The 62885-nt window shown below is 38.7% G+C and overlaps 8 protein-coding genes across 12 annotated transcripts in view; 1 reads left to right on the forward strand and 7 right to left on the reverse strand.

The window, feature by feature from the left end:
- Window positions 1-5385, reverse strand: part of ELO1 (Paxneb protein-like protein) — a 6785-nt gene extending 1400 nt beyond the window's left edge. Inside the window, exons 1-6 of the mRNA XM_077396278.1 lie at window positions 5097-5385; window positions 4312-4547; window positions 4128-4200; window positions 2499-2655; window positions 522-603; window positions 1-132 (exon numbers count right to left, since the gene is read on the reverse strand). The exon at window positions 1-132 is cut by the window's left edge and continues 28 nt beyond it. Of these exons, the coding sequence (XP_077252393.1) occupies window positions 1-132; window positions 522-603; window positions 2499-2655; window positions 4128-4200; window positions 4312-4547; window positions 5097-5235 (819 nt within the window). The 5' untranslated portion in view covers window positions 5236-5385. The remainder of the gene's footprint in view (window positions 133-521; window positions 604-2498; window positions 2656-4127; window positions 4201-4311; window positions 4548-5096) is intronic.
- A 2087-nt stretch (window positions 5386-7472) lies between these two features.
- LOC143891749 (protein MEI2-like 2) lies at window positions 7473-15273 on the reverse strand. 5 transcript variants are annotated; one of them, XM_077396283.1, is made up of 13 exons: window positions 15115-15273; window positions 14841-14939; window positions 13938-14407; window positions 12093-12251; window positions 11888-12004; window positions 11608-11759; window positions 10715-10806; window positions 9598-10570; window positions 9405-9489; window positions 9251-9319; window positions 8576-8755; window positions 8342-8405; window positions 8077-8213 (listed from the first exon to the last, which is right to left on the reverse strand). In XM_077396283.1, the coding sequence occupies exons 2-12, from the start codon at window positions 14926-14928 to the stop codon at window positions 8373-8375; spliced, it is 2418 nt and encodes an 805-aa protein (XP_077252398.1). In that variant the 5' UTR covers window positions 14929-14939; window positions 15115-15273; the 3' UTR covers window positions 8077-8213; window positions 8342-8372. The 5 variants fall into 5 exon arrangements, with proteins under 5 accessions (XP_077252397.1, XP_077252395.1, XP_077252396.1 ...); XM_077396284.1 differs by having other exon boundaries at window positions 8132-8222; XM_077396282.1 differs by lacking the exon at window positions 8342-8405 and having other exon boundaries at window positions 7473-8213.
- Window positions 15274-19929: 4656 nt separating this feature from the next.
- Window positions 19930-20463, reverse strand: LOC143892041 (uncharacterized). The gene has a single exon (XM_077396516.1). It carries the CDS (start codon window positions 20461-20463, stop codon window positions 19930-19932), a length of 534 nt encoding a protein of 177 aa, XP_077252631.1.
- Window positions 20464-33293: 12830 nt separating this feature from the next.
- LOC143846618 (uncharacterized) lies at window positions 33294-36321 on the reverse strand. Its single transcript, XM_077355103.1, has 4 exons — window positions 36102-36321; window positions 35007-35561; window positions 33906-33936; window positions 33294-33784 (listed from the first exon to the last, which is right to left on the reverse strand). Exons 1-4 carry the CDS (start codon window positions 36157-36159, stop codon window positions 33622-33624), a joined length of 807 nt encoding a protein of 268 aa, XP_077211218.1. The 5' UTR covers window positions 36160-36321; the 3' UTR covers window positions 33294-33621.
- Window positions 36322-39144: 2823 nt separating this feature from the next.
- LOC143846816 (glucan endo-1,3-beta-D-glucosidase-like) lies at window positions 39145-41692 on the reverse strand. The gene is made up of 4 exons (XM_077355384.1): window positions 41445-41692; window positions 40454-40488; window positions 39531-39765; window positions 39145-39335 (listed from the first exon to the last, which is right to left on the reverse strand). Exons 1-4 carry the CDS (start codon window positions 41506-41508, stop codon window positions 39304-39306), a joined length of 366 nt encoding a protein of 121 aa, XP_077211499.1. The 5' UTR covers window positions 41509-41692; the 3' UTR covers window positions 39145-39303.
- Window positions 41693-46093: 4401 nt separating this feature from the next.
- LOC143847228 (glucan endo-1,3-beta-D-glucosidase-like) lies at window positions 46094-48831 on the reverse strand. Its single transcript, XM_077355982.1, has 4 exons — window positions 48622-48831; window positions 47610-47635; window positions 46495-46729; window positions 46094-46303 (listed from the first exon to the last, which is right to left on the reverse strand). Exons 1-4 carry the CDS (start codon window positions 48683-48685, stop codon window positions 46272-46274), a joined length of 357 nt encoding a protein of 118 aa, XP_077212097.1. The 5' UTR covers window positions 48686-48831; the 3' UTR covers window positions 46094-46271.
- Window positions 48832-50306: 1475 nt separating this feature from the next.
- Window positions 50307-51286, reverse strand: LOC143891764 (chlorophyll a-b binding protein 40, chloroplastic-like). Its single transcript, XM_077396296.1, has one exon. The coding sequence runs from the start codon at window positions 51215-51217 to the stop codon at window positions 50438-50440; it is 780 nt and encodes a 259-aa protein (XP_077252411.1). The 5' UTR covers window positions 51218-51286; the 3' UTR covers window positions 50307-50437.
- Window positions 51287-54439: 3153 nt separating this feature from the next.
- Window positions 54440-55563, forward strand: LOC143891763 (chlorophyll a-b binding protein 40, chloroplastic-like). The gene has a single exon (XM_077396295.1). It carries the CDS (start codon window positions 54527-54529, stop codon window positions 55310-55312), a length of 786 nt encoding a protein of 261 aa, XP_077252410.1. The 5' UTR covers window positions 54440-54526; the 3' UTR covers window positions 55313-55563.
- Window positions 55564-62885: the final 7322 nt, after the last annotated feature.

The raw sequence follows: 62885 nt of genomic DNA on the forward strand, positions 1-62885 counted from the left end.
GTCTGCCAAGTGCTGCCATCTCTTAGAGAAGGACGGTGAAAGAACAGAAGGTGGGAACGTTATCATGGCAACTGCATTCGAAGATCGAACCATACTTTTCAGAGATCTGATAAAGGAAAGCATATCCCAGTCCTACAACGGTATTTTTAAAAGGTAAATTGAGATTGTTCATTTATACTATGAAAAAAAAGATCGGTAAATTTAATAAGATAATAGAAATGATGTCTCAAGATAACTCTGAAGATGAATTCTACTCCAAAGAGGCAATTCGATATGCTGATATAACTCCTAACATAAGAAGATATATTTTTTGAAAAACTTCTTTTATTACATAGTCCATCTGGGGCCCTTTGTTTTTATGTGGGCATCCAACAATCTCACAACTAGTACAAGAAACTTTTCAACATTCTGACAAAGACATAAAGAATGCCAAACTACCATGACATCTTGCAAATGGCAATAAATTAGAAACTTCAATACAAAATGAAGAGAATAAAGGCTAAATGAGAGTAGAAAATTACCATGTTGGAAAATCCACATTGTGGAGCACCAAATGACTGTATAGCTATACGACTAGCACATCCAATGCCATTGCTGTCATTTCTGGAAGTGAAATGAAAAGGTATTAAAAAGAAAGAAAGAGAATTATCCGTACTAAGTTGAGCCCCCTAAAACTGCCTTCAAGTAGAATACATTTGTTCATAGACTGTGAGATGAAGCAACGAAACTTAAGTTGTTGTCTAGAGTACCACTAATTACCTGAACTCCATTCTTTCCCATTGAACAATTTTATATGGACAATTCTGTGTTTGTGGACATGTGTGCCCCATGCTATGTCAGTGTCCGATGCATGTTAGATGATGCTAAGACTTTTAACCAGCACTCTATATGCAATTATTGCCAAAAAATATATAATTTTTCTACAAACATATAACAATGTCAACACCTTAAGCATAAACAAAACCCACTTAGTAGGTAAGCAAGTTACATTTGAAAGCCAACAAAGCTCTATTCTTAAGTACCATAACTCATCTCTTTTCATTCTCCTCAAATGGGAAAAAAGAAATGCCACAAAGAACAAACATCCCCAACACTGTGACTTTGAAAAATACAAGAGAATAAAGAGCTATCTAAGGAGGGGCCAGGATTGGAAACCAGCAGTTAGAAACATAATTAAATCGCTTAATCCCAATGTGGTCCTAATGACGACAACAAAGAAAGTGTGACAATATCTTTCATCTCAACTCAACTCAACTCAACTCAACTAAGCTTTTGTCCCAAACTAGTTGGGGTCGGCTAATGAATCCTTTAGAAAATTTTCATGAAGAAGGTGAAAGAATCTACCCGGCTCAAATTGACTAAGTCTAATCCTGACACTAGTTGGGTTCGTCTACATGGATCATTTTCTTCCATTCTCTCCTACCCAAGGTCATGTTCTCTGTTATGTGTTAGGGACAATATCTTTCAAATAAAAAAAGAAATGAAAAGAAAAGAAAAGTGTGACAATGGAGAACATAAACTCGGTATGTGTTAGGGCCACAATTTAACCGTCTATTGGTTTAATTGGGAGTATCTGGTTATTATGGGATTCTTCTATTTCCTGTGGAGAGATCATCATTCGTAGAACATCTATCTTTGTTCAATTGACTATGAAATCCTTCTCATGGTTAATGAATGCAGTGTTAGCCCCTATGTCAACTCGGGTCGGAAGGCTTTTGGAGGAAGCTCACAAGCGTAAGGAGAGATGTTACGAAACCATAGTGCTTAACAGGTGATTTTAATGTGGTTAGATGGTCAATTGAGAAATCTAGTGCTAATGATATCGTCCGAGCAACGTCCGGTTTTTCAGAGTCAATTGAAGATAACGACCCCGTTGATCCTTCCCTTCAGGGATGCAAATACACTTGGACCAGCAATGAAGTGGATCCTATATTATGCACGCTTGATTGTTTCAAGCTCTACGCTGAATGAGAGAAGCTATTCCCTCATTCCTCTTAGAAGACTTCGTTATCCCAAATCAGACCCCACTCTGATAATTTTGGAAACTTGACGATTTGCATCGACCGACACCCTTTAAGTTTGAACAAGTATTGTCGACTCCTCCCAATATGAAAAAACCTTTGAAACTAATTTCATGGAACTCCAACCAATTTGAAGAATATCTTGGGACTAGGCTATTTGCCTATTTCGTAAGATTTTTTTCGACAGTTCTCCAAAAAGATTCGGGAGTGTATTGGTCATTTTTGAAAAAGATTTAATTGGACTGTTTTTCAACGAGTAGTGGTGAATGACTACCAGTTTGGAAAAATTTAAGAGATGCAACATATTACAAAGCATGCATTAAGAATAACTGAATAAGCAAGTGATAAGTTCACCACAGACAGCATGCACCATTTTAGCATCATCATCATCACAAGGATTAAATATTCAAATGCAACAATAAATGGGTAAATATTAATGGACTGTATATATCGGAGCACGATATCATATGAACAAACCTCGGAAGTTGAGCAAAAAATGTAGAACAATGATCCTGAAAAGCTGAAAGACTAAGAGAACCTTGAATGCTAATACAATCAACATGTGCTGCTCTGAGTAAGTGCCTCTCCAGGGGCTTTCGTAAGTCAAAATCATAGCAGTACTCCTGGCTAGTATCTGCATAAGCAAAAAACTTCAACCCTTCATTTCTGACTGAAATACTGCTTAAATAAGTCATGATATCATAAAAGCCTTACAAGCATAATTACATTCATTATTTTGAACAAAATTAATCTAAAAGACCACAACCATAAAGGAATGGCATCCAATTGACATGAAAAGAGGATAACAAGCATCACAGAGCACACTACATTCATAAATTTCACATTGTTAGAAACTACTAACTGCATGGTAAATGATAATTAGAAAAAAAAAGAGGATGAAAAAAGTGATCAACTAGCTGTGACAGGAATAAGGTTTTGTGTAGTAATGATTGTCTCTATAAAATAAACAAAAGTGGAGTTGTTTCAAACAAACACAACAGGGAATCAATAGAGAAGCGGGATATATGGCAAGATGATGGAATGAGAGCCAAATAATGCTCGTACAGAAACTAAAACCACACCATTGTCCACAAGAAATAAACTGAGAATTTACGTAAACAACAAGAATTATGACGGAACATTAAGTTTTAATATAAATCAAAAATTCTACAGAACATCAATTCTATTTTGATCAAGGCACTGCAAGAACAGAGGGGTCATGAGCCGCTCAGAGACAATATCGTCTCTTTGAAAACCCATTCCTCTTCCAGAGCTGCACAAACATCATCACCTATCATATTAAGGCCCTGTTCGTGACAACCGATTGTGAGCCCTCAAACCAATTATTGGTCTCCAAATTAGTCCAATAATCAGATTGGGGGCTTACAATTGGTTGCCACAATCTTAAACGAACAGGACCTAAGAGACATAGGTAGCACAAACAGGGAAATCAAATACGTAACTCCGACACTAGGGGTTCTGTTTGAAGGAGAGATTGTCTTTGCTGGTAGCCAATTACGTCAACAAGATGTTATAAGTTGTAAACATCTGTTAATTTATACTGGAATGATGGAGCAGAATTTTTAACATAGTGTTTTTTTTGTTTTTTTTTTGGAATGGTAGCCAATTTCATTAAAAGAGGGAGATGCTCAAAACAAAAATAAAGGAGAAAGACTAATCAAAGTAGAAAATAAAGAAAACATAACAAGTCAAGGGGGGTAAGGAATCAAATAACGCCAGAGCTTGTTTAGAATTTATAACATAGTGTGTGCAAGGAATTTCTCAACCAACCATCACATTTCTTAGAATTGCCCTTTTTTTTTTGAATGGTAGCAGAATATATTAATAGAAGACTGAGGGGGTCCCCCTTACAAACGGAAAGAACAAAACAGACCCTAAGGAATACAATTAAGGCGGAAGAAAATCATATCTTAGAATTGCCCTTAATTCATGGTCCAAGAAATTATTGAATATTTCGGTGCCAGTCTCATACAAGACACTCAAGGATGCAAACTTGCTTCAAACCAAAACCCATAGAGCCTTAAAATCAGTCTCAAATCTCAAAAAAAAATAAAAAAGGGAGGTAAATTTCTTACACTAACTTACCTCTATGAGCCCCAGCAATCTGTTGCTCCCCAAAATATTTCTTGTACTGCCAAGCAATCCTCAATCCCTTCTCCTATATCTCCACAAAACCCAGCAACAAAAAAATGTTCAAAATCTCAAAAATTCCAAATTTATAGTAAGCAGAAAAAAGAAGGAAAAAAGAGAGAGAACAGAATGCAGTCACCTGTTCTAGCTCCCGATCACGACCAGGAGGGCGATTCTCGTCTTTGGAGGAAACGGGGCATGGCAAAGTGCCCAGAAACGCTCTTGGGTCCTTCGACGGGCTCGCATAAAGAAGGGGGTGGTCGTGAACTATGCCTTGAGACATAAAATTCCTCAACAAGAGGAGATGGTGAGGCGCTTCTGCATCTTCCATGACTATTACCAGGGTTCCTAGAGAGAACCCACCACCTAGAATCTCTAGAAATCTCAGTTAAAGTAACCAAAAATATATTTTTTGAATGATATTGTATTAGATATGCGGAACAGTATTCTTTCCATGTTTTTTAGGGAGAGAAAACCCATCTCCTGTAATCACAAAAAATTTCAGTCCAAGAAACAAAAATATATATTTTTGAATGGTATTAAATTAGATCTGTGCATTAGTATTCTTTCCATGTTTTTTAGGGTTCCCAGAGAAAACCCATCTCCTATCATCACAAAAAATTTCAGTCCAAGAAACAAAATTAATTTTTTTTTGAATGGTATTAAATTAGATATGTGCAGTACTGTTCTTTCCTTGTTTTTTAGGGTTCCCAGGAGAAAACCCATCTCCTATAATCACAAAAATTTCAGTCGAAGAAACAAAAAGCAATTTTTGAATGGTATTAAATTAGATATGTGCAATAGTATTATATTATTTCCTTGTTTTTTAGGGTTCCACAAAGAAAACCCATCTCCTATAATGACAAAAAATTTCAGTTGAAGCAACTAAAAGCAAGAAAAACTATGAAGAAACAGATAGGATACTGTCGAGGTCTGCTATTCCAGAGGAGACGAGAGTAGCACCGTTGGGTCCGGGCTTGATGCCATGGGTCCCACCCAATGGTTCGGCCGATTGGTTACGCGAGAAGCTGCTCGTCTTGCTCTTAATTGCAGTAGCAGCCATGGCCGCTAAGCTGCGTTATTGCCAAGAAGAAGAATAACGAAAGAAGGGTAGCTAGCAAAACGGGCTTTCGTCTGGAAAATAAAAAGGAAACCCAGTGCTTTTTTCACACCTCGAATCCCGTTTGAGAGGGGGGGAAAATGGGATTTTTGCCGATTAGTCCATGTGTTTATGTGTTTTTGCGATGGATAATGATAAATTCGCACACTCTCTAGGATAATCCGCACCACTCTAGCATAAAAGTCTCCAGAATACGCTTCTTCACGGGGAGCGAATTATCCTATAGGGGGCGCGAATTTGTCATCGCCATTTTGCGATTAGTCTAGTGTATGAATAATCCCCACCGTTGATTTAAGTGGGCCATGGAACCAATCTTTTTTGTGGTCAATATGTCCTGTATGTAAAAAAGAGTTTAAAGCGAATTAAACAAGACAAACGAACAGTAGAATTGCCTGAATGTTAGAGGGTTGATCCTAACCCTTTATAGATCGGAGGGTTAGGATCAACCTAAGGAAATAAATTTTGGGGGCACAACCTATTTAGGCTGTGGCCCATCTAATTGACGGTTTGGATCCTATGGTGAGTGCCATTCCCTACTTTTAATAAAGTGAGGGGTGCAATGATCAAATTGCAGTAGTGCTGATAACATTTCCCATTTTTTATTTGGATTAAGAGTCCTAAAGTAGAGGGCGAGCCTTGGTGGTGACCACCGGTGACCTGGTGGTCACGGGTTCGAGTTATGGAAACAGCCTCTCAGCTAGCCCTTTCCTAGACGCCCTGCAGTGGCGGGGGAGCCCCGTGCACGGCAAATACACAGGCTTACATTAAAGAATTTTAAGAAGAATATATTTTGCAAAACAGGGAAGGAGAAAGGTAAAAGCGAAGGTATATTTGCCATTTTAAACATGTCAACAAGGGATTTGCTAGGCAGAAAGGCAGTTCCCGGCTGACTGTTGCATGAGAGAACAGCCACATAGACTAACTTTTCATCATATTTTGTCTTATTCATTTGATTCATGCAAGTCAGCCGTGAAATGCCTTTCTGAGAAATTCCCTAGCAAATCCCTATTAACAAAGAAAAGTAACAGTGGGATGTTTTGGCAATTTTGTTTTTCTAAAAACCACTTCTTATATGTAATATGGCATTCTTAAGGACTGATTAGCATATATTTTGCCAAATAAGGACTAACGGCCAAAAAACTGAAAAAAGAAGAAGACGAAATCGTGATCTTATGAGATGAGGCTCGTCGAATATGGACCGTTCATTGAATGGGACCCACAGCCAAGAATAAGTTACTTGGTTTGGACCCACCATGCGATGGTTAGGATCATTTGATTGCTATGAGATGTACGATTGGATGACCAGTTCAGGAGATGTTGACATCATCTGGAATGGATTTCATACTGACATGTACTAATCTGAGAATCTTGTTGTTGAGACGTACTGTATTCATAAGAAGATCACTCCACTAACATCATGTTAGATGTATTTCTATCCAGGAGGGTGTTCATTGTTAAAATCCGGGTGCATTTATCAACACCATTACCTTAACCGTGGCACCAATAGTACTCAACTCAACTAAGCCTTTGTCCCAAACTAGTTGTGGTCGGCTAATGAATCCTTTAGAAAATTTTCATGAAGAAGGTGAAAGGATCTACCCGGCTCAAATTGACTATGTTTAATCCTGATACTAGCAACTGGGTTCGGCTACATGGATCATTTTCTTCCATTCTCTCTTATCCAAGATCATGATCTATGTTATGTTCCTAGCGATTAACTGTGGCACCAATAGTATTAGTTTAAATTGCCAAACTGTGATTTTGACTCAGAATCCGATCAACACTCAGAAAGCTATGCAATAAAAAGAGCACATTATAGCATAAACTTAACAAATATAGTTAATGTAGTTTCTTCCTCAGAGCCCTGCAAATCCTTTCACAAGAAAAAGTAAAAGTTAAAAGATACACGTAGAAGAAGCAAAGAAGGATAAACAGTAAAAAAAAGCTGGTTAGATTTTAGCATGATTTGAGTTGTTCGATTTCCAACCTCCTGGATTTTTCTCTCTATATACTTTTTGTGGCTTACAAATCTGTTTCTATCTCTCTCGTATTTGACCACCTTGGTCTTTGGGATTATTTCCTATTTTTAATATAATCTCTCACCATAAAAAACTGTAAAATCATGTCAGCTTCGCCACCAATATCAGAGAGTTCAATCAGTTAAATTAAAGTCTGCAATGGAAAATTCAAATAAAATTCTTTTATTTATTACACAGAACAGGGTAATGATGCTGAAATGGAACATATGTGCAGTGTTTTTTATGTACAGTGTTTACATACAACTTTTGATATATTCAAAATAAACACAACACAACAAAGGAAAGAAGGCAGGTTCTGCTGCCTCACCCTCTATACATCCTAAGACTTTCCCTAGTACTCCCCAATCACCCCTACAATATGGACACGTATCCACATCATATAGACATGTTCATATTTACAAGTTAACTTAAAATGCCCAAAGGTAACTGAACCATTGGACAAACTGGTAACAATGCACTTACCAGCAAATAGACAACACTCACTTTCACCTGTACACTTTAACACTTCCCCTTCTCTTAAATCTCAAATCATATCCCTACACAAAAACCAAATGCATCTCCACTCTGATTCATTCAAAGTTTTCTTCTGAAATGATTTGGCGCATCCATTGCTTTCAAAGTGGACACCGCCTATAATACAAAGATCACCCGCATCCTTTTCTCACTTTTTTTTCTCCCCCATTTTATATACCTAAATTACCTACCAACAGTTACTACTAGCGACTGTGCCTTTTGCTGCAACAATCTGTTATCCTTCCCCCAACAACTTTTCTCGAGTTTCTCGCAGGAATTACCCTTTGTTGGAGTTTCTGGTGAGTCCTCTGAGTTCATCCCTTCGTGTTGACACACACGGATATTCAAACCATTTGGGGGGAATGGTTCCTGAAAAATCTTAAAACATTTAGCATGATCGGCAAGTCAGTGTCTTGGTATTATGTTGTACTAAAAAATAAATGCAAGGTGGCATAATAAACACACAAAGTTCAGAAGAAAAGGAAAGGAAACTCAACTCAACAACTCAACAAAGCCTTTTTCCCCAAACTAGTTGGGGTCGGCTAAGACAAGGAAAGGAAACTAAAAAATAAAAAATAAAAATCAGTACTTCCAACCGTGATGGTGTAACCTTGAGTTAAGAAAGCCAGCAGGTATCAAAAGTGTGCTTATAGTTAGCATACTATAAATGTATGTGTCATTTGTTCAAAATTCAAGTATTTTCATCCAGTAATTTTGCATACTCAAGTTACCTGATCACCAGTCTCTGGTACCTCAGAATGGAAGAGAATAGGGCGGCAGCGCTTGTCCTCGTTCATCAAACTTGAATTCTGGAAATGGGTAACAAGAGCTGCCTTGCCTTGGATTCTGGCATATGCCAATGAAGCAACTTTCTCACTATTAAACTTCTCCCACTTCTTCCCATTGAATGCCTGAACATGTATCAGTAGCACGAGTTAAGCTTTCCAAGATCCTCAGATTACTGTGTTAAAGATTTGAGGGTTGGTTTTGTTTTCACTTTTCACAATCCAGGATTGAGATGCTGGGATTTAAGCCTTCCCAAATACTAAGAGGTTCATAGCACATGAGATCCAGGATTCGAGGCAACTATGGATTCTCATGTCCACTGTATGGGGCCTATGGTCAGATCGAGTGTTTTAAGCTTTTTGCGTATGGAGCTTAGAGTCAAAACATGAGCTTTTATGTGGTGTTTGGGCGTACCTGTAATCAAGGTGCCGCCCTTGATATTTGATCCAACAGCAGCCAACTATTTAAGGGGTTGTCATTGGATCAAATATCAAGGGTGGTACTTCTGTCGCACACCAATTACATGCAGATAGGCACATACACAATGTTATTTCACTCAAAAGAATTCCAATTGACAATCATAAAAAAAATTCTTCGAGGCTTAAGGACAAAAGGAAAACCTGATAGAATGGTATGATATGTGAAGGAGAAATCATGTTGATAAACGCATAGCCGACATTGCATTTATTCTTCACACGGAAGGGCACCATTAGATGTAATTCAACAAACCAGTATCATCAAACCTATTTGCTAGATAGCATGGAAAAAAATTACCTTAAAATCAATTGGCAAGTAGAGAAAATCATAGGTACCCCTGTGATTTTCATCAATAGCAGCCAACAGCATCTTTGAGGTGTACCTAGACAAACAAAAATCAATCTTACCATCAAGAATTTTCAGCCTCTGATCTTACAAAGATCTTCAGAGATCAAAATCATTGAAAAAGGATAATAAAGAGCTATATTACTTATTTGGGATGTTTTTTAACATTAGAGTCGTTTTGCTATCTTCCCCGCTAACAATTTTATCCAAGTCAAGCTGATATTGCATCTTGCTGTCTATCTGGTTCCCATTGTTCTCAACTCGCCGACTACGTCCACGATCAATCATTCCCTCAATGCTAGTAGTTACAGGCCCTGGGTATTGGGCCCCACCACCAAAGAATGTAGGACCCATTCTCAGTGAGGACATCATTCTGAAATCGGATGAACCATTTTCAGACATGTTTCCTGAAAGACCAACTCCAGGACTCCAAGCAGCTCGAGCACCCATATTTATTAAGAAATTTTCTTCATTTCGGTTTAAACCTATGGTTCCAAAAGCAACTGGGTTCAAGAAAGATGTTTCTGGTGACCTGGGGAAAAAGCCGAAGTGCCCTTCAAAAGGAACACCGGATGGAGCAGATCCAACATGATGGTGGTGAGATGAGCCAATAAAAGAGCCATGATGATTAGAGTAAGGAAACCCTTGTCCCTGCCCATTAGATGTGAAGGAATGGCTGATTGATGGTGTTGTCCAGGCAGAAGTAGAATGGATGTGCTCGGGATAAGGAGTGGGACTGCCCCAGAGAAACTGGGGCCCACTCAATGTTCCAATACCAGATGGATTTGAGGTTGGCGGACCAAAAGAAGATACAGTTCCCGGACTTGGGCTCATATTTAGCATCACTCCGCTACCTTGCTCCGGAAAGGAATGAGAATGCTGGAAGGCAGCTCCATGACCTGAATTGTTGGAAAATGCCTGGTCCACATGGTTAACCCTACCTTGGTCCTTCCCAATAGGTGCAATCTTGATGGAATTTGATATCATAGGAGGTAGAATGGAAGCTAATCCACGCAAATGGTTACTGGCTATAGGAAAAATGCCTCCTATAGTTGGGGACTGACTAAGCGCTTGCAAAGAGCCATTTTCACTCGGACTGCTGAATTGTGCCCAACTACCTGCCATAAATGTACATTCATCTCAGATTGTAACAGGTATATTTACAGAAACAAATTACAAATAGGACCGATCAATAAAGAAAAATTAAAGTATGAAGTATAATCAAATTAGATGGGAAAAGGATATGCAGTAAAACAACATACCTGGAGGAGAATTGGTTATTGGTGAACCCACTTGAGGTCGATAGATTCCGGTTTCATCTTGTTCCAGCTCTTGAGTGAATTGCTGCATCAAGCTGAATGTACAAAAGAATTCATAATTTAGTGCACAATTAAGAAAAAAAATCAGGAAAGCAGTCGATCATCTGGGTCTTTCTTCTCGAAACTTTTTGACTCGTTCGTCGTTATCACCTGTCATGTGGGTTTGGTTGACTCTAACCCTTTTCTGGGTCTGTACTTTTTGTTGGACTGGTTGACAGGATAAAATCCTGACAGTTGATCATTTGCACACTAGAAGCAGGGATATTCTGACCATATGTCATATGTGTGGTTCGGAGGAGACAGATGATCGTCTGCTCATCCACTTAAGTTTCATGAGAGAGAGAGAGATATGGGTCTTCATCTTCAATTTGTTTGGACTTTGGAGTATGTTGGGCAATGCCTCATCATATCATTGTTAGTGTGTATGCCCTAAAGGCCAGTGATTTGTGTATTGAATTCATAGTCATTAATAAATAATTTCGTTTCATGACATCTACTGGGTATTTTATAGAAATGCTGTGCATCTTGAGCTAAATGGACACGCATCAAATTATTACAAGATAAAGAATATGTCTGGGTCCAAAAATGATAGAATTACTATATCTACAATGGCAGGCTCACATCACATCAAAGTCAATTATATGACGTTCTGTCTACCAAAAAATCTTATAGTCATTATTCATAATGAAAGGTTGAATGGAATCCAAGCAACAGTGAATTATACCAAAACTAAAATAAAGATAATAAGTGGGAAAGGGAGGAAACAGTGTTAGGTTCCAGCCCTATGCAGTTGCAAAGAAATATAGAACGAAAAATAACTAAATCAATAGATGCACCTCCTCCGTGCTCCACCTGGACGGCTAGGTTCAAGTTTTATGCGCTTCCCAGCTATGTCACTCCTATTCAATGACTGAAGAGCTGCCTCTGCTGCTCTGACATCGTAAAATTCAATAAACTTATGGTGCCGTTTGTGCGGCGTCTCTCTAATCTGCTCTATGCAACAAGAAAATATTGTAAAGAACCCAAGATTAATTGAGTCATCTGAAAGAATGCTTATCAAAAGAAAACAACGACAACAACAAAAAAGAAGGGAAAATTAAAGTGATGAATCATCACCTCCTTGACTTCCCCATAAGCCCCAAATATTTGACAGAGATCATCATTTGAGACCGATGGATCCAGATTAAAAGCTACAAGAGTTCCTTGGTTGATATCCTTGTCTGATGGATTATCCTGGAACCAAGCATTAAAAAAATTCATGCCTGAGGCAATAACCCTTAAATGAGCATAACAATGGAAAGTAGATGTTAAAGAGAAAAACCTTGGGAATTGAAAAATGAATGTCGAGCTTTCTCCTCCGCAATGGCTTATTTTGTAACGCACGCATAGCAGTTCGAGCAGCCCGGATATCAAAGTAAGAGATCATCACAAATCCCCTGTGTTTGCATGCAGTGTAGAGAGTCCTGATATCACCATGTTGCTACAAAAGGAAAATGATACCATAAAGCCCACCAACATACGAACTTGTAAAAAAAAAGCAACTGGACCAACCAAACAACGGAAAAAAATGACTTGTAACAAGCATCCAGCCCAAAAACTATGTTCTTATCAGTTCAACTGTTGACAAAAATTGTCAGAATCAAATCTTGATATGGATATGTAATGATCCGGGCTGATGAATCTGTTCATTTGCATCAATGTGGGATAATGATAAAAGAAATGGAAGAAAAGAGTTTACAAACAAATATGATTAAAAAAAATAGTCGGTTAGGGAGGTTGAGGTTGAGCTGGGCATATGTAATCGCTATAATTCAATCCCAGTATTTTAGAGCACATAGCATGCAAATGACAGAATACAAACATGGGCAGAGCCTCTCATTCAGAACCATATTTCAAAAGATGCAACATTAACAAAGAAAACATAATGTGAAAAAAGTGAGAATTGGAGCCTAAATTTCAAAGATAAGTTGTCAAAATAGTTGCGTTGCAAATAGAGTAAGGGTGTTCCGCCAATAGGCATCCCCTCAACTTAGAAATGAAAAGGTTATCAACACAGATGCTTCTCTTCGAGGAGACAAAGCTTCCATTGGATCAGAGATTGGGAAGGTGGCATCATTTCTGTTTTCTCTATAAATAAGCCTGCAAAAAATATCCATGAGCTCGAAACCGAAGCCATTCTGCAGGGGATCTTGCTTGCTGGTAGTTTTGAGGGGAACCAGTTGTGGATAGAATATGATTCTAAGGCTGCTGTCAACATAATTTCTGGCATCTATTACTGCCCTTGGAAGCTTATCCCAACTGTTGAAAACATCCTCTCCCTCCTCGTATACTCTGTGTTCTTTTTGTTTCTCTGCTTCTTGGAACTTAGATCCCTTTCTGTTGGCCTATGAGCCCCCCTAGTTGTAATTGCTATTTTTAATCAAATTCTGGTATGGGTCCTGCCTAACCCCAGCTTGCCCACCAAAAAAAAAAGAGGTTATAAACTGTGTATGAATGCAAACAGAATTGACGGTGTAACATGACTTCAATAACAAACAAAACAGGATCTGTGAGAGCATTCAATTAGTGGTTAGTGTCCAAGAATCAAAAGTGTACTTGATGAGTACAACTGACGCAGGTCGGATCTACGGAAGGGGTATTTGTCACAACTAGATTAAAGACTAGGATCTGAAAGTGGACTGTTATAAGAAACGTAACATATCTAGACAGATATGTTAAAACAGGCGATCCGACCTTTGGATTACTTTGAAAACTTGGTTGGCTGACTAAACTCTTAGGTTGACAATATCTATATTTGAGGCAGATCTGATCGCACAAACTTAAATGCCTGTGAGTCTTACAAACTCTGCAGAGGCTTCCCAGCAAACAGCTCCTAAGTTGACTCTTCATGTTTACTCATGACATGCTAGAATCTTTTCCCAAACAGTGATGGCACTGAGTTTGCTGCTCTTTCCTATTAAAAAATAGACACTCACTATAACAACAACTAAGTATATGAATGTATGTATACATTATAGATAGGGTATGTAATGGGAACACCATTCAACTAATTAAGTCAATTAGTCATACAGAAACAGAAATTACCAAAAGCAACTGAAATGTGAACAAATATTTCATAAAAAATCGTCTCAATGAGAGTTTTTTTTTTTAAAAAGAGAGAATTTACCTCAAAGAGAGTCCACAGTTCTGAATCCTCAACATTACTATTGATGTTCCGCACAAATAACGTCCTAGAAGGATGCTCTCCATATGGATGCTCCCCAGCAACAGCTCCCACACCATTTGGAAGACCATACTGACCAGTTCCATTTCCAGGATAGCCATCACTTATACTTACCTTTCCCAAGCTAATGCTCAGACCCTCTTGAGAGTCATAATCCAATTCCATACCCCCTCCACTACCAAAAAGATCATACTCTTCCAAGTCCTCCAACTGACTAGGCAGCCCACTTAGGTCAAAATCATCCAATATGCCAGCTAAAAGCTCATCTTCATCATCAGGCAGCAGGCTTCCAATTGTGAGGGGCTCAATGTCGACAATAGGCTCCTTAATGTCGACATTGTTATGTAGTTTATTTAAATTAGAAGAGGCATCATCAACAGATTGAATGGCATGTTCTGCGCCTCTGAAATTCACTGCACATTGATGGAAACAAGTTGTAGAAATTCATTTCTGTGGAACTAATGGATATAGGAGCTGCGAAACAACCAATTACTCCAAAAGCTTAAGCTATTAGAGCTTGTGTTATTTAATCATTTATACTTAACAGGAGCAAACTGATACAAACCCAAGGAGGATCATGTATGATCAATCTTAGCCGTCCACATGACCACAATCCAACCGTAGATCTTTTGAATTTGAATAATAGCCAAGAATGGTAGATTGACAAGAAAAAAAATCTAGTAGTTGATTTGAATATGAATAATGGCTTGTAATTAGGAAAGAATCTTTTTATTAGTTAAGCTGAATTTGAATAATGGCTCTCAATCAGTTAATTAGAATTAGAATTAGAAATTCGTCTTATTATATTTGGGATCTTATCACAAACAGAGAATACGAGATGCATACAATTTTCATGTCGCGTAACAGGTAATGAGGAGGAAAACAGGGTAGAATCACTTGATCCATGATAAGAATCATCTGAAGACTGCTCCATTGCATCGCCTTCTGATAACAGAAAACAGGAGTCAGCGAAATAAAAACTCATACAATCGTATGAAATTCTCAATTTCAGTTGCAAAGTGTCTTTACATATAAAATCGAAGACTAACATCTCCTCTCGGCACTGGAATTTCACAAAAACCAGTGAAAATCTCAAAAAAAGGAAACAGAGATCGCTTACCGTTTCCCGAACCAGGTAACTCAAATTCAGTCGGGGGAAACCCTAAGGAGAGAGATGATTGGAGGGAAGAAGTAAAAAGAGCCGAAAATGATAGAGAATATAAAAACTCAAAAATAAAATAATAGAGGGGGCCCGAAGGACACTTTTGGTGGGTCCGGATTCAGCTATATTTGAATCCCTTTTGGCGTCCGTTGATTCAGATAATATATGATAACCTTACTAAATTACCATCAGTTTCTTAGAGAATTACTATACTACCACTACTGTGGGAAGAGAATGAGCGGTGAAAGCTTATTTTTGATTTAGGGAAATGATTTTAGCACTCCACTATTTTGATACGTGGAAAGCTTCTTGTCTGTCTTTTAGTGTTTCAAGGGTTGTAAAAGGTTATGTACAGTTCCCAAAAAGCTCTGACAATAATCAGTTAAAAACAAAACGATAAGTTACTTTCTTGACATATCATTAGAGTCGAGTGCAAAAATAATTTCCCTTGATTTATCCAGAAGAGAAGAATAGTGGTAAGTAGGTGTGTCGTTACTAAAATAGAGAGTGAATATAAATGAGACGAGGGAGGACAACTTTTTCTACTATTCTTCAACCAAAATTTTACTATTTTTTGTAGAATTTAGTTGGAAGATGAGTATGGAAAACATTAGTTTCACATGTGCGCCGTATGAGGAAAAAGCAATAATTATATCTTAAACATGTTAGGAATGTCAAGTGGAATTTCATTACAATTTTGGCAACCAAACAAGGAATCGGAATTCATTGGCATTTGAAATTCCAATGAATGCCCATTTTTTACAATTCTAACTGAGCTTTTAGCAAAAGCCCAACAAGACCCGAGCCAAATTGCATCCCTACTGAATTGCTTTGGCTGCACCTCTTACCATAGTGCACAGTGTGTAATTTGACATTGGCCAAGAGAATATACAGCGTCGATTTCTCAATGTAAAATCGGAAGCATCTGTTTACAAATTAATGTAATTCTCATGTGGGTTTCTTTGAAAAATAATTAACTTAGTATTTTTTTTTTTATAACTCTCTCCACATAAGAAACTACGGTGAGGTTATGCCTTTAAAATAACAAAAAAGCTAAATGAAAAAGCTTGTAATCATGCTTGATGAAGAAAATAGCACACCAATTCCTTTCTTTAGCTAATGATGAATGCCACAAACTTTTCCAAAAGATAATCAATATATTCTGTGAAGCTGATTTATCTAACCTTGTCTTGTGTCATTGTTAACCTTTTTTAGAGCACGTCAATCCCTTGAGAAAAGTTTTTTTTTTTTTTTTTTTTAAGTGACATTTTAACCATGCTGCCGTGTTTTCGACTTCCAACCGCTCAATCAAGGCTTATTTTTATTCCTTAACCATATTTGAGACTTAAAGCAGAGAAACCAAAACATATACGTGGGCAACCATTCATGTTAGAGACAGTGAGCATAACCTTGTTTTCCATGAGGGTGTTCCCATAATTTTCAGTAAAATATTGGGCATTTAGTGGGCCGTGTAATTAGTTATTGAATAAGGAATTTTGCGAGGCAATTTGGTGGATAGCCATTTTGGAATTAAATGAATAAGACAAAATTTGGTAAAAAGGTAAACCTGAGTTAAATGAATAAACTGTCGTATGAGGGTTAGCAAAATGGAGAACTTATATGATGGGTGGCCATGAAAACAGGGGAAGTCTAAAAAAGTAGGTACAACGCACTTTTTTTTATGATCCAAACCGTTCATCTATGTGGGCACAACCTATTTTTGTATAAGGGTTAGCAAAATGGAGAATCTTTATGATGGGTGGCCGTGAAAACACGTGAAGTCTAAAAAAGTAGGTACGGAACACTTTTTTTGATGATCCAAACCGTTCATTTGTTTGGGCACAACGTAAATAGGTTGTGCCCCAAAAATCATTTCCATAGGATGATCCTAACCCTCTGATCTGTAGAAGATTCCATAAATAATTTTTGGAAATCTCCATATTCATATCAGTTCAGATCGGAGGGTTACGATCATCCTATGGAAATGATTTTTGGGGCACAATCTATTTACGTTGTGTCCAAACAGATGAACGGTTTGGATAATATAAAAAGTGGGCCGTACCTACATTTTTAGATTTCACGTGTTTTCACGGCCACCCATCATATAAATTCTCAGCAAAATGAGTCCACCTCGATAATGATTGAGTCCTGGTGTAGATGATGTCACCTTGGTAGGAAGTTCCAAGGGCTATTTGTTTTAAAAAACTGATGATAAACTCTCCCTTAATTCTCCTTTTGCAACATCATATCATGCCAGCTCTTTGTACTTTGATAGGTTTAAGACTGATACTGGAGGTATCATCTTAAGGAAATGATATAAGCATAACCATATTTTGATGTTTTCACTAACCCATCTTGTCTTTAAATGTTTAAAGTGCTGTCAAAAGGTTATTACATTTCCCAAAAAAGCTCTTAGGAGCCCGTTAAAGAAGAAAAGACAGTTGGGTTTGTGCAAATATCAAAATAAGGTTGTGCTGTAACATTCCCCAAAGTTTATTTATGTGGTGTGTGCGTGTGAAGTCCGGTATTTTTCATTAAGTACTGTGGAGCCCACTTCGTAGGATGATCCAAACCGTTCATTTGTTGGGCCACAAGGTAAATAGGTTGTATCCTCATAAATTATATGATCGTAACTCTCCGATCTACAGAAGTTTCTATAATGTGCGGTCCACCTATAGATCTCAGGGTTTAGGATTATCCTATGGAAATGATTTTTCGGGTACAACTTATTTACCTTGTGGCCCAATAAATAAATGGTCTGGATTGAACTATGAAGTGGGTCCTACAATACTTTTTGAAAATACCGTACTTCGCGCGCGCACCATCTAAAATCTCAATTTTTGATATTTACACTATTTGTGTATATATTATTCATGAGGCAACTAGTTGAACCTTTATGACACAGTAAAGGGCCAGCCTCTTGTTTTGTTATAGGTTACATCGTATGCTCCAATAGGAAGGGTTGGAGGAACATTTCAAGAACTCCAAAGTGAGGATTGAAGCGTATATAAATGAGAAATTCCAACCTTCACGTTGCATGAAAAAGTTGGTGGTGGGGGTGATGATGATGATGAAAATTATTGGGTGCAATAATAATTGGATGGAGTGGAAATTAGAGCGGGCGAGATTTGGCCTTTTCCTACATTAAAAGTCAAGCAAAGGGCTAAGCGTCACAACCATAAAGTGGAGCAATTATTTAAGGAATTTCTGATCACATCTATCATTGAATTGTTCTAGGAGGACAACCAGCCCACACGCAACATTGGGACGATTGGCCACATGTACCACTTGATTTAATGCATGACTGTCTCAGTCCTAAAGGGCTCCGTGTTTTAGCAACCATGAAAAGAAATTAATTGATGGAATATTAGTAGGGCCAGTCGTGAGAGATGAGCTGAGAGGAGACTTTCTAGGGTGGGAGAGTGGGGAGCATGAAATGCCCATGAAAAAAGAAAACATGAAAAGCCCTTGAAAAAAGTAAAAGAAAAGGTCAATTTGAAGTAGGGTGGGAGAGTGGGGGAGCTTGAAAAGCCCATAAAAAAGGAAAGAAGACATGAAAAGACCATGAAACGTAAAAGAAAGAAGAAAAACTCAATTTAAAGTAGCATATTTTTTTCACTGTTTGTAGGGATTTTTCTCTCTCTCCATTCGTATCCAGTTAAGTCTCTCCCCTCCGCTCTCGCCCGCTCTTTGTTCAAAAGCTTGCCCATGAATATTCCATGAAATAAGCACCCCCCCTCCTCTTCTCTCTCAGTACATATATAAGGAAATTATCAGCAGAATCATGTTTTGATAATAGGCACTAAATAATGTTCGCTCACTGTAATTGTAATTTTGTATTTGAACTTGTGTAAACATTCTTACGAGTCTACGAATATCTTTATTTCATTTATCTAATAGCTTGACGAAGTGAAAGCCAAAAAAACGATTAAAGTACGCAAGAGGAATTATCTAACGTGACGATAAAGCGCTTCCACTTTTAAAGGAAACAAACCCACTTCCCATCACGACTCTCATTCTTCCGTTTCCGCAACCCTCTCTTTATCCCTTTTTGATGTGCTCTTATGACATCACGAGCAGAATGATAGTTGTGTACGCCAAGGTCTAAATAATAAGATATGTGGTGTGTTGTGAGGGATTTTATATTGCGTGTGGCCATCTAGTCCTATACTTTTTACTGTACGACCCACTCCATAGGATGATCCAAACCATTCACTTATTAGGCCACAAGATGTGCTCACGAATCATTTCCAGATGATGATCCTAACACCTACGAGAGTAGAGAGGTTTCCATAATGTGCATTCTTCTATAGATCGGACGGTTAGGATCATCCTATGGAAATGATTTTTGGGGCACAAACTATTTATGTTGTAGCAGAACAAATGAACACTTTGGATCATCCTATGAAGTGGGCCATACAGTAAAAATATTGGACCATACACCCACACACCGTATAAATTCTTGTGTTTTGAATTGGGATAAAGATAGCAATCCTTTTTTTTTTTTTTTTGATTGGTAATTTGGGGTTAGGCAGACCCCCACCAGATTTTATTAAAAGGAAAGAGATTACATACGGTTATAAATGGATTCAGAAGGATTACATTCAATTCATGAGGAATAACAGAAGAGGGAATTGGAAGACCCTTACAAGGGCAGGAGATCTTTGATAAGAAATCAGCAGCTCTGTTTCCTTCTCGCCAGATATGAGAAATAGACCAGTTGTCGAAACTAGATAGGCGCTCATCAAGTTGTTCAAGAGCAGGCATTTTCATCTAAGGACATGGAGAGGAGTTTTGGATCACTTTGACTGCTGTCAAGGAATCAGATTCTATCCAAAGATTTTTGATGTTCATAGATTCAGCAAGGAGAACTCCGTTGATTATAGCATCAATCTCAAGAAGATGAATGGGAGTTGGAGCACAGTTCAGTGAGAACATAGCAGAAGACATGCCCAAGTCGTCTCTGAGGATGCCCCCAATTCCTCCATTGTCACTGGTTAAATATGCATCCGTGTTTAGCTTGCTGAACAGAGAAGGAGGGGGAATCCCGGAGCAAGTCTTTGGAGATGTTGAATTATGAAAAAGAGGGATGTTCCATAGGTGAGTAATTCTGACATTTTCTTCGGATATGGAGTCATCAAGTTTGAGAAACAGAATTCTGTCTCTCGCTGCTGAGATGATTGATTTCAAAATGTATTGCTTGTGCTTCTTCTGATTGTCGTGCACTCTTCGGTTCCTTTCAAGCCATATGAAGTGGATTGTAGCGGTGAAAAGGATTCGGGCGAGGGTTGCGGTTTGGCCTTTCATTTTGAATTTGCCTCTGATCCAATCTTCCTCTTCACCGATGGATTTTTTTTGCTTCTTCCGATTGGAGATGTGCCATAAAATTTGCTGCTAAATCCAGGCGGAGTAGCTGCACGAAAAGAAAATGTGATTGTGGGACTCAGAATCCACATTACATAGAGAACAGAGTGTAACTCTCAAAGGATCTTGGAAGGAAAGTCTATCTCTAGTGCTAAGCTCCCCTTGGATAGCTAACCAAGAGGTTGTACTGAACTTGAGAATATCCTAGGGAACCAAATAGACGAGGACCAATTTTAATGATGGTTTTTGGTTCTTATGGTGTTCCAAGCACTGAAGAGGGTAAAGAGCCCATATGAGTCAGGTTTCCAAAGTACTTTAGAATGCAGCTTTGAAGTGAGGAGGGCTGAATCAGTGAGAGCTTTAAGCTCAGAGAAGTGAGGTAACAGTTGGATCATATTCCACCACCCCTTCTCAATGGTCTCCTGGATGGAGGCATTTGAAGGAATGAAGTTTATGATGGAGCCAATGGAGGGTTGGGAAGAAATATGGCCATTTGGGTGCCAAGGATCGGACCAGACTTTCATATTAGAGTTAGGACTAACAAGGTAGCAGGTGTGAGGCATTGCAAGGATCTGGCTTTGATAATACTCCGAGAGGCCCATGAGGGACTGCTAGGCATCGGCAAGCTCTATATGCTTCTGTTCCTGATGTATTTGAGGTTGAACCACTTCACCCATGGAGTATTTTTCCGAACCAAAATGTTCCACAATTGTTTCATTTGAGCAGCTTTGTTGAGGTCGAACAGGCTCCTGATTTCCCAGACCCCCCTCTTTCTTCAGCTTACATATTGCATCCCAAGAGATATTGTGGTAATTTTTCTTCCCACTTCCTCTTGACCAGAAGAAATCTCTGAGGATTTTCTCAATTTTCTCCAGAGTATTTGAGGGAATGTGAAACGCAACCGACCAGAAAACCTGGTAAGAGCTGAGAATCGTTTTTATCAGCTCTGCTCTCCCAGCTCTAGAGAGAGTGTTATTGGACCAAGAGGATATTCTGCATCTGACTTTGTTAATAATTGGCTGACAGTCATGAGATGTAAGTCTAGAAGTTATGAGGGGGAGCTCAAGGAATTTGATGGGGAAGGATCCCTCACCAATCTTAAGGATATTGCAAATGGCTCTCTTGGAATTTCTTTCAACACCTGAGAAGAATATTTCACTCTTAGCAGGATTAAAATCAAGCCCAGAGCATTTCTTGAAGTGATTTAGGCAGTTTATGATTCCGGAAGCAACGGAGGGGGAAGGGTTTGCAAAGATCATGACATCATCAGCGAAGAAAGTGTGGGAAATGGATAGATCTCTGCGACAAAAGGGGGTAGAATAAAATAGCAATCCTCATATAAAATCTCACTTATATAAAATAAAACAAGGGAAATGATATCAACGCTCAACCCAACTCAACTCAACTCAACTCAACTCAAAGCCTTTGTCCCAAACTAGTTGGGGTCGGCTAAATGAATCACTTAGAAAAATTCATGTAGAAGGTAAAAGGAATCTACCCGACTCTAATCATGGTTCTAGTTGGGTTCTTCTACGTGGATTATTTTCTTCCATTTTGTCCTATACATGGTCATGTTCTCTAAAATGACATCAACATTGCAATGGTTTTATAAGATGCGTGACACATCTTGTCGTGTAGCATTTAAAGGGCTGTCAGAACATTATTATAGTTTTCAAAAAGCTATTACAAGCCCTCTAAGTACTAAAAGACAAGATGCTTTCTCTCATCTTATAAGACCAGTGGGAGTTTTGAAATCATTTCCCTAAAATAAAGGTAATGTTGCCTTTCCTACTAGATTGAGTTGAGTTTTCAAAGAATTTATATGCTGGAGGGCATGCATGCACGTGCACGCAACCCAAAAATACATTGAGATGCACATTGCTTGGGTGATCAAACGATTCAGCTGTTTGGCCCTGAGAGTTCAATGCAGGCAACCAAATGAGGAATGACATCTAAAATTCAACCAAAATTTCGACGGACTGCTGAGAGTATGTGCAACCAAATATTGCCTATGATACAGTCCATCTACAGAATAGAGGGTTAGGATCATCTAGTGGAAATGATTTTCAGAGCACAGCATATTTTTTTTCAAAATAGAAAAGAAAAAGGGAATGCAAAACTAACGACGTTCTTGCAAAAATCAAGGGCAAGTCGCCCCCAAAGGCCATTTGTAACATCACCGGAATAATAAATACCAATATGTGACGCGAGTCATTGGCGGAGGGGTCGTCCTTGCAGCTGGTTTCAACAAGGGCGCCCTTCATTTTAGCATTCTTCATTAAAAATCAAAATATACGTTCATACAAAAGAGGAATGCTAAAGTAAAAGGTGCCCTTGCAAGAAACAGATGCAAGGGCGCCCCTATCATCAAGGTGCATTTATAATAGCACGGACCATTGAGCTAGAGGCCCAATCCTTATAATAAAGAGGGATTTGCTAGGGAACATCGCACAAGGCATTTCGCGCCAAGGCTGTTGCATTTGAGAGCTGCCACCTCAGATGAATTAAATGAATAAGACAAAATTTGAGCCTGTGTGGTGTGGTTGCTCTCACATGCAACAGTCCAAGCGCAAAATGCCTTGTGCGATGTTCCCTAGCAAATCCCTAATAAAAAACACTTTTATAACGTGGATCAGATAGGTTGTCCTCGTGGGTGGTTTTCACAAGGCCGTCCTTCAGTTGTAGCGTTTCCCTTTACAAACTCACAATTGTGAAGGAAGTATAAACTATTGATGTGCCCGGCAAAAGTTGCACCAATTAGACGGCTAGGATTGTTTAGCTCATGGTCCATCTATGTTTTGACATCAGATCAACGGTCCCTAATCATGTCCATGCGATCCTTATGGATAAAAAAGCCAATCTTAAATCTTAAAAGGGTTCCAAAGCGAGATCTAGAATTGATAAGGTGGCCATCACACGGATGGGAGTGCCTATCATGCACCACAACATTTGAGGAATGCTTAGTAGGATGGGCCCCACCCAAGTTGATCCGGACCGTCCACCTCATATTCCTTAGAGTGGATCTATTGGCCCACATATCACATCAATCTACAATCAAAGATTCAAGTACATGCATTTTTTTGGGCAGTCGATTTATCAATTTGGGGAGTCGATTTATCACTCCCTTTTTTTTTTTTTTTTTTATTGTTGAATTTGGACTGTCAGAAACTAGCGATCCAAATTCAGAAGCCAAAAGTATACATTACGAATTTACGATCGTACAATTGCACAATTCCTGGACCATTGGACTTGAAATGTATGTATACAAATGGACCGTCCAGATCAAACAAACCTGGGTCCTGTAGTATTTCTCACACCCTCTTGCTCTTTGTGACCCATCTTTGATGATAACCATCCAATTGGTGGCAATAAGGGACCATTTGCCCGTTTGGATCCCGAGAAGATTTTGATTTGGATTTCTCACATTTGCAGTCCTTTTTTCCATCGTAATTTGGATCGGATCAAATTCTTGAATTTCTAATTCAGCAGCTGACAGTAAAAACAATCAGATTTCTAAGTTAGCTGTGGAAATAAGAAATTGAAAATCCAAAGATTTGACAGTTTCCTTTACCCTCTTTGCTCCTCAACCTCTCCCTCCAATAGGAAGTACCACCCACCCTCTCTCTCTCTACATGAGCTGCCGGATTTATTCAAATTGTATTCAAAACTCAATTCCAAATACAAAATGGGAGGTATCCAAATGGGCCCTAAATGTATTCACAATTTCGCATTCAATGGGAGAAAGTCTATCTAGTCGATGAAGGGTCTGGATCAGTGAATAATGGGCCTTGCATGCACAGTTGCAAGCCCAAGTGAAATTGAGGTTTGATTGACTCAAGCATTTTATAATTCCTCCTTATATATTGGTGACATAGGAGTGGAATTAGCTAGCCTGTTTTGCTGAGAGATTAAATAGGTGTGGTGGTTTTAATCTATTCAGCAAAGTCTATCTAGTGGAATAAATTATATTGCTTCAGTATTTGTGTTTTTTGACCCAACCTCTGCCATAGCATCTCCGTGCTGGTTGTTATTTATTTTGTTTTGGCTTCCATTTTGTGAGATTTTATATGGTGTAAGGCCTAACAACAATACGGCAGGGGTACCACCCTTGATATTTGATCCAACATTAGCTTACTTTTTGAGAAGCTGCTGTTGGATCAAATATCAAGGTTGGTACTTCCGCCGTACAAAAGCCTTATTGCTGTAAGGCCTTGCACCATGTAATTTCTCCGATTTTGTTTCAGCTGTTTTGTATGATATTCTTCGGGTTATGTTTCTCCTTGTGCTTGGGATACACTAGTGTGACTTTTCTTGATTTGCTTTATATCACTTGTTGGGTTCATTCGTAGCTGAAAACCATCAAAACCAAAACAAGCACCTATAGCATGTAGCGCTGGAAAAAAAAAATCATCTATTTGCATCATTTGTGGAAAATGAGAGCTTTGGTTTCCGATCATCAGGATAAGTGCATGCAAAAGAGAGATTTTCATCATTTGTGGAAAATTATGATTCAACCTCATACCGCTACAAGAAACATTGGAAATACCGGCGTTTTTTGTAGCGTCGTTCTATTAAACTGTCGTTAATAATATATATGCACCGACGTTCATAGAAGAAACTCGGTGCATGTATGTTCCCGCACGAAAACCTTCACTCGCCTTAAAATTTTCTTATTTATTATTAGTGACGTTATTGAACCATCATTAAGGGGCTGTTTGGATACGCGGATTTTATAATCCATATTTTTAGTTTGAAAACAGTGTAAAAGAGGGTATGAATCAAGCTGTTGGATGCTGTCCTGGCAGTGTTTTTTGGATTTTAAGCAAGAAAATCAGGTTTTAAAAATCTCTCCTACATCCTATGATTTCTAAAACTTAGAAATATGGAGGATATGCTAATCTCTTGCTGATGGAAAGAAGGGCGAGGAGTAAAAAATGAGTCAAAAACGATGGCTGGTACTCTACTTCCCTTGTCTCTAACCCTCTTTTACATTGTTTTCAAATTAAAATCCTGGATTCTAAAATCCACGTATCCAAACGGCCCCTAAAGGTTAATATTTTCCGACACTTATTATTTAAAACGTCGGTAGTAAGATTAATTTATTTTGGACAGTGATAAATCGACCCCCCCCAAATGATAAATCGACTCCCCATGTGTCTATCTCTCTCCTCTTTCTCTCTCTAACCCAGAGGAGAGAGAAAGACACATGGGGTGTCGATTTATCACTCCCCTTTATTTACTTAACTATTTTGAATTTACCGCTGAACCATAAAACACCGACATTCATTCATAAACATCGGTGATTAGTGAATTTACCGCTGAATCATAAAACACCGACATTCATTTATAAACATCGGTGATTAGTGTTTTAAGTAGGAAATTTTACAGAGTTCTTCTCTCCCGCGCACGACTCGGACTCCCTTTGTTCGTTCTTCTCTTTGGTTTTTAGTGTTTTTTCACAGCCTCGTCCTTCATTGGATTATGTCCATCCACAAGCCTAAATCCTGGGTATTTTAGCTGCCAAATTTCTCTAATCTCCCAAATCTCTCTTAGAAGGTGTTTTATTAGGGTTATTTTCAGTTTTTTTTGGTTGCAAACCATTTGGATTTTTTCAGTTTTTTTTCCCGTTCAAACGAATTGGGGTTAATCTCCCTAATCTAACACATGTAATATATCTTTGTAGGGTTTTCCTCAGATTCTCTTATTGTTGGCTCCGTTTGGTTGCCAGTTAAATTTTGGTCCCAGCAAGAGTTAGTTAAATTTTGGTCCCATCCGATGTTTGGTTGCCTTTTAGCACTAGGTTTTTTTTAATCCCACTCTTGTAATGATTGCTTGTGTGGTGAATTTTTTAATCCCACTTTTGTAATGATTGCCTTTTCATCCCATCCCAAAATAACCCCAGGAACAAAAATAAACTCAGGAACCAAAAATAAGCTTGAGAAGAATTTTTTTCTACCCAACAGTTCAAGCAACCAAACAAAGGTAATTTTTTTCCCATCATAATCCGGTCAACCAAACATGGGATTTTTATTTTACCAGGATATTTGTAGGACTTTTTTTTCCCACCTATCTCCCAGGGTATTTTTTTCTCCCACATAACTCCCAGGAATTGTAATCTCCGTCCGCCGAATGTCACCTACGTTTCATCTCCGCCATCGATCAAGTATAACTTAGTCATGTTTATTACTGCCATCTACAACAGCTCATTTTGAAACGACTTAGGATCCCTTGATGCCAATCACCACAAACTAAATAATCATCTCCTTAATATTTTTCTTTTTGAGAAATAATAAATTGATTAAAAGCAGTTACTTAATGATCACCCTCGTTTGTTGGATATTATGCCCCTCGTGTTCAGACTTTCCTCCTCCTCTACTACTTTCCCTCTCCCCTAGAGATATTCATGCTCGGTCTTCTTCAAATGGTCCTTACTTTAACCAATTAAAATAATCAGGACTTACTGGGTCGCCTCTCTTCTATTCCCCTTAAGTAATGCCCTCATTCCCTGATTGCCCCTCCTTTCATAGGAATAGAATTGAGTAAAACAAAGCTTGAGTTAGCTAAACTCTAGCTCCCATATTGCAGATTCATAAGTCGAGAATGAAAACTTTGGTAAAAGTATTAGAGTTATAAAGTTTTTATCTAACTCCCAAAAAAATCATTATTTTCAATTGATAAGCATGTTACCCTATAAGATCTTTAATTTAGTTGTTTATTTCTTTAGTTTCTGATTCCTTGGGAGTTGGGGGCATTCAGTCTCCCAGAGCTGCTAATGTATTTCTACGACATTTAGGGTCTTTTATGTGGTGAACAAACAATAGATGTAATTATGTAGATTAAGTAAAAGTACTTCTCCCTTGCATCCCTTCAAAACATACCCATCAACCCCTCTCTCAAACCCAATCCAATGAAGAGCCGAGCAAGCCTTTTAGAGCATTTGGGACTACGCAATTATCAGTAAAAAACCCATTTTTCTGCATTTCACAGAAACCCAACAGAGATTTTTCATTGAAACCTTCCCTACAATGCATCCAATCATTGCAGCCCACTAGAAAACATTTTGTTTATGGAGCGTGAGGAACAAGTCAGTAGCCACCATTAAACTTTCACATTTTGCGTAGAGAATCACAAGCTTAGTTTCTATATACTTGTTTTTGGTGAAAAATGGGCCTTTTTTTAAGGATAAGAGCGTGAATTTGCTGACATTGAAAGAGCGCACGCTCGTATATGCATCCCTGAAGGAGTTCTCCATAGATTCTGGTCCGTTTGATGGTTTTCGGAAGAGATGTGGTGGAAGTAAGAGGTGTAGAGATGTTTGGTATTTCCTTTGTTTGTATTGAGTTTGTTGAGATGGGTTGTGGATAAATGAAGAGATTTTGTGCGTTTAGTTGGGGAGGAGGGTGGTTTTGATGGGGTGGGAAGAGGAAGAGACGCCATGCCTATGCATGGAGAGAGACTGGGAAAGGAGAAAGTAAGAGAGGATATGGTAGTGATCAGTTGATCTCTAATGTGCGTACAATTCCATATGGCTATTTTTGTCATCATTTCCAACGACAAATTCATACTATTTCCACCCCTTTTTCTTGTTTTTTTATTCTTTCTGGAATAAAGTTGCTTTGGGATTTGCTAGCGTCCATTTTACATCTAGGCATAGTATGGGCCTGGAGTACTAACCCTGCTTCTTCCCATTGTCATTGTTATTTGTATGTTTTTTTTATTGGAAACCCCTTTCCTTAGAAAATTCAGTTTAGCGTTAATTTATTTATTGGAAAACCCTTTTCCTTAGGAACATGGAACTGCAATGGATTTTAAAATGATATGGTTGTTATTAATTGCAGACATATAAAAATTTACTGGAATTAATAACGTGGGTTTTCTTTTCATATGTATCAATCCTTCCAATATATTTCATCTTGTTCTTGAGAAATTCACGAAATAAGCAATGGACAAAAGTTGGATGCAACTGCCTAGGTATGCCCCCCCAGAAGCGACATAACCTTTTCATAGTAAGATTTGATTTTTTTCATTATTTGAAGATACAGATCTTACATTTGTTCAAATATGTTTTAAATAGGATTGAACCAGCTTATATGCATGGTGCTGTGGAGTTTATTAAATTTGCACTTGCTAATACAGTTTATGGGAACAAGTTCAAATGCCCATGTGTTAATTGTGCCAACATTCAATTGGTCGGTGTTACTGATTGCTATGATCATTTGATCGTCGATGGGATCATGAAGGGCTACACCGGATGGGTTTTCCATGGGGAAGCTAGATCATCGGCGGGTGATATGGCTGGTAGTGATCGCAGAGATATTATAGTAGGTTTCATAACATTGATACTTCATTTTTTATGTTATAGAACTGTATGAAAGATTTTATTCTATCACATATTGGTTCATTTAGAATCAGATAAAGGAGATTGAGTCTCAGCATCCCGATATCAGCCCCGCAATTTCCCCAAATGATAGCCTTGGCCTTATATTTGGTGTGGAGAGATGCGGCAGGGTGCGCATGATGGGTGCTAGACCTACCCTAGGCTCTACGCGCAGCGGTGGGATGTCGTGGGAGAGGGCTGCATCACTTCAAAGGGCCAACGAGCAACTCACAAATGAAGTGGGAAGTTTGAGAGAGAAGCAGGCCCAAATGTTACAAAATCAGGCCAATATGGAACGCCAATTGACGGCACTCTTAGCACATTTCCAAGGCGTCCAAAATAACAATGTATGACTTTAATTTTTTCCAATACATAGTTCTTTTAGTTCACTATTACCTTTATATGTATCTATCTTGTTGTATGCTAGCCACCCGACGATTCTACTCAGTCACAATCACATGCGACCTCCTCAGGCAGCCATAGAGATATCCATGGCGATCGGGTATAAATAATCACACTTTAAATTTAGTATAAATCATATATTGGTTTGTGGCTTAATAAAATAATTGTCTTTTTTTATTTATTTATGATCATTTGGAATTTTCTAAGGTTACCTTAATGAGCATTCAAAATGAGGGGGTTGAAGTGGCCCGTGGTATTCGGTTGAGCGTCGATCCGACACTTCTAGTTGAGGAGGTGCCATTAGGCCGTCATTTGACAGAGGTTTAGATCATGGTTGCATTGGAGCCAAAAGAGCCTTTGATTAGACAAACCGATCTCTACACTAAGATTGGAGACACTTTAGGTGGACTAATTGCTTGGCCGTCCTTCTTGGTAAGTAATTTTAATACAACGACAGATTTATTATAGCGGGATGATAAATTTATTCACAAGTAGTATATTTATTTGTTATTCATTACACTTGGTTTCCCTTTGTTTTCAGGTTACATCTACCCGGATTTCCTGATACATCGTCAGGTAACCTTGCTTTTCCTCTATAGTCAAGCCTTTGTTCTTCATCCTGGGTAGTTGGAGGTTCATGATTCTAACATTGCTTTTATACTTGATTTTACTTTCAAAGATTTGGAACATAGTTGATTTACACATGTAGGGGCTCGATAACCCTAACACTGCTTTTATACTCGATTTTACTTTCAAAGATTTGGAACATAGTTGATTTACACATGTAGGGGCTCGATAGCCAACAGATTAGATATGTTATCTACTCTATAGAGTACACACAACCTTAGTTAATAACTTGTAAGAAGTCTATAACACCCTTGCCTTGCCTTTTGCACTAGATATTATTATGGCAAATTGGCCATTTTGATGGCTAAGAACAAAAGGGCCCGTTTGGATACCTCATATTTTGTATTTGGATTTGGAAATGGGCTTTGAATACAAAATGAAGGGAGGGCTAGGATACCTCATAAGAACATAAGGGCCCGTTTGTCTATTATTATATCAGTATACTTCAACAACCAATCTGTATCTAGTGCAAGAACTTGTTATACAAATTCTATAAAAGGACAAGTTAAAGAAGTCAAACTAATCCACAAATGATGAATACAATAAATGAAGGGTGATGATAAATGGGCCACCCTTTTCAATTGTTGACCACAGAGCAGATTCAACTTCTCCATAAATGAAACACTATTTGTATGTCAAAGAACTGGGGGTGTTTGGGGATTTGATGCCTTCTGAATGTGTTGTACACACTAAACAATAAAAATTGCAGCATAACAAGTTTCCTTTTGTCATTTTCACACACACACACACACAAAAGGAGTTTCCTTTTGTGGAAAAACTGAATTTTTTACAATATGTCCAACCAGGTTACAGCTTTTGGCTAATGCCTTTTCATTTTGCAGGCATATATTTCAAAAATGAATTTGGCATGAGATGAATGAAGTATAAATGGTATTGTTATGATTACTGGGAAATGGCCAGAATACTCAATTTTGAAGTGACACTTGATCTATATCTTTTATCTGTGTAATTGTTTTAGAAGCTCCTGGGGCTATAAGAGCTTGTAGGAGATCACCTTGGGAAGATTGTCCAAAAGAATGTAAAACCTGATTGGCAGGACCATTGCAGAGCATAATGAGAAGGTAAGAAAAATTACTCGATGACTGCAGAGTAATATAATTCCCAATAGCTTTCTTTCATTTTTTTTTTTTTTTTTGAATGGTAGCTTTCTTGTTTTCCCCGTCACTTATCTCTTGTTTTCCTTTGTGCTTGGTATTCCTAAAGCTTCTCTTTGAGACCATGTTGTAGAGTTTCATAGCATGGAAGAAGCATTATCTATCCATAGGGGGTAGAATCCCCTAATTAAGGCTGCCTTAGCAAATCTGTCGGTATATTACATGTCGATATATAAAATACCGGCAAAGGTGGTAAAGAGAATAAAAACTTCAAAGGGTATTTATTTGGGAAGGGGGGCTAGCAGAAATTTGAAAAGCCTATTGAGTTGGGAGCAAGGTTTTAAATTTCGATTTCGGGGGTAATTTCGGTCTCACCGAAATTGAAATTTTAGCCGAAATCACAAAATTTCGGTAATTTTGGCTGAAATTTTGTAGAGGAATAAAAAACTAATAATTTATCAAAAATTTCGCCGAAATTTTGACCGAAATTTACCAAATTTTTGCAATTTTGGTTTCGGAACGTTTCGGTTTCGGTCCTCACCGAAATCCGAAATTTAAAACCTTGGTTGGGAGGAGAAATACGAAAGTTGAAGGCACAATGTGGGTTGGGATTGGCAGAATAAGACTCAGTAACAAAGCTCTTTTGGAAAAATTGCTTTGGAGATATGGGGAGTAGAAAGAAGCACTGTGACAGAATTATTGGGGATAAGTATGGTCAGGGTTGGGCGGATTGGGAGAGTAAAAACCTAGTAGTAGGAAAGGGTTCGGGGGCATGTAAGTCCATTTGAGTGTCTAGACCCTTGTATCGACCTTTAGTTTGATTTAGTGTGGGAAGGAGAGAGGGGACTTGAATTTGGGTTGATCTCTGATTAGGTGAGTTCTTGTTGTGTCATGCATTCTTGGACATATACGTTTAGAGACCAATCGAGGGGCTAGAGTGCGTGACTATATAGAAAGGAGGAAGATTTGGGGGAGGGGTGAATTGGATCGTTAATAGTGAGATAGTCTTTCCATGCTTCTTGGTCTCCCTGATTCCCTATACTGCTCCCCCTTGTAGCCATGATCATAGTGTGGACCCCTAATACCATTGGCTCATTTTCTGTTTGCTCTTTTCTTTCACTTGGTTAGGGAGGCTGGTGAACGAAAGAATCAATGTGTTCGAGCGTATCAAAAGAAGGAAGATTTTTCTTGCCAGCAGGTGTATCTTTTGCATGAGTGAAGAAGAGTCCTTGTGTCATGTATTGTTGCATTGCCGGTTTTCTTTCTGGATTTGGAGGTCAATTATTAAAAGGTTCATTATGGTTTGTGTTTTCCATATAACTATCAAGAAAACTTTCTTGCATTGGAGTAGTAGAGCTTTTGGAAATGCGAGAAGAATACTTTGGAGGCTAGCACCTTATTGATACGGCACATCTGGAAAAAGACGAACAGCCACATCTTTGAAGAGTAAAAGAGGAGAGTTGGAAAGATGGTAACTGAAGTCAAAATCAATCTTGTTTCATGGGGTAGAGCTGAAAAAGTGTTATCTCCATACACCATGGGGGGTATTCTTAGGAACTGGAGGGTGGTTATTTCTAAAAAAAGGGGGTTAAAGGATAAAATTTTCCAGATGGCGCCCTCCTTCTTCAGGGTAGGAAATTTTTTAACTTCGATGGAAGCTCAAAAGCAAAACCAAGTCGAGCTAGTGTTGGAGGTTTATTTCGTAATAATGGTGGACGTACGATCCTATCTTTCTCTGGAACAACAGTGTTGCATGACTGTAATGATGTGGAAGCGGGAGCCCTTCTTTGGGGTTTGAGACAGTATGCGAGTCACACATCTGTTCTTTTAATCATCAAAGGGGATTCCGCTAAAGTTTTGACATGGGCTAGGAATAAAGCACCTGGTCTGTGGAAATTGCCAAACATTATCTCATAAACTATGGATCTTTGATTGATTTTGCGCCCGGAATTCTCTCATATAAAGCGGTCAGCAAATGATCAAACAGACAACTTACTGAAAGAGGAGCGGATAGGGAAGCAGTGGCAATTACCAGCCCTTGATTGGTGGTTGGACTTTCGAGTGGTTGGATCGGTGTGGGCTAGGTGGTTAGTGCTGGCTGGGTGTAGCTGCTGTAGTCTCTTTGTGGGATGTCTTGTCCCCTTTGTTTGTATATTATGACGGTTGTTTTCATTAATGAAATCTGTTACTTTTCCAAAAAATAAAAAATAAAAAAATTTGCTATTTACCAATTATCTGAACACAGTAAGACAGTCTTAAAAAGTCATGTGGACTCGAAGTATTTATTTCTTTTACCATTGCAAGGAGGTCAATAAAGATTTTTTTTACAGTGTCTGCAGTTACAATAAGGCATCAGATAACATTGATCGCCGGCTTACTTTCTGGGTTCATCAATGAAATAGCATTTGTTGATCAAGTTCGATGGTCATTGGCAATGCTGGCCTGGAGAAAATGTGTTCCTCCATCGGTCCATTAGCACTTGCTTCATATCATATGAACCCATGCTTGAAGAACACCTGTGTAGGCAATTGGGTGAATTGCCTACTCTTTGAAGAGCATAGTTGTGTCCATACCATCTGTTTACACGTGATTTACCACGATTAGCAACATTAGGAGGCATGTTGAGTTGAAGAGGAGAGGCAAGCTCAGTGGCATGTTGACTGAATCACTGGAACTTGGAGGTTCTGATCCAAAAATCGTCGCTCCTGTTGGGTTGGTTGTGTTTAGAATAGAGGAACTCGTGCTGGAGTTGCAAACATGAATACAAAGATTTTAGTTAGTCTTTTGAATCGATTAGGTGCCATGGCAGACATTGATTTCTCAGAGACATAGAAACAGATTTAGACATTCTGGATGATATTTACCTAGTTGAAGGATACTGACATGTTGAACTACCTGCAATAATGGAAAGAAAATGGCATCAGGAATTTAGCTTACAATAAAAACACAGTATTGCATACAATCTTGACGAAATTCAGCTGTGAATTTATTTCTTTAATATTTGCTTCAACTGCAATCTCGGTCTGCAACTACAGTGCTTTTCTTTTCTCTTGGGCTAGTGCCCTGTTGTTGTATCCTTATTTTATTATTAGGAATTGGAATAGGATCTCCGCGGGCACCACACTGAAGAAGACATTAGCCTTTTGGGAACCTCCTTCCCTTAGTGTCGTCAAACTTGTCAGATTCCTAACCAATACGTCAAAGGCTCTAGAGCTGATGGAACACATTAGGCTACTCCCTTTAAACTTGTCCCATACCAGGCTGGGTCCCACCTAGTCCCATACCTAGGAAGGCCCCCACTCAGGACCGTAACAAAACTCAATGATGATGGTTTCTCCCTTGGCAACCCTGGCAAAGCAGGAATTGGAGGTGTGTTTAAAGATAGCAATGGTGTCGTCATTTGTTTATTTTTCAGGTCCTATTGGCTTAAGAGACTACACAGAGGCTGAGGTTCAGGCTATCCACCTCACCATGAGCATCTTTAGGGATTAGATGGAAGGTAAGTTGGAGGTGGAATATGATTCCTCTAATGTTATTTCTTGGGCTCAAGTTAAGAGTGTAGGTCTTTGGAGATTAGCTGGGCTTTTGAATGAAAATTGTGTGATGTATGATGAACATTGGCTGTCCAAATCATGGGCCTTGTGTGTTTCCTTGTATGCTGGGCAATCCTTGCCCGTCAACATGCACTTGTACTCTCTCTCTCGCTCTCTCTCTCTCTTTTAGGCCTTGTTTGTTTAAGATTATGACAACTGATTGTCAGTCAAACCAATTTTTGGACTCAAAATTAATGTTTAAATTTGAGTCCAACAATCGGTTTGGCACTGACAATTGGTTGTCATAATCTTAAACAAACAGGGCCTTAATATATTTATCTTTTGCCTACAAAATTTCTATAATATTGTGTTTATACAGCAAAACAAAAGCATGAAACCAAGATGAGGAGAAAAGCTCTCAACATGGCTTACTTGGGTCGATGTTGGTAATGACAGCCGTCCCGCCAAAATTGCAGCTAGTTGGAGCTGGGTTCTTCTGGTAATAATTGTTGAACGCATAGGATGCATGATCGCGAAGTGTGTTTGGATTGTAACAACTTCCACCTTGTTGGATTGCAGAACAATCTGCCCCACCATACCCACAGGCGTAGTCAAGAGCCACCTGCAGAGCTGTTTGTGAAGCAGTTTGGCTCGCGATGCACCAACTCTGGCCTGATGATACAGGGGTTGTCGTTGCCGGAGTTGTCACCGGAGTTGTCACCGGAGTTGTGACAGGTGTCATCGGAGACGCCGGAGTTACAATTGGGTTCACCATAGGAGTTGGCATTGTTGTTGGAGTTGTCGGATTGATGACAGGAACCGTCGTTATCGGAACAACAACATCTGATTGAGATGTGGTAATTCTGGATGAGAATTCCCTCTCAATCAGGTCCCTATTAGATGCGTCCTTTTGTTTTAAAAACTGCAGGAGTTCTGCTGGAGAAGAAGATGAAATACTCCCATCATATGAGACTCTAATCAATGTTCCTGGAAAGCAATTAAAATTTAAGATGAGCGAGCTAGATGAGGAATAGTTAAATTTGAATTTGAAGCAATAATTCAAATTAGAAATTTTCTAGAACTGAACCAAAAAGCCCTAGTTAAATACAAATATTTATGAATTTTCCACCCCATCATGCTTCACACACCATGAAGCCACAAACCCATAAAATCCAAATAATGAACATATATTTCCAAAGTTTTCTATCCTCACCATTGCTCATTAAACTCCCTATGAAAATCCTTGGAAAAGCATCTAAATTCTAATGATCAAAACATTTTCCCAAAGTGATTACAGTTTCATCCTCCATGCACCAAAAGACAGGAAAAACATAGCAGGGAAAAAATAATAAAATAACTAAATAATTTGAGAACATATTTCAAATACTGAAGTACACCAAGCAACACATAACCATGAAAGAGAAAAACCTATTCAAATGCCAAAATGCTCTCTATCTACTAGGAATAAAAAGCTAAGCTGTGATGGTAAAAAAATAAAACTAGAACCACACTTCCAAAACTACTAACCTGAACAGATAAACAGGCCAATGAGGAAGATTAAACATTGAAGTATCATTTTTCCCATGCCTCCAAACTTTTTACAATTAGTCTCTGCTTCTCCTCCTCTTTATTCAAAGACCAATTTTTTTTATTTTTCAAGCCAAAGAAGCATTCAAGGTTCTTGAAAAAGAATGATATCCTTTCTTTTGTGGGGGCTGAGGAATCAGAGCTTTCTTGGGTCGAAGAGAGAGCATACAGTCGGGAATAAGAGAAAACTTGAGAAGGGAGTATGGGAGTTGAAAGGTGCACGCTATAGCAGGTGAAAAAGGAGAAAAAGTTGAGGAAAAGTAAAGGAGAAAAAGTGAATTGTTTGGAATTTAAGTATGTTGTGGCCTAATGCTAATGATGATGATGGTATTTTTTATTATCTTCCAACTTCCCTTTAACTGTTTATTGTAACCAAATCAAAAGCCAAAGGTGGGAAGGGAAACTATCCGTTAAGTGGGTAGTTTTTTCTTCCTCTTAATCTTTATTCTATTGTATATCATTTCAATTAATGTGGGATTTTGAGAACCGATTGTGACTCCAAAACTGATTATTAGACTCTATTTAGGCCCTGTTTGTTAGGGATTTTGAGAACTAAATGTGAGTCCAATATTATTGGACTCAGAATTATGTTTTGGACTCGCACATGGCCTTACGTTTAATTTTGAATCCAAAAGCCCGTTTAGACTCACAATTGGTTCTCAAAATCCTCCGATTGTTGCCTGGCGAAGAATGGAAAAAACAAAAAATTGGGAAGAACCCATTTGACAAAAATTGTACCGTGATGCCGGTTTCGGAAGATACCCATAAAAGATGGTGTGAGAATGAGATATAATCCTATGTTTTGGGCATCCCCATGAAACAAGAAGAGTCCATATTCTCTATTTTCTAGTTTTGGGTGTCCTATTAATATCTAGGGATTTGCTAGGGACCATCACAGAAGGCATTTCGTGGGCCGGCTGTTGCCTGAGAGAGCAGCCACATAGGCTCACTTTTCAACAGATTTTGTCTTATTTGTTTAATTCATCTGAGGTGGCTGCTCTCTCATGCAACAGCCCGCCCACTGCGATAGTCTCTAGCAAATCTAACGACATTTAGGCTGCTCATAATATTTCAGTGTATTTTATGGATCCATCTATACAATGGAAGAATACAGAGAATTCATCTATACAATGCAAGCATACATAGAATTTAGGTGGTTCGACAAAACTTTAATGCTGAGTTAATGGCACATACACTTACGATCATAGCTTGTTGCCAGAATCGTAAGAAGTATAATTAGGATAGTAAGATACGATTCAGAATCGTAAATTTTCAAATTTTTTAGTCCCACATCAAAATTGCACAAAATTCTTCCCACTTTTGGAGCCTATAAAAGTCATACATACGGCAACATGTAACTTTAAAGCTTGCCATTTTATTAAATATCGATTAAGGCGCATGGATAGATGATCAATTGCCTAAAATCACGATGCAATATTCCAATTGATTAGACTCATCACACACGACAGTTACGAGCAGTTCGAATTGAAAATACTCTTTAGGATACTTATTCTATTCTAAGGCCTTGACTGCCCGCAGTTCAAATTAAAAAAATTCATGAAGACACACGTTCCAACCACCAGAGGATGAGAGCATGTGCGCTATTCAAACACTTGGAGAGCAGTTAACAAGCGGTGGGACCCAAAATTAACATGATTGTAAAAATTCGAATGAAGAACAGTTGCAGACGGTTGATCAACAACCACCAAGATCGAAACATATAAATAAAGGAGGAAAAGAATTTTGAGGGGGATGAGAACAGTCATCATTCAACTTGTTCTTTTCGTTTCTAGGAGTAGTTTGTAATCTAGTCTATCTTACTCTCTTACTTGTCAATTCGACGGTGTACTTTGAATCATCAATGGACTTGTGATATTGAAGGTATTCTCTTGTATTGTTCTTTAGTAAAATTTTCCTTAACATTAATGACATTTTTGTTGGCGATTTTCAGTAGTATTACCTTGATCTTTGTATTTCTTCTTTATAATCATCAATTGGTGCCAAAATTTTATTATTCAGGATTGGGTAGCCTTCCTTTTCCTTAACATCAATGCCACTTTTGTCGGTGAGTTGCAGTAATATGATGCTGAATTTTTGTCTTCTCCATATTCATCAATTGGTGCCAAAATTATATTATTCAGAATTGGTACATACATGGGAACTCTGTCATGGTGACTACATTCAGCTAGTTCAGAGAAAGAAATCTAATAATACAATAGGAAGGCATTTGATCGTTGACATTTCAAATCCTTCGCCAACAATCACAAGGAGGGTTGAGGAGTCTATATATTGATACTGCAGAATCATGCTGGTTTTAACTTTTAAAATAGATAGAAGCAAAGAGAAATGGAAGTGGACACCTCTCTGTTTACAAAAGTGGACCCAATCTCTGCGCTTCATATCGGCCATTCTCTCGATGTTAACCAATGCTGCAGTCTGTGTCTGTGAGTCTTCTCTTAAAACCCCCACCTGAAGTCCTCTTTGTCGTCGCATTCAGGCGGGAGCTGATGGAGGTGTGTATATGAGATGTGTTAGGATTTCAGATATTAGATATTATTTGTTGGAAATATGGATTTGAGCTTCTATTACTTCTATGTAGTAGAATATATCAGATAGTTCTTCTGATATTTGCGCTCTTGGCGGGCTTACTTACAATGTACTTACAATGATGAGATTTGATATGACTAGTTTGCAAACCTCAAAGGCACCTTATTACAACATATGTTCCTGCCACCTAAAATGGGCAGTGTAACCATGTTACACAGGCCTACATTCTTCATAGTATTCGTATCCATTATGATGGAATTCACGGAATTGCTCACTTGGTTTTCTGCTTCAGCATCTTTGCGTTGATATTAACAGTCGTGTTTGCCACATGAACCAGTTATTGATATGCTCCTATTAAGTTACTTTAAATCTCTTGCAATTAGGAGTAGAAAAAACCCCATAAAGGTAAATAAACAAGGGAAAGAAGCAGACTCAATTTCTCTTGGTAAATAGCAACTTATTTCTCTGTATAATATAATTATTCAGCATATGGGTTCTTGAGCTTTATTACATATATAAGATAGAAATAGAAGAAAATACTGGTAGCTGAATCACATTGGAACCCATTGTATTTGAAATGCCTCAAATCTTCTTCTTAAAAATAGGGGTAGTTGCAATTATCATAACCTGCACAGGGGATAGAAAATCAAATCATTAGTACCAACTAGTAGCATTTAGATTTTTGACATCTTTATGCAATCAATCCTTTAAAAATCCAAAAATTAGTCGATTAATTTGACTAAAAAAGCAAAACGAAAGAGGACTGTACGAATTCAGTCTTTTGATAATGACAATTACATAAGGTTTAAATGGAATGCTTACTTGGGTCGGTCAAAACGATAAGACCAGAATTATTGAAGTGGCAGTTCCATGTGTGCCTCTTGTTGGTCTGGTAGTAGAGGTTCATTGCTATAGAAGCATGGGAGATTTTGAAGTCTGGGGAATAGCATGAGCCGCCCATTCGGAACACACTGCAGTCTATCTCTGAGCACACATAGTTTAGGTTGTTTTGCAAAGCTGTATCATCCAATGAAGGCTTCGCCACACACCAAGTTTTCTGTCATGATAAGATACAATACCACCTCAGTCTAATAGTATGGTTAAATACTTAAATTCTTCTATTTTCATCTGTATTAACAATTTAAAACTTGTGTTTAGAGTTACTGTTGTTACTTAATTTTTAGTTACAAATTGAGCATACTTGGGTTGTAGAGATTGTTTGGTTGTTTGAAGCTATGTCATGATTAAAAAGACCACTATAGCTTATTTAGAGATAAGCACTAATTTTCATTTTCAACAAAGCAGATCATTATGATTAGTTTTATAAAATTCAAAGAGGCACTTACTGTAAGAATTCAGTGTAGTTTCTGCATCTGAGAACACTTGGTGGTTTGGGAACACAAAGTAATGGTAGCTTTCATCATAAACATGTTTTTGTAATTTAGCTGTTTTCTGTGGATTGCTGCTTGAATTCTGGTTTGATATTTGCTATTTTTTGCCTTTTTTCTGTAAGAATGTTGTAACTATATTATCATGCAAGGGTTTTATCTGAGATAATATGAATAATTTTATAGAATCAAAACATCACTCTATGAAAACCAGCATAGTTTAAATAAACAAGAAAAACTATGGCAGTTTAATTTGGTTGTGTACAATGTATTTTGATTGATTATTTGTGGTTTCCATCTTTTATGTGCAGTAATGTAGTATTTATTTATACTGTTATACTGAGTTCTTTGAACTACCTGGGCCACCTGGCCATTCGCCAACCTCGTGGTTCCTGCAAAAATCATACAAACAGTTTAAGTTCTTCAATGATTTGAAGATCTCATTACTAATCCTTATTTTCCATGGTTAGATCAGATATGACAACAACATGACAGGGAATTGATTTACAGATTTGATAAGTGGGATCTACCATTTGTAAGAGAACTGAAGGCAAAGATTCAAAAACTGTGAAGCAACATTGGGTTAAAAGAAAAAGAAAACCTCTTAACGAGAAAGCATTTCAAAACTAATGAATTACTTTTCCAATTGATGAGACTACAGTTAAAATATTGGAGGAAAGGTAATTTACTAATGTAAATCTAGTTAAATCTAAAGAACTGAAGTTTTAATGAAAATCCAATTTCAATTAGAAAAGAACTCACGAAATGAATATAAACCCAGTTCTTATTTGAAGAAAAATTTGTCAAAGCCCAGCCAATTTTTATGGAACAACCTGCCAATAAATTAAAGACCAGGACAGGGTTATAGTTAAAATAGCCAATCATAGATATAAAGAAATTCCAGTTCGTCGGTAGACCCTGTTCAGAAGAATCAGAACTAGAGAAAGTCTAACTAATTGAGATCCAGTTCAGATTTAAAGGAAGAGCTGAGGTTTTTTAATTAAGCCCACTGAATTTTTTTTAAAATGTAAAGATAGAGTCTCAATGGAACATTAGTCAGAAGAAGTGAAATAGGCCAATCAAAGTCTAGATTTAATAGAATTTTTTTAATTAAAAAAGAATATCTAAGTTTGAAATTAAATAATTGCTCCATTTCAAAAAAAAGAAATTAAATAATTGCTAGTTAGTGAAAATTGGTAAACATTTAAAGGGAAGCAGAACTAGCCAACCTCAACAAAAACCAAAGTCACATTGAAGAACAATGACATGAACAAAAAAAAAAAGTTTTCTTGAATCAGCTAATGCAACTGAGAAATGTACTAAAAACTCAACCCAATTGAGTATATACCAGAGCTGAAGCACAACAGAAGAACAAAGGAAAGCATGGAGAGAGACATGAGAGTTTTCGCCATGATTCTTGATTATCCCAAGAGTGTTGTTGGTTTGAGAAGAGGGATTTGATGGGGGTTTTAAAGGGAAGAAGAACAACAACAATATTCCAATTTTTTTCTTCAGTTAGTTCTTTTCCCACTTTTTTCTTCATTTTGGGTTTTTTGAGAACAAAGAAAATCATCCTTTTTGTAACCACTTCCAAATGAGATGTGATTCCTGTAACAGAGTATCATCCAAATTCAATATTCTTCAGTTGATTTCGTTCATGAACATGTGTTATCTGCTTGTTTTATGTTCCTTCAGCCTTGTTTTGTGAAATAGATGCATGGATTGGTTGTAAAGTTTGCCAAGGTTGAGCTTGGTTGTTTTAGGGTGGGTCCTACTTTTTTAAAGTAATCTAGGGGAGGTGGTATATTCGTCCCCCCTTCTCCCTGGGCCACACCCATCCAGCGTATGTATGACTACTCTTTTTAAAATAGAAGGGGTGGCCCACGGAAGAAAAGGGGGAGAAAAAAACTCTTCCCTAGTCTAGATGATCACTTTATGGGTGTATGTCCTTATCAGTGCAGTAGTTTTTGTTTTTGCATTTGTTTAGCTTTTCTTTAACATTGGGGGAGTATATGAGCTGTAAGTTTAGTAGCATCAAAACAAACATATTCTGTTACTGAATTAGGAAACTAAACAGCCTCTATTTCTGTATTATGGCTTCTTTGGATGCCACCAAAATTGGTCCTCATTTGCATCTAATATTAATTTAATTTAATCTTATTTGCAAATGGGACATTAAAGCATCTTTGGAAGCCATTAACTATATAATTTCTAGGACTACTGCATTAATTTAAAAATTCTTGTTTTAAAGAGGAATTTATTTTTCTCTGCTTCCCAGCACCAACTCCTGCTATCTATCTTTCTCTCCCACCTTCTCAAGTCTCTCTTACACTAGGTAAACAGATATATTCTATTTGGGAAATGATATAAGCACTACAATGTCTTGATATTTCCACAAAGCATCTTGTCTTTTAGTATTTAAAGATTTGTCAAAAATGTTATTACAGTTCCAAAAAAGCTCTCACAAGCCAATTAAAAAAGAAAAGACAAGCTGCTACTATAAAAACATGGTTGTGCAGATGTCATTTCCCTATATTTTTCATGGTTACCAAACATGTAGAAAGTGTCTAGGGAATTTTGCATAAAGCTCTTCAAAAATGCTTTTGCTAAATTGCCTAGACATTCCGATAAGATTAAGGCCTTTTAGGAACACGTTAACTTATTATTTCTACATAAAATCATATGCAAATAATTTTAGGGAAAAGTGTGCGTACTCGGTCGAGTAGATAAGCTTATCTACTCGGTCGGGTTAAAACAGTGGGGGCCCACATTTTTGGGGTGATCCAAACCATTCATTTGAAAGGCCCTTACCTAGATAGGGTGTCCACAAAAAATCAGCCCCATAGGACCATCCTAACTCATCCAACAATGGAGGGAAAAATGGGCAGATTTGTGGACAAGCTGTGTTTGTCCATTTTCCCCTCCACTGTTGCATGGGTTAGGATGATCCTATGAGGGTGATTTTTTGTGGACACCCTATCTAGGTAAGGGCCTTTCAAATGAATAGTTTGGATCACCCCAAAAATGTGGGCCCCCACTGTTTTTAACCCGACCGAGTAGATAAGCTTATCTACTCGACCGAGTACGCACACCTTTCCCATAATTTTAAGAGGTATCAAATGAGGGCAGTAATGATTATGCCAAGTACCCTCATCTTGGAAAAAAAAAGCCTACAAAAATACTCTCTATTTAATGTGAAATTTGGATTGTGATCCAGCCATGGTAGGGCCTACCATATGAACAGTCCAATATTTTAAGGTCCTACATACAGGCCTTGTCGGGACCTTAAACCATATTATTATGTGTGTCAAATGGTTAGTGATTACTATCCAGATTCTTAAGCAGTAGTGTATTATTGTTGCTATTAATATCCAGATTCTTTTGACGTGGTCCTCTGACTTGTAGATGACACAATGTGAAAAAAATAATTCGACCGTAAGAGGAAGGTCCAACTGAATTTTGTTTTCTATTGTTCCACATCATTTGTAGTTTAGTCTTTTTTCTTCTTGACAAACAATTTTCTTTGTTTTCATTTCAATCATTTTTCCTGATAAACCTATGCTCATCATCTAAGAATGATATCAGAGCAGTTGAATTAAAGATTACTTCATTAGAGAATAGCCATCAGAAAAGGCAAGAACTTATATGAGACTCCTCAAGTGAAAAATAAAGATTTTGAGAGAGTTCTGAAAGTTGCAAAACGCTCAGAATCAGTTTCATTAATGAATAATTTCCATTCTCACATTGGTTGATCTCATGTATGCATGAATTTTGCTTGTGTTCTTCTCTCTCCCACTTGTCTGGGACAATCAAAACCATTGATCTTGTAAAACTTCATGACGCAACCCACATTGTCTTGATACCATCCTGAATGGACATCCTATGTGTAAGATAAAGTACTATATAAAAATCAATGCTTTAGCTTTTATTGGTGGAGCCTAGACGAGGATTGATCGATCAAGATCTTAGGATCATCTGATCAAAGTATTTTCCTCGGCATTTTGCGGCCTTATGGCGTCTGTTGGATCAATGGATATGATAATGTAAATGAGGCATAACCCACTACAAGAAATTGGGTTTTCATCGGCGGTTAAAGGTGTGAGTATCCGCCTGTGAAACCTATACCAGCACAATATGAGCGGTCAATTATCCGCCACTAATTGAGACTTACCTATAGGTTTCACCTTCGGATAATTATGTCCACTGGTGTATATTTTAAATTACCGGTGGTGTTCGCCCCTTGGCCCTTGGCTGGATGCTGCTGGTCCACATGGAGTAAGACCTAGGACACTCCAAATGGACGTTCTGATGAATTATCCTAATGGATAATAATTAGAACAGATCTTCACCCAGGCATAGGTGGATCAAATCCAAATTGAATTCGTTGACAGCCCAGTAAATGTGGGAAAAAAACATTTCCTATTGGTTGTGTTACTTTCCTTATCTCCCTTTTTCAGAAAGGTGATGAGAGAATTGTAGGATCCTGTCACTACTAAGTTTTCCAAAACCAATTGGTGATGGGAAATGCACAATCATTATCTTTATTGAGTAAGCACCCTATAAGGACGGGACGGGACGGATTAATCACACCCTGGTGCTGGTGAGGTCTAGGCACATTGAGCACAGGGGCATCTGATCATGGAATGGGACTCTTGTCTGATCATGGAATGGGACTCTCTTCTTAAAGTGCCCTGACATAGACGTTGGAATTTTCTACACTGCAGAGATTAAAAATAGAAACTTGCGATATTGAAGGTATTCTCTTGTATTGTTCTTTAGTAAAGTTTTCTCTTTACTTTAGACAAATTATTAAGTCCTTGTTCAGAAAGCAATTGAACCAAAAATCGTTTGATTGTAATTCATGCACTACTCTGACAAGGAGTTACATCTGTTAATTGGAAAGACATTCAACCTTAACCTTATTTAGAAGGATTTCTCTTGGATTTAAATAGTGTGTAGGAATTTTGCACAACAAGCACACCATAGCTTTGTTGAAAAGTACGAGGGGATGATTTTTCTGTGGAAGAGTTACAACCCAGATGAAAAAAAAAAACCACAAGATAATCCAGAAGTAAAATTTGGGCAGAAAGTAATTCATGTCTAACATGAGGGGTCCTGGAGGTATCACTCCTCTTCACATTGCGGCCTCCATGGAAGGTCCAGATGGGGTACTGAAGTTTTTAACTGATGAGCCAGAACAGATACACATTTGCTGGCATTTATTATTCCATGAAATTATCACTTTGCCTTCTTTGTCCTTAACATCAATGCCATTTTTGTTGGTGATTTGTTGTAATATGATGCTGATCTTTGTCTTTCTTTATATTCCATCAATTGGTGCCAAAATAATAATATTCAGGAATGGGTAGCCTTCTTTTCCTTAATATCAATGCCATTTTTATTGCCGATTTGCAGTAATATGATGCTGATCTTTGTCTTTCTTCTTTATATTATTTAGGATTGGGTACATACATGGGTGCCAAAATTATATTATTTAGGATTGGGTACATACATGGGAACTCCCGAAGATTACTTGCTCGTCGAGGTCATGGTCATTACATTCAGTTTGTTCAGAGGAAGAAACCTAATAATACAACAGGAGGCCATTTAATCCTTGACATCTCAAATCCTTATTCGGATTTCAGATCTTAGATATTAGTTGTAAGAAGAGATGGATTTGAGCTTCTATTACTTCTATGTAGTGGAGTATATCAGTTAGTTCTTCTGATATTTGCGCTCTTGGCAAGTTCACTTACAATGATGGGATTCGTATCCACGCAGGCCTACATTCATCATAGTATTCATATCCATTATGATGGAATTCACGGAATTGCTCACTTGGTTTTCTGCTTGAGCATCTTTGCATTGATATTAACCCCCGTGTTTGTAGCACAAAACAGTTATTGATATGTTTCTTCTATTAAACTATGGTTTTAGGCAGGTTAAATCTCTTGCAATTAGGACTAGAATAAAACCCACAATGGAAAATAAACAAGGGAAAGAAGCAGACTCAATTTCTCTTGGTAAACCAGCAACTCATTTCTCTGCATAATATAATTATTCAGTATAGGTGTTTTTCAGCTTTATCACATATATAAGATAGAAATAGAAGAAAATACTAGTAGCTGAACCACATCGGAACCCCATTGTATGTGAAGGGCATCGAATCTTCTTCTTAAATATAGGCGTAGTTGCAATTATCATAACCTGCACAATGGATAGAAAAATCAATCATTAGTAACAAAAAGGTAGCATTTGGGTTTTTGAAATCTTTATGCAATCAATCCTTTGAAAATCCTAAAATAAGTCGATGAATATGACTAAAAAAATAAAAGAGGACTGCAGGAATTCAGCCTTCTAATATTGACAATTAGATAAAGTTTAAATGGAATGCTTACTTGGGTCGGTCAAAGTGACAAGAGCAGATTTATTAAAGTCGCAGTTCCAGTGGAACCTCTTCTTGGTCTGGTAGTAGAGGTTCATTGCTATAGAAGCATGGGAGATTTTGATGTCTGGGGAATAGCATGGGCCGCCCTTTATGAACGCATTGCAGTCTATTTCCGTGCATGCATAGTTTAGGTTGTTTTGCAAAGTCGTATCATCCGATGAAGGCTTCGCCACACACCAAGTTTTCTGTCATGATAAGATACAATACCCACCTCAGTCTATACTCTTGTTTATTTCTTCTATTTTCATCTGTATTAACCAAGGTTTTAAATTTCGGTTTCGGCTAAAATTTCGTACTTATCCGAAACCGAAATTCCAGCCGAAATCCTGAAATTTCGTTCGAAATTTGGTACAGCACTCGAAATACCGTTTTTTATGGGTCGAAATTTTGACCGAAATTACCGAAATTTCGTACGTTTCGGCAATTTCGGTAATTTCGGTTTCGGTCTTGACCGAAATCCGGTCGAAATTTCAAACCATGGTATTAACAATCTAAAACTTGTGTTCAGAGTTGCTGTTGTAACTTAATTTTTAGCTGCAAATTGAACATACTTGGGTTTTGGAGATCGTTTGGTTGCTTCAAGCAAAGTGCTATAGCTTATTAGAGATTAGCACCAATTGTCATTTTCAGCAAAACTAGATCCTTATGAATAATTTTATAAAATTCAGATCACCACATAACTATAAGAATTCAGTTTACTTTCTGCATCTGAGAACACTTGTTGGGAACACAAAGTAATGGTAGCTTTCATCGTAAACATGTGTTGGTAATTTGGCTGTTTTCCATGGATTGCTGCTCGAATTCTGTTTTGTATGTGTTATTTTTTGTCCTTCTTTGTAACTATATTATCATGCAATTGTTTTAACTGAGATAATTATGATTAATTTTATAGAATCAAAACAGCACTCTATGAAAACCAGCACAGTTTAAATAAACAAGAAAAACCATGGCAGCTTAATTTGGTTGTTTTCAATGAATTTCAGTTGACTATTTGTGATTTCCATCTTTTATGTGCAATAATGTAGTATTTTTTTTCCTACTATTATACTGAGTCCTTTGAACTACCTGGCCATGCACCAATCTCACGGTTCCTGCAAAAATCACACAAATAGATCAGATGTGACCATAACAAGATAGAAAAACAATTTACATATTTGATGAGTGGGATCTACCATCTACTAAAACCACATCACAAACATGAGAAATATCAACGATTCAAAAACTGTGAAGCAACATTGGATTAGAAAGAGAAAAAAAAGCCTCTTAATAAGAAGCCATTTCAAAAGTAATGAAGTACTTTTCCAATTGATAAGACCAACAGTTAAAATATTGGAGGAAAGATAATTTACTTATGAAAATCTACTTATATATCTGGTATTAATGAAAATTCAATTTCAATTAGAAAGGAACTCATTAAGAGAAACCCAGTTCTTATTTGAAGAAAATCTGTCAGTTATGGAAAGCCCAGTTCAATTTTTTATTGAACTAACTGCCAATGAATTAAAGACCAGGACAGGATAATAGTTAAACTAGCCAATCATAGATATTAAAGAAATTCCAATTCGCCGGCAAACCCTGTTCAGATCTAGAGAAAAGTCTTAACTAATTGATATCCGGTTCAGATTTAAAGAAAGAACTAAGAATTTTGTGAAGCCCACAACTCTTTTTATGTAAAGATGTAGAGTCAATGGAACCCCACTTCAGAAAAAAATGAAGTAGGCCAATCAAAGTCAGTTTTGAAGGATAACTGGCCATTATGTGAATGGCCAATGGGGATTTGATGAAAAGCTGGTCATTTAATTCCTGGCTAGATTTGCAGTCAAACCATCCAACTAATGAAAATGCAGTCTAGATTTAATACAATTTTTTTTACTTAAAAACAATATTTAAGATTGAAATTAATTACTTTCTAGTTAGTGAAAATTGGTATATATAGAGAGCTAAACTAGCCGACCTTAACAAAAACCAAAGTCACATGAAGAACAATGTCACATGAACAGAGAAAAAAAAAAGTGTACTTGAATAAGCTAATGCAACTGAGAAATGTAGTTAAAAAAAACACAATTGGAGTATATACCAGAGCTGAAGCACAACAGAAGAACAAAGGAAAGCATGGAGAGCGACATGAGGGTTTTAGCCATGATTCTTGATTATCCCAAGAGGTTGGTTTGAGAAGAGGGATTTGATGGAGATTTTATAGGGAAGAAGAAGAACAGAAATATTTCATTTTTTTTCTTCATTTAGTTATTTTCCCACCTTTTTCTTCATTTAGGTGTTTTCGAGAACACAAAAAATCAACCTTTTTGTAACCCCTTCCAAATGAGATGTGATTCCTGTAAAAGAATAGCATCCAAATTCAATATTCTTCTGTTGATTTCGTTCATGAACATGTGTTAGCTGCTATTTTTATGTTCATTTTGCCTTTCTTTTGGGAAATAGAGGAATGTATTGGTTGTAAAGTATGCCAAGGTTGAGTTTGGTTGTTTTACTGTGGGTCCTATTCTTTTTTTTTTTTTGAATGGTCTATGAAGTGATAAATTCATCCCCTTTTCTTCCCGGGACCACCCCATCTAGTGTATTTATGACTACTCTTTTTACACTCGAAGGGGATGGCCCGGGGAAGAAAAGGGGGTGAATATATCAATGCCCTAGCCTAGCTGATAACTTTATGGCTGTATGTCTCGATCATTTCAGTTTTTTTGCTTTTCTTTAACATTGGGGGAGTAGATGAGTAGTACAGCATCAAAACAAACAGATTTTATTACTGTATCAGGGAACTAAACAACCTCTATTTCTGTGTTAGAGGTTCTCTAGATGCCACCAAAGTTGTTCCTAATTTGCAAATAAGATTAGATTAATCTAATCTTATTTGCAAATGGGACACTAAGGAATCATTGGAAGCGATTAACTATATAATTTCTAGAACTACTATATTCATTATTTGCAAACAGTCAGTATTTAACTTCAAAACCATTTGGATATAAGATGATATGCAAATAATTTTAAAAAAAAAGCCTCTAAAATTAATCCTCAATTGTAGATAAGATTATATTAAGTTAATCTTACTTACAAATGAGACATGAAGACCTCTTTTTGGAAGTCATTGAATATAGGCAACTGATATCTGGACGGCCATGTTTTGATAATAGGACAAACTCACTTTGTTTTAATCATTTTAAGCGGCCTCAAAATCAGTTCCATTAATGAATAATTTACAACAATAACCCAATTTACATTCTCACATTGATTGATCTCAATTAAGCATGAATTTTGCTTGTGTTCTCTCTCTCACTTGTCCGGGACAATCAAAACCATTGATCTTGTAAAACATCATGAGGTAACCCACATTGTCTTGATACCATTTTGAATGGACATCCTCTGTAAGATGAAGTACTATAAAAAAATAATAATCAACGCTCTAGCTTTTATTGGCGGAGCCTAGACGGGTGCGGCTTGATGGATCAAATTCAAGGATCATCTGATCAAAGTATTTTCCTTGGCATTTTGCGGCCTTGTGGTCATTGGTTAATGGGTCTGATCATGTAAATGAGACATAACCCACTACAAGAAATTGGGTTTGTATGTAAATCCAAGGTTGCCAAACATGGCCTTAAATATTAGGTGGGTTAATTGACCAGGATTTGGCTTCATTGACTCCTGATATTCACTCCTCCCGCCATTCCTCATATACCTTTCTCTCAGTCTCGACATTTTCTTACTCTACTTCGTGTTAATAATTTCATGGAGAAAACTTTGTGATCATGATTTAATAATTATACCATAGCAACTCCCTTTGAGGGATACGATTAGAAAAACAAAGAAATTCTAAGCAAAATGCCCAAAACGCTATTCAATTGATACATAATTTACATCAATGATCTCCATGAACACTCTCATTTCCCAGGAACAAAGTTGGTGGCATAGGCCCAAGCATTGTTGTTAACTGGATCTGCAAGGTGGTCCGCCAAGTTCTCCAACGGACCCTTACCAGTCACAATTGCCTGAACAAAGAACCCAAACATCGAAAACATAGCCAACCTTCCATTCTTAATCTCCTTCACCTTCAATTCAGCAAATGCCTCCGGATCATCAGCAAGCCCCAAAGGGTCAAAGCTCCCACCAGGGTATAGTGGGTCCACCACTTCCCCAAGTGGCCCACCCGCAATCCGGTAGCCCTCAACTGCACCCATCAAGATGACTTGACAAGCCCAGATAGCCAAAATGCTCTGTGCATGAATCAAGTTAGGGTTACCCAAGTAGTCCAGTCCACCCTCGCTAAAGATTTGTGAACCTGCCTTGAACCACACGGCCTCACCGAATTTGACCCCGTTGCGAGCGAGTAGCTCTGGGAAGACACACCCAAGAGCCCCAAGCATGGCCCACCGGCAGTGGATGACCTCGAGTTCGCGGTTCTTCGCGAATGTCTCGGGGTCGGCCGAGAGGCCAGCGGTGTCCCACCCGTAATCGCCGGGGAATTCTCCGGTGAGGTAGGAAGGGGGGTCACCGGAGAGAGGTCCCAAGTACTTGACTCGGTCGGGTCCATACCATGGGCTACCTTTGGGTACAGTTCTACGCATGGTGACCCTGCCTTGGTTGACGAGTTTGGAGGAGGAAGGAGAGAGGTTGAGAGCCTTTCCGGCTAAAGAAGGAGAGGAGAGAGCCATTGAAGCCATTGGTATGATAGTTTTTTGTTAGTTTTAGGTAGAGAAGATATTGTGGGAGATGAGATAAGATAGGCTTTGTGGGTTTTTTTTTATAGGGGACAGAGAGAGGAAGGATACAAGTGTTTCCTCATCTTTGAAAATCTAATAGTGTTTTTCTATTGGTTGATGGATTGTGTGATGTTCTTCTGTGGCCAACAAGTTGGCACTGCTTACAACACGCAAGCCTCGAAGATATACAAGCCAGGCATTTGTTGATCTTTGGATTACGTTGTTTGTGTTCTAACGAATACCAACATTCCACGTTTCAATTTGAGATTACACTATCCGTTTGATTTATCTTTCTATTTCTATAGACTGCTGCCAAGGATGGATTAAGGATTATGCTCCAAAATCTTCTTTGTTGGACTATCCTAACCGTTGGATATGTAGAGACTTCTGCAACAAATATGGGCATTGCATTAAAATTTTGTACCCGTCCATCTTAAGGGCATGAATTGAATGTATGGTTAAGATTGTTTCATGTTGGAGATTCTTGGTTCTCGTCAATATATGGTGTATTGACGTTAATGGATTGGATCATTGAACTGGAGATTTTATATGGTGTATTGGTGAAGGTTTAAAATTTCGGTTTCGGAGTCCTGAAATTTCGAAATTTCGGTCGAAATTTGGTAATAATTAAAAAAGCTTATTAATTCATTTTGAAATTTCGGACTGAGATTCTGAAATTTCGTAACATTTGTTTTTAAAAAAAAAAATTACATTTTCTCCCGAAATTTGGTAAAGGCCGAAATTCGAAATTTCACCAAATTTCGGTTTCGGTCGCTTTCGGCCGAAATTTAAAACCACGTGTAGTGCCCTCTTCATAGGATGATTCCAAGGGTTCATTTGTTGAGCCACAATGTAAATAAGACTTAGGAGGCTGGGACCTAGTCCCATACCTAACATTTTGTCCTCACTTGCTTGATCTGACCCAGTTTTTGAAGAGGTAACGAATTGTACGAATATTTATTTTTATAGGAATCGACCTAATGATCAAAATACTTTATACACACCATCAATCCTTTCAAAATAATCCAAATTTCAAAAACTCTATTCAGATAGAAAAAAAAGAGGAAAGTGTTTCTGCGCACGTGCCCAGGGATATCCCTGCGCACAAGTGGCTTAAAAAGCCACCGATTGGTTCGTATGGCGGGTCCACCTCTTTTTGTGGACCCTGCAGAGATGGACCCGCCATACGAACCAATCGGTGGCTTTTTAAGCCACTTGTGCGCAGGAAGCTACCTGTGCAGAAACACTTTTCTCTAGAAAAAATACGCCCTCACTTAATTGATTTTAATATAAATGGATATATTTAGTCCGAATGGACCATAATATCCTTGAATGGACAAAAATACTGCCATAATGGTCAAAATCCCGCCTAAAACAAAATTCAAATCTTTCAAAGAAAGAACTAACGTTGCATAGATTTCAAGACAAATTTTATTTGGACGAACCTTAATAAGTATCATTTCAAACTTTAGTCCGACATCAATTTTGAGTATTTTTTCCATAGATTTTATCCTATAAATAGGGATAGACGCACAATATTTTCTATAATTTTCTCAAACAAAAAGTTAAAAATAATATTTCGATTTGAGCTCAAGAAATTTTGAATTTTAGCTTAAGATGTTTGGAAGAGAAATCTGAAAAGCTCCTCTGCAACTTTCTACCTTCCACCTTCATTTATAGGCTTAAGAAAATTAACAGGCAAAACCGATCCTCACAATCTAGTTCGCTTATATCTTCTGAAGTTAATTTTAAGCAAAGAAGAGAATTCTCACTTCTTAGCTATTAATTCATGAAAATTATAGTAAGTTACATGAATCTGATCAGATTGTAGATAGGGCTATCGATGGACCGAGACAGTCAGATGGATCCCAAAGGCCCAACATAATTGAACATGCCTTTCCGCACAACAGCTGGGTCCGCCAGAAACGATTTGGGTCTATCTTAAAGTCTGAAATCATGCCGGATTGGACGCTGACAACCACATAGTCGTTGGAGCATCCTAGGTTTGTTGAAGGCTGCCAATGTATGTTGCAAATGATATTAAGAGGCTGTTTGGATATGTGGATTTTAGAATCTTGGATTTCCTCAAAATCATGGATGAGAGGCTAAGAGAAGAAGGAGAACGCCCGTTTTGCTTCTCTTGAGAATCCTAGATTTTAACTAAGAAATCCAAGTTTTAGAAATCTCTCCCTCATCCTGAGATTTCTAAAACCTGGAAACATGGCATGATATCCTACAACTTGGTGACAGAAAGGAGGGCGAGAAATCAAAAAATGACAATGGGCTCCTTGTCTCCCATCCATGAATTTGAGGAAATCCAAGATTCTAGAATCCGCACATCCAAGAGGGTCTTTTCATCATATAAAATCTTCAATCAAAATGATCGTCTCTCTGTGATCGCTCGACTTTCTTTCTTCTATTGGATCTTTTCCTGACTTTAAGCCCTAACCAGTTAGACATCAACCTAACTCTAGGGGCTAGATGCTTTTATGGGCTTCAGGACACTTCTGGCTGTTCAATTCGAAACAGATCGTGACCCAGATACTAAAACTAGGATCCAATTAACACTCCGAATAAAGGATCCGATCCGAATTATATCCAATGACAACCGTTAGTTCTAAGTTTTAACCATCCCTTGTTTAGCCGTTATCAGATAGTTGAAAAAGATTGTCTATGTAGTGGCATTTTTACACTATAACCCATCCCTAGACACCAGTGATAATGAGGCAAGCACCCTACTGCACAATAAGCCCTACCTTCGATTGATCTGGACCTTCCATCTAATAGATTCCACATTGGATCTCTTTAAAGCTCAAAAATTATACATGCCCATAGAATACACTTCAGATACCTTTTCAAAAAAAAGAATACACTTCAGATACGTGCAATTGCAGAAAGAAAAAAAAAAACAAAGGAATAGATGTGGTGTGGGTTAATCGCACCACAGACGAACAGTTTCAGCTTATTTAGTTTCTATGTTTTTTTATCCGTGTGGTGTAGAAAATTTCAACGTCTATGGCAGAGTACCTCAGGACAAGAGTCCCACAATATAGATATCTCCATTAATGGCATCTCAATGCGTGGTAGAGAGACTGCAATTTCCCCTCAACCAATGAGAAAATAGATGGAGATATTCATAGATAAAGACAGATAAGACCTAGCAGCTATTTAAATCATTTCTTCACAGCCAACAATACGTCAATACCCATCTTCCTCCCACTATCTATTTACTTATACAGAAGAGAGCCATCAAAATCAGCATTAGAACCCATGGCTTCCATGACTCTCTCCTCTCCATCTTTGGCAGGGAAGGCTCTCAAACTCGCCCCTTCTTCCTCCCAACTCCTTGGCCAAGGCAAGGTCACCATGCGTAAGACTGTACCCAAACCCTCTGGCAGCCCATGGTATGGACCCGACCGAGTCAAGTACTTGGGACCTCTCTCTGGTGACCCCCCATCCTACCTCACAGGTGAATTCCCCGGCGACTACGGTTGGGACACCGCCGGACTCTCGGCCGACCCCGAGACCTTCGCCAAGAACCGTGAGCTCGAGGTCATCCACTGCCGGTGGGCCATGCTCGGAGCCCTTGGGTGTGTATTCCCGGAGCTACTCTCTCGCAACGGTGTCAAATTCGGAGAGGCCGTGTGGTTCAAGGCGGGTGCACAAATCTTTAGCGAGGGCGGACTGGACTACTTGGGCAACCCTAGCTTGGTTCATGCACAGAGCATTTTGGCTATCTGGGCTTGTCAAGTCATCTTGATGGGTGCCGTCGAGGGCTACCGGATTGCCGGTGGGCCACTTGGGGAAGTGGTTGACCCACTCTACCCTGGTGGCAGTTTTGATCCTTTGGGTCTCGCCGATGATCCAGAGGCATTTGCAGAATTGAAGGTGAAGGAGATTAAGAATGGAAGGTTGGCTATGTTCTCCATGTTTGGATTCTTTGTTCAGGCCATTGTGACAGGCAAAGGCCCATTGGAGAACTTGGCAGACCACCTTGCGGATCCGGTTAACAACAATGCTTGGGCCTATGCCACCAACTTTGTCCCCGGCAAGTGAGGCAGGGAAAACACCTTAAGCTGCTGCTTCTTTTTCTTCTTCTCCTCCTCCATCGATTTGGTAATGATGATCAAACGAGTGGTGTAGAGTGTAGACTCTAGTGTGATTGTGCAGCAGCAGTGCATTTATTGTAAATTATATTGCCGACCACATATATTAATGTGTGGGAAATGTCATTTTTTCGTATGTATGTATGTATGTTAAGTGTGTTTTTACTGTCTTTAAAATTGAATTGGGATCATTGGTATGGAGTGTGATGGTTTCTGAACTTTTCATAGTGTATGAGAACTTATCCAACAAAATCCCTCTTATGATTTTATCTGGTGGATGCCTTCTTGGTGATGAGAAATGATTTTCCATTCATTTTGAATTGAATTACAATTAGCCTGGATGAGTGTTTATATAGAACAGTACTCAACAGAATAAACATTGGAAGAGATTAGCTTAATGGTATATAGGAAGCAATGAGGATAGAATAAAAGTGTTCATCAAAATAAGAACACCGGCAATGGATCTTTGGCAGCCAACTTTGAGAAAATCACGAGTCACTTTCGGTTATCAAAATAAACATCGAAAGCACTTAGAGGTAGCCAAGGAAACCGATCGCAGCAGACTTGGCTTGTTTTTGCATCTGTTATGCTCACACCTCTTCCGTTAATATCCCTCCTTATAACTGTAACCAAGGTTTTAAATCCCTTTCTTTGAATGGTAACTTAAATCCCTTTCTTCTCCTTCTTTTCCATTTAATTAACTTGAAAAACATTGCGTCTCCTTGGTGGCTCCCGCTCTGATGTAGCTCCATAACCCAAACTGAACATGATTTTTTTCCTTTTTCTATGTGAAAGGGAAAAATCTGAGCACTGTGGGCCGCTTCTTTTATTTTTGAGTAATTCCATTATCTGATAACTCTATAGACCTTAACTCTATTTCCATACGCACGATGATGTTTGTGTGCCTTGTTCATCTTTTAAGAATTAACTGTTGATTGTGCTTTGACACTAAGCTAGTGTTGAGCAATTGTACTAAACCCCATTCTGGCTCCGTGTCACATTTCATACAAAAACCTCAAATATAGATATGTTAAATTATTCTCCACCACAAGCTCGAATACAGCCTGGGTTGTTGTTGTCTCTGCTTCTTCAAGTTTCCATCGACCAAGTTTCCTCAACGGTTCTCCTCCTTACCTTGAGGAGGAGGAAATCGACTCGTCAAATGGAGGATCTATGCGAACCCCCTGACCCCGGAAATAGAAATCTTGATGATGGATGGACGATGCAAGAAACTCCGGGTACGAGTTTCTTTGCCCCCATGGACTCCCTCAAAAACCCCCCCTAATCTTCCCCCATTGACAGCACCCCTCTGGAAGTGCGAGCCCTGGAAATGGAATACGGATTTGAGCAATATTCGACTATACAACCTGAGAGAATCAAACCCTCCCTTTTCAAAAACCTTGATAGGCTCAAAGCTCACCTTGAGGCAGATAAATTGCTTCCCTTTGACCCATCCACCCATTACAAAAATGGAACTAGGATTCACAAAATCTTTCCCAAACCTAGCAAATCCTCTCAGAAAAAAACCAGAAAAGGAAAGCCCCCAACCTCTTTTGACATTTGTGATCCTGAAATCTTGCAAGAATACCTTCCCTCCCCTCCCCCCACCCTTAGCCAAATCATTGAAAACACTCACCCTGATCCCATCTTTGCTCCCCGCTTCTCGCCGGAAAAAGAAACAGAGTCATCGGCATGCTCCCCGGGAAAAGCAAAACTTACCATTTCTAGTAAAGGATCCCCCATAGTTGGTGAACCCTCCAAAATTAGAATTCTTGGGGACCTCGCTTCCCATCTGGATGTGGGGAGAGAACCAAATTCGAAATCTCCTGCCAAAAATCCCTCTCTTGAGCGGGATCTACCTTTTCAAATTTTGAAATCAGCTCTCATTCCGGCCCCTATCCACCCCCATCTGCAAAAAGGATGAACTCCTTATTTGCGGGTGAACCCCCTCCTAAATCTCCTCCCCTTGATTACCACCTTCCGGAAATAGATGAAGAAGGCCTGACAAATATTGACATTGTGGATTCGGATACTGAAGATGCGGAAACTAAATGGGCAAATTGTCTTGTGGGTTATTTTTTAGGGAAACGCCCCTACTTCCCGGCGCTGAAAGATCACCTGTCCAGGAAATGGAAGTTGAAAGGTGAACTCCGGTTGTATGCTCTGAATAATGGCTTTTTCCTATTCCGATTTTTAAACTCAGATGATTGCACCCTTGTGCTTGAAGCATCCAACCATCACTATGGAGGCCGCCCTCTAATCCTGAGGAAATGGACTATGGATTTTCCATTGGAAAAGATGAGGCTCAACAGGATCCCCATATGGATCAGACTCCCAAACCTCCATTTGAAATTCTGGACAACAAAAGCCCTGAGCAAAATTGCTAGTGGAGTAGGCAAGCCCTTATACCTCGACTCTCACACTGCTGAGGCCTCTAGACTTCTCTATGCCCGAGTCTGTGTGGAAGTGGAGGCAGGAAAATCTCTACCTGATTCTGTTCAGATCAGAACCCCCTCTGGAAAAATCTCTCAAGAGATAGAATATGATTGGAAACCAATCTCTTGCCCCTCTTGCCTCACTTTCAATCACTCAGGTAAAAATTGCCCTCTGTCTGGCCCCATAGAAAAACCAAAGACCAGCACTCACCAGGAGTGGAGAACAGTTCAGAAAGCCCCCCTTGATCAAGGCCTGGTCCCCCTGCCTCTTGAACCTTGCCCTGAAGCTGTAAAAGACTCTGAAACTAAAGCCCCAAATTCACCACAGCAATCAAGCCTTCCCATCATCTTGCACAATCCCTATTCCATTCTTCAGGAATTAGTGGCTGATTCAGAAGAAGAACATACTCTGCCAACTCCCAATGCCTCCCCTTCTCCTCTTGAACCCTCCTCCAGCTCCGCCCACAATCTCCCCGCAAATTTCCCTGCCTCATCTCAACCCTCTACCATCTCATAAGCTAGTGAGGAGGAGAAAGGGAAATCCAGTGCCCCTGTTTTCAAACCATTTGCCAACCTGAGGACCAACTGGTCCCCTGGTCTTACCCTCAGAGCCCAAAAGCCCAGTTCGTCCGAAATGGAAGAGATTTCTGAAGGGCCTGCACAAAATACTTCCGTTACCCTCCAAGATAATTCAGAATCTCAGGATATGACAGCAGACTGTTGTCCTGCTAACCCAAAAAAACCAAATTCTTTCCAATGATTAAGTTTGGTGTATGGAATATAAGAGGTTTAGGAACATCCAACAAAAGAAAAGAGGTTAGAAACCTTATTCAGAAAAATTCTCTTCCCCTAATTAGTATTCTTGAAACTCACGCTCCTTCGGAAAAAATGGTTAGATACATTGATGAAATTTGTGGCTCCTGGGTTTATTTTGCAAACTACAATTCTTCTGCTAGAGGAAGGATCTGGTTGGTGTGGAATCCTCAGTTGATTCAGGTCAACATTATTCTAGAATCTGACCAATTCATTCACTATGAAGTTAGATTTCTCCAAACTCAGATCTCTTTCAATTTAACCTGCATCTATGCAAGAAATAAAGGCATCGATCGAAGAGTTCTCTGGTCCCATCTCTCCTCCATATCCCGGAATATTCGCCTCCCCTGGATAGTAATAGGTGACTTCAATATTATAAGATATGCTGATGAAAGAATCGGAGGAGCCAGCCCAAATGTCAAGGACATGGAAGAATTCAACCATTGGATTGACTCCTCCTACCTTACAGATCTGAGAGCCCATGGGCATACTCTTTCCTGGAATAACAGCTCTAAATTAGGAAATTGGAAACTTAGAAGACTTGATCGTGCTCTGGTAAACTCTGAATGGCTTGTCAATTACCCTAGATCCTTTAACGCTTATCACCACCATGGCCTTTCCGACCATTCTCCCCTTATAATCCAATTTGACAACGCCACTACCAATAGCAAAATTCCCTTCAGATTCCTATCTATGTGGCTAGAAGACTCCTCTGTGTATGAATGTGTGCAAAGGGCTTGGCAAACCCCAGTTATAGGATCCCCTTTGTACCGTGTTACTCAAAAACTTAAGGAGGTCAAAAAAGCTTTGAAAACTTGGAACCATGATATATTCGGAAGAATTGACATCCATGCCCCTCTTCTTCGCCAGCAGTTAGATGACATCCAATGCCAGATAGCCAGCTCTCCAACCGACATAAACCTGAGAAATGCAGAAGAGATCATGAAGGACTCTTATATCAAAATGGCTAGGAAAGAAGAGATTTTTTTCAAGCAGAAATCCAGAGTCCAATGGCTGGCCCTTGGAGATTCTAACTCTGCTTTTTTCCACTCTGCTATGGTGGCTCTTCGCAACAAAAACAGTATGCAAGACACTATTACTCCTGATGGCTCCTACTCCTCAGATCCAGAGGTAATCTCAAATGTAATGGTGGACTTCTTCAACAATATTCTCAACTCAAATGGCCTCAACCCCGAAGCCCATAGCATTCCTGACCCTATTAGAATCCTCTCCCCCAATCAGATTGAGGCCTTATCCAAACCATTCTCCATGGATGAAATCAGGGAAACCATCTTTGCATCTGATGGAAGCAAAGCCCCCGGCCCAGATGGTTTCAATGGTGATTTTTATAAATCTTTTTGGTACCTCATCAAAGAAGACATCACTGAGGCCATCCTTTCTTTTTTCATTAAAGGAAAGATGCTCCCGGAACTAAATTGCACCTCCATTACCCTTGTCCCTAAATCCCCTGATGCCTCCTCCCCTGAGAATTACCGTCCCATTGCCCTCTGCAACTTTCTATACAAAATCATCTCCAAACTGATGGCAAATAGGCTTAAATTGATCATGGATAACCTAATTAGCCCTTTCCAGTCGGCTTTCATCCAAGGTAGGACCATCCAAGACAACATTCTTCTCTCCCACGACCTTTGCCACAATTTCCATAGGAAAAACTCTACAAAAGCAATGTGCATTAAAATGGACCTCCGAAAGGCTTTTGATAGTGTGAACCACCACTCCCTGATCACCTTCCTCACAAAAATTGGTTTTCCAAACATCTGGTGCCTATGGATCCACCAATGCATTTCCACTCCCACATTCTCAATCTTGGTTAACGGATCCCCTCAAGGATTTTTCAAATCCTCTAATGGTCTTAGACAAGGAGATCCTCTCTCCCCCCTTCTCTTTTGCTTTGTCATGGAAATGCTTTCTTGCCTCCTTGAATCCTTCCTCTCTTCTGGCAAAATATCCTCCCCCTTCGTTAGAAAAGAGCTCACCATTTCCCACCTTTTTTTCGCTGACGATGTAATGATTTTTGCTTCCCCAATCCCCTCTTGTGCTGCCGAGATCATTAGATGTCTCAACAAATTCAAATCTTTCTCTGGTCTCGAATTTAACCCTGCAAAAAGTGAAATTTTTTTTTCAGGTTCAGTAAATAGCACTAGAAGAGCAGTTTGCACCATCCTTCGGATGAGTGAAGGCTCATTGCCTATCAAGTACTTGGGACTTCCCCTTATCACCTCTAGACTCACAGCTGCTGACTGCCTCCCCATCTTGGAAAAAATTCAGAAGCGGATCTCTGTCTGGACCAACAAGAGCCTCTCAAGAGCATGTAGGGCAGAACTTATCAAATCTGTATTAAGCACCTACCAGGTCTACTGGTCGGCGGCTTTTCACATTCCCCGCTCTGTCCTGGAAAAAACTGAGAAAATTTTTAGAGATTTCTTCTGGTCGGGTTGCAAAAGGGAGAGGAAATGGCATAATATTTCCTGGGAGACCATATGTAATCCGAAGAGAGAAGGTGGGCTGGGGATCAGAAGCCTGATAGATATGAATAGAGTTGCTCAAATTAAACAACTATGGCACATTCTCAATGGGAAAAACATCCCCTGGGTCAGATGGTTTGATCTAAAATACCTCAGGAACAGAAGTATCTGGAGCATCAAAATGCCCAGCAACCCATCCTGGGCTGCCAGAAGTATCATCAATGCTAGATCCTTTATCCTCCCGAATGTCTGCTACATCGTAAACCCTCTCTCAAAGCTGAACTTTTGGAATGACCCCTCGCACCCAAATGGGCCGATTTCATCTCAAACATCCGTCCTCTCCAACTTCATCCCTCCTTCTGCTTCCATTCTCAGAACTTTCGAAGAAGGTTGGTGGAATATGATCCTGACTCTGCCCCAACTTTGGGAGTTCAAAATGATTTTAGATGGTGCTCTCTTCTCTGACAACTTGGATTCTAAAATCATTTGGAAACCCGAAGCCTCTGGAAAATTCTCTCTCCGTAGCGCTTGGAACACAATCAGACCCCCAAAACCAGAAGTCCAGTGGGCATTGTCCATTTGGTTCCCGGGCCACATTCCGAAATTCAGTACTACCGCTTGGTTGGCTATGCAAAATAGGCTCAGCACAAAAGATAACCTTCACTTCCTAGGTCCATCGAGGAACAAATCCTGCTCCCTCTGTTATACTGAACCCGAATCAGCTGATCACCTCTTCTTCAACTGCAGTTTCACTGCCTGGATATGGAGGGCAATCCTTAGGCGTATATCTGATCGCAAGAAGCAGAAACGATCCCTACCTGAAGAAGAACTATGGCTCAGAAGGAACTTCAGATCGAAAGGACAATCATATAGCTTCATCCGAATTCTGTTCACCTCTGCCATTCATTTCATTTGGCAGGAAAGAAATAGCAGAGTGCATGAAAATAAGAGGACTCACAAGCAGAACATCAAGAACATGATGTTCAGAGTAGCTAGAGAAAAAATCCTTTTTTCTCAAGCTGGATGACATATCAACTGAAGAAAACTTCAAAATCTCAGAAATTTGGAACTTGCCATGCTTCTCCAGATCCCCTCAACTGAAATCATGCTCATGGATTCCTCCTCAACCCGACTCCCTTAAGCTAAATGCTGATGCTTCGTTGGCTAATGGTGAAGGAAGCATTGGAGGGCTTCTTCGCAACAGTAATGGTAACCATGTGAGCCTCTACTCTATTGATTATCCAGCAGCAAGTCTCTGCTCGTCCTCCATCTCTGAACTAGAAATAGAAGCAATTTTCAGGGGCGTCCAACTCGTTGATCCGAATCACTGTAATCTCCTATGGATAGAATCTGATTCCCTTGTAGCTGTCAAAGTTCTACAGAAGGAAATCACATGCCCATGGAGGAAAATCATAACCCTGGAAAAAATTGAGCTTTTGCTAACCAGCTTCAGGTCCTGGACCATTTCTCACATCTGGAGAGAAGGGAATAAGGCTGCAGATTATCTCTCAAAGACTACTTGCCCTCTCAAAGGCCACCCTCTAAATGCTATCGACCTTCCTCAGGAACTGCTCTCTATTGTATTAGAAGACTCCTCTGGAGCTATTTATTTTCGTATGTAATCCTTTTGTTTCTTTAATATATCTGGTGGGAGTCTGCCTAACCCCAAATTACCGATAAAAAAAAAGATATGTTAAATTGCAGTAGCCACTAGCCACCTGCACTGTAGTGCTTTGCATCTAAATTGGTGGTAAGCCATGGGATTTGCACACCAAACCTCATTCTTAGT

The sequence above is a fragment of the Tasmannia lanceolata genome, unplaced genomic scaffold, assembly GCF_043159265.1.
Source record: "Tasmannia lanceolata isolate RefF3 unplaced genomic scaffold, GAP_Taslan_0.1 ptg000015l, whole genome shotgun sequence".
NCBI classification, from domain to species: Eukaryota; Viridiplantae; Streptophyta; class Magnoliopsida; order Canellales; family Winteraceae; genus Tasmannia; species Tasmannia lanceolata.

Bases quoted from the DNA above. Each gene is read 5' to 3' on its own strand.
- LOC143891749 (XM_077396280.1), bottom strand. From the start codon at position 14,928: ATGGAGCAGTCTTCAGATGATTCTTATCATGGATCAAGTGATTCTACC. The intron at 12,252-13,937 runs GTAAATTCTCTC...TTCCTTTTGTAG, and splicing joins AACTGTGGACTCTCTTTGAG to CAACATGGTGATATCAGGAC. The intron at 10,807-11,607 runs GTGCATCTATTG...TTGTACATTCAG, and splicing joins CCAGGTGGAGCACGGAGGAG to CTTGATGCAGCAATTCACTC.
- LOC143892041 (XM_077396516.1), bottom strand. From the start codon at position 20,463: ATGAAAGGCCAAACCGCAACCCTCGCCCGAATCCTTTTCACCGCTACA.
- LOC143846618 (XM_077355103.1), bottom strand. From the start codon at position 36,159: ATGGGAAAAATGATACTTCAATGTTTAATCTTCCTCATTGGCCTGTTT. The intron at 33,937-35,006 runs GTAAGCCATGTT...CCATTATTGCAG, and splicing joins CATTACCAACATCGACCCAA to GTAGTTCAACATGTCAGTAT. The intron at 33,785-33,905 runs GTAAATATCATC...TTGCAACTCCAG, and splicing joins TGTCAGTATCCTTCAACTAG to CACGAGTTCCTCTATTCTAA.
- LOC143846816 (XM_077355384.1), bottom strand. From the start codon at position 41,508: ATGGCGAAAACTCTCATGTCTCTCTCCATGCTTTCCTTTGTTCTTCTG. The intron at 40,489-41,444 runs GTATATACTCAA...TGATTTTTGCAG, and splicing joins TCTGTTGTGCTTCAGCTCTG to GAACCACGAGGTTGGCGAAT. The intron at 39,766-40,453 runs GTAGTTCAAAGA...TTATCATGACAG, and splicing joins CGAATGGCCAGGTGGCCCAG to AAAACTTGGTGTGTGGCGAA.
- LOC143847228 (XM_077355982.1), bottom strand. From the start codon at position 48,685: ATGGCTAAAACCCTCATGTCGCTCTCCATGCTTTCCTTTGTTCTTCTG. The intron at 47,636-48,621 runs GTATATACTCCA...TGATTTTTGCAG, and splicing joins TCTGTTGTGCTTCAGCTCTG to GAACCGTGAGATTGGTGCAT. The intron at 46,730-47,609 runs GTAGTTCAAAGG...TTATCATGACAG, and splicing joins TGAGATTGGTGCATGGCCAG to AAAACTTGGTGTGTGGCGAA.
- LOC143891764 (XM_077396296.1), bottom strand. From the start codon at position 51,217: ATGGCTTCAATGGCTCTCTCCTCTCCTTCTTTAGCCGGAAAGGCTCTC.
- LOC143891763 (XM_077396295.1), top strand. From the start codon at position 54,527: ATGGCTTCCATGACTCTCTCCTCTCCATCTTTGGCAGGGAAGGCTCTC.